At 42.3% G+C, this 72089-nt stretch overlaps 3 protein-coding genes across 6 annotated transcripts in view; 1 reads left to right on the forward strand and 2 right to left on the reverse strand.

Annotated features, from left to right (window-relative positions):
- Positions 1-6785: 6785 nt before the first annotated feature.
- Positions 6786-13046, reverse strand: LOC133116988 (uncharacterized). Of its 4 annotated transcripts, none has more exons than XM_061227031.1 (10): positions 12898-13046; positions 12206-12517; positions 11120-11377; positions 10420-10733; positions 9646-9955; positions 8654-8746; positions 8253-8342; positions 8015-8074; positions 7389-7420; positions 6786-7147 (listed from the first exon to the last, which is right to left on the reverse strand). In XM_061227031.1, exons 1-10 carry the CDS (start codon positions 12983-12985, stop codon positions 7100-7102), a joined length of 1605 nt encoding a protein of 534 aa, XP_061083015.1. In that variant the 5' UTR covers positions 12986-13046; the 3' UTR covers positions 6786-7099. The 4 variants fall into 4 exon arrangements, with proteins under 4 accessions (XP_061083015.1, XP_061083016.1, XP_061083018.1 ...); XM_061227032.1 differs by having other exon boundaries at positions 9646-9924; positions 10407-10733; XM_061227034.1 differs by lacking the exon at positions 8654-8746.
- A 16412-nt stretch (positions 13047-29458) lies between these two features.
- On the reverse strand, positions 29459-45229 carry LOC133117059 (receptor activity-modifying protein 1-like). The gene is made up of 3 exons (XM_061227152.1): positions 45007-45229; positions 37823-37970; positions 29459-30459 (listed from the first exon to the last, which is right to left on the reverse strand). The coding sequence occupies exons 1-3, from the start codon at positions 45062-45064 to the stop codon at positions 30204-30206; spliced, it is 462 nt and encodes a 153-aa protein (XP_061083136.1). The 5' UTR covers positions 45065-45229; the 3' UTR covers positions 29459-30203.
- Positions 45230-72084: 26855 nt separating this feature from the next.
- LOC133116544 (mid1-interacting protein 1-B-like) overlaps positions 72085-72089 on the forward strand; it is a 2306-nt gene continuing 2301 nt past the window's right edge. Inside the window, exon 1 of the mRNA XM_061226208.1 lies at positions 72085-72089. This exon is cut by the window's right edge and continues 132 nt beyond it. The gene's annotated coding sequence lies outside the window, so the exon portion shown is untranslated.

Here is a 72089-nt window from a genome sequence, read left to right on the forward strand (position 1 = left end):
TACACTGACACACACACACTCGCATACACTGACACACACATGCACTCATGTACACTGACACACACATGCACTCACGTACACTGACACACACGCACACACGTACACTGACACACACACGCACACACGTACACTGACACGCACACGCACTCGCATACATTGACACACACATGCACTCATGTATACTGACACAGACACGCACTCATGTACACTGAAACACACACGCACTCGCATACACTGACACACACATGCACTCACGTACACTGACACACACACACTCATGTACACTGACACACACATGCACTCACGTACACTGACACACACACACTCGCATACACTGACACACACACACACTCACATACACTGACACATACACGTACTCGCATATGCTGACACACACATGCACTCACATACACTGACACACACTCATGTATACTGACACAGACACGCACTCACGTACACTGACACACACACGCACTCGCATATACTGGCACACACATGCATTGACGTACACTGACACACACACTCACACACATGCACTCACGTACACTGACACACACACCCAAAAAACTCATGCAGAAACACTAATGCACACAAACATACTGTATGCACATACACATACTCAAATAAATGGAGTAACACACACACACACACACACACACACACACACAGACACACACACATACAACTATATTTAGACACACATACATAATTAGACTCATGATTTGTACATGCATAGCAACATGCTTTCATCCACACACTCAGACACAGTTTTCTCTGTAGTGTCCATAAGCATGTGTAGGTGTGTGTGTGTGTGCTCAATTGTGTGTGTGTGTACATAAGTCCACATAACAATTCAGTTCACACTGGTATGACAAACACCTTAATCTAGTAAAAAAAAAAACATAAATAATAAATAGAACAATAACAATAAAATAACACAAATACAATCATAGCTATTGCTAGTAATTTGCAATAATGTTATTTTGAAATCAAAAGGGAAAAGGGCAATGAGAGAACATGAAAGCCAAACAGGATCATTTAGATAAGTGGAAAACACGGTCTCGGCGACCTAAAGTGTTTGAGGTGTGAATGAAGAGCTTTTTGTGCATCTCTCTCTTTCTCTCTCTTTCTCTCTCTCTCTCTCTCTCTCTGAGCACGGAGGTAGCAGAGCCGCTCCATCTCTTCGCACCAGCGTGTCAGCTCCTGACGTTGCCACGGCGACGGACTGTTGTCGTGGCAACGGCGGCAGATGGGGGAGGAAAGAAAACAAGACCGCAGAAGAGGAGGAAGATGAAGACGACGAGGGGAGAGGGAAAAAAAAAAAGAAAGGAAGGAGAAAAGATGAGAAGGAAACGGAGGCCGGAGTCTTTTTCTCATTAGGCGATAAAGCGGAGCGGCGTCTGTAATCTGGGCCCCGCCACCGCCGCTATCGGCTCAGAACATCAGCCCACTTCCTTTAGGAGTAAATAGCACAGAGCTGCCCCATTAGGTGCCGTAATGACGGCCGTTTATTAATAGTCATGACTCTGATGAGCTCCAGTGCAGCTTTGATGGGCCAATTTGTGTCTCTTTTGCAAAGACCATCGGGTCAGCTATGCGGAGCCGGCCTGCTCAGGACAGGAGTGAGGGGGCCCCCGTCGAAAAAACTCTGGAGTGACACTTCCTCCATCCCTCCATCCCTCCCATCCTCCACTCCTCCATCACTTCATCACTTCAGCAATCTGAAGTGATCCCTGATTGCCTAGATGGGGTTTCTACCATGTTACTTTCATCTGTCCATGCTGTAAAGAGCAGCCGATTGAAGATAGGAAGGGTAAAATCTGTCTGATGATTGTCAGTAGACTAACCCCATTTCCAGTGGTGTGGATACAGGTAGCGTCCCCTGGTGGGCAGGAGGGTGAACATCGGCCAAGCCACCAAAGTAAATTTACCTGTGTTGAACCAGGACAAAGCAAAAAAATGCACCAAAAATGACCAAGATTTCATGCAAGTTGATATACAGCTGTTTTTTTTCACCTGCCAGAAATCTTAGGTCTTCCCATCTGAGGTTGCTCACAAGCATTTGATTCGGTCTTTTTCCACAGTCACTCCCTTTTCCACTCTGTCCACTATTCCTGGAATGTGTTGCTGTTTGTGCTCCACCCAGAATGCAGTGCTTCAGTGAGCTGCCCAGGTGGGCCTGATTGGTTTTTGATTGGTGTCCGGCCGTGCTGAAAGTTAATTAAATTGCAGCACAAATGAGGTCAGAGTTGAACAGGGGCCAGGTGTGTTAACGTGATCAAAGGGAGGTTCGGGTGCAGGGGGCAGGGATAGCAGATGGGGGGCGATTGATGGTTCTTGCTGGACAGTTTAGATCTGGTTGGTGGGATTGGCTAGAAGTGGACAGTCCTTGTGTGTGAAGTTCAACATTTTCTGGACAGAATCATTATGGCTCACAGCCAGGTCAGCAGACAAAGAACTGCCAGTCTTACATTGTGCTTCAAAAGACGTATTCACTGATTTATTGGAATTCTTACGTATTCAATTCTTTACGTGCAGGTTAATGTTTGCACCAGTGGACCACCGATTTATGATTAAGCCTATAGTGACTTCACATTTTTAAGCTATTATATCCCTAATTGCATGTGTGTGATTGTAATGAGTGGTAGAAGTAGTAGTCAAAAGCACTGTAAGGGAAGGGTGGGAGACAAGGGCCCTCAAATAGATGGGGTGGTAGATATTTTCACGGGGCCCGAATCCCCTGGCGGTGCCCCTGGTCACGGCACTGTGGCAGTGTTATAGTAATGAGGTATGGGATATAGTGGCTGGAGCAGAGAGCATGCTGGGACAGCTGTCGTGGAGAAGGAGGTGCTATATGAGGAGAGAGCGCTGGGGTTTGGAGTCCCAGCGCGCTGAATAAGGGAAACGTTAGCATTAGCGCTGTCTGCCTCTCTACAGCCAGGAAACAGACAGCATCACTCCGCACCAGCACTCCTCTGCCCGGAGCTGCTTACCCAGCAGCCATTAATCACACCTCATCCTGCGTCCCGCTGCAGCACATTTTAACACGACCTTGCACTGGCACACGGTCCTCCTCCACCTCTGCTCCCCGCTGCTCACGGTCCCGTTACGGCATTCGGGTTCTGACCGCCCGCGCCTCCCTGAGATTCCGGGGTGAGATTTCAGGTTCGGGGTCCTGTCCGTTGTTTAACGCAACCCTGAGGCGCTTGTGCCTTCCTGCAGGGTGTATGGCATAAGGCAAACACATTCCTTCCTGAACCTGAACTCTCCAGGCAGAGGAATCAGGTATGAAATGTGGGACTCAGTAATCCTGTTTCCTTCATTAGCAGACACATGCAGGGGAGGCCTCCGAATGCCTGAGCCCCTTCCCCTTCACTTTCGTATCTGCCCCTCAAAAGGTCTCGCCCCTGTTCATGTCTACAGATGACTGAAGAACGAGATATAGCTGTAATGTGGGTGTTCAGGCTGTAATGTGGGTGTTCAGTCTGTGATGTGGGTGTTCAGGCTGTAATGTGGGGGTTTGGCTGGGGGGGGTGTGGGTGTCCAGGCTGTAATGTGGGTGTTCAGGCTGTAATGTGGGTGTTCAGGCTGTGATGTGGGTGTTCAGGCTATAATGTGGGTGTTCAGGCTGTAATGTGGGTGTTCAGGCTGTAATGTGGGTGTTCAGGCTGTAATGTGGGTGTTCAGGCTGTAATGTGGGTGTTCAGGCTGTAATGTGGGTGTTCAGGCTGTGATGTGGGTGTTCAGGCTGTAATGTGGGTGTTCAGGCTATAATGTGGGTGTTCAGGCTGTAATGTGGGTGTTCAGGCTGTGATGTGGGTGTTCAGGCTGTAATGTGGGTGTTCAGGCTGTAATGTGGGTGTTCAGGCTGTAATGTGGGTGTTCAGGCTGTAATGTGGGTGTTCAGGCTGTGATGTGGGTGTTCAGGCTGTAATGTGGGTGTTCAGGCTGTAATGTGGGTGTTCAGGCTGTAATGTGGGTGTTCAGGCTGTAATGTGGGTGTTCAGGCCCGTGCGTGGCATCGGGGAGACGAGACGGCGGTGAGCTTTCGTACGGAGCAGCCGGGTGAAAACGCATCTAATGGCCGCTATCGATCCGCCGACGTGCCCCGGTGACTGATGGGAGAATAAAAGCGCCCTCTCTCCACGGTCCAGGAAAGAGGCTGTCCTAATGACTGCCTGCTGGATTTTCATCACAGGGCACTTCTTCTGCTGTCAGCGTTGGCTCTAATTGCTGGGCAGAGACCGGGGACGCCTCGCCATCCTAGCCAGCTCAGCGTTTACTGGAGGTCCCTCAGGGACCCGCTGCACCAAACGCACAGCGCGTCGCTTTCCTCAAATTCCGAGATCCATGCTCATTTACACACAACAATAGAAAATAAATGATTAACTTTGCATTCGTAGGAATAGTGTGGATTTTGTGGAACAGTCCTGGAATGTGGTTAGTGGGAAATAGAGCGGATATTCCAGCACAAACCGAGATAATTGAAAATGAGTTGAGCAACAGTTGAGCAAATACTATTTATTCCAGGCAGAACTGTGACACCCAGGTATGAATAATGAACTTCTCTGTGTGATTTCTCTTCACCTACATTAAAAACCAAACCCACTCCTCCCCCTTGCTACATCTGAAAAAAGTACATATAGCTTAATTACACTCTTGACACACACTGTACATACAGCTTAATCACACTTTGCACACACTGGCTATACAGCTAAATCATATTTAACATGACACGCATACAGCCTAACACACTATAGCCAGTTTAACACATACTGTACACACAGCCCTATCACACTGAACGCATATTATAGATATTTAAATCACAGCAGAGATTTCATTTTTGTTATATGCATCAAGAGATGCTCAACAGTTCTTCTGCTGTCAAATTGTCTCTTTGATCGTAAAATTCATTACAATAATTCTGGAATGGTCCCTGTGTGTACGTTTACAGTATAATCAACAACAGAGCTGATTCGCTAACTTGCTGGGGTATCTTCTCAATTTATTGGCCTATTATGTTCTCATGATAGGCACAATTAAAATTAAATTAACGGTGCAACTTCCTTCATTTGGAACAACATTTCTTCCAGCAAAACAATGCAAGCTTGTAAGTGACCCGGCCCAGGTTAATGTCTCGTTCTTCTTGCTAATTGATAGCATCTGTAGCGCTCCTGTGGTCAGTGGGGTGTGTGGACATGAGAGTTTTGTAGGCACAGCCTGTGGTTATGAAGAGTTAGACTGCTACTGAATCCTACCCTTTCCATGTGAGGGAGGGAAGACTGAACAACAAGCCCAGCCATTGAAACTCTCAGTTTATTACTCACCCTCAGTAGTGTTGTATTTGTAATTGAGTAGAAAATGAAGATGATAAGAATGTATGATGGGGAGTGCTAGCCATTCCGTTCATTGAGGCTATCCTTTTACGCATTTCCCTACTGCAGCTGAGTTTTCTATTTTTTAAACGTGTGTGTGCATGTGTGAGAGAGAGTGAGAGTGTGTGTGTAGAGAGAGTGATTGTGTGTGTAGAGAGAGACCATGTGAGTGTGTGTGAGAGAGAGGGGGAGTAGGCAGAGGAAGAGAGAGAATGTGACAGAGAGTGTGTGTGAGAGAGAGTGTGAGTGTGTGTAGAGAGAGAGTGTATGTCTGTGAGAGAGCGAGAGGGAGAGAGAGGGAATGGGGTAGAGGGAGAGAGAGAGAGTGTGTGTAAGAGAGTGTGAGTGTGGAGAGCGATGGCCTTGGTGTCAGTGGTGCTCATAAATATGTTACATTGGCCAACCCTATTATGGACAACTACAAAAACACCCACGAACACACTGCCTATATTTAAGTAATATAGACATCGCCAATATAGACTAAATCATTTCATACAGGGAAAATAACCCCATTTAAAGCCGGTGCCTCTTGTTTGCTTTGATTGGCAGTACACATAAAGCTGAAATAATAGGTCCCGTCAATCTCCAGCTTGTGCTGCCAGCCTTATGATTACCAGCCTCTCAGTGTGGGAGACTGGGAGAGTGCGAAATCTGGCCGTCTCCGCCGGTCTCTTCCCCCAATCTGTCAAATCTTCCACACGGAGCGTTTTCAGAGAACAAAGAAAAAAAAAATCTTCTTTTGTGCTGTTCTCCCTCTTTCACATTGTGTCAAGGAACAATCCAATTTTCAGCGACCTTAAAAATGTGTACCAATAACGACTGAGCGTGCACACACGTATGCGAAGACACCCACATGCACAAACACGCATGATCGCACACATGCGCATGTACACACACTCACATGCAGACAACCCTCCTTTTCAGGTTTGGATTGCGTTTTACAGCCGATCTTCGCAGCCATGTCATCCCACAAAGTTTCATAAAGTATTTCATCGGTTCTTTTTCTTTGTTTCAGTTTTTCATTGCTTATCCTCTATTCTATACTGCCACCTGCTGGCCAATGTAAAACAATTAATTCACTTGAACAGGAGGAGAAAAGTAGTTCTCAAAACCATGGTAAAAAATATTGTTTTCCATTAGCTGACCCCAGCAGATTTACTCCATGCTGTTGGTCATGCTGGGTGATAAATTCTGATAGCTGAATGTAATATAAATATGGATTAAACTTTTAAAGTATCTGGAAACCTACTTGTGACTAATTTGACTGATGTGAATGTGAATGAAAGAGTACCAGGCTGGTACACAATGGATTGTTTTTGCCAATCTCTGGTGGCCCATTTCCATCTCCCCTGTGGCTCATCGGTGCATTCTGGCCCTCTGTCTGGGAATCACACACTGAAGAGACACACCTATTTTGGATGTCACTTTATTAGTTTATTAAGTTACACTTTGTATGAAATTAATAAAAAAGGTGAATATATGTTTAAAATCCATTGAAAAAATGTAATACTTTGGAAAAAAGAATTACTTGTATACAGTATTTACAGAGGACGTATTACACTATTACACATTTCACTGAAAATATACATTCACAAATGAAACATTTTACACTTTTTTAATTGGATTATAACATTTATGAAATATTTACAAGTGTAATAGAACGCTGAAGACTGAGATACAGTCCGGTCTTTGAACTGTTGAAATGGGGAAGGCAGACTCGGGCCTTATGTTATGTTGAAGACTGAATACACCACATTTTCACTCTGTCTTTCCTGGAAACAGAGTCACACAAAAGCATCAGCATGATTCAGCAGGTGCACTTTAGCTGGAATAAAGGGTGAGCGTATTTGGTAATATTACTTCCCCGATATTAACTAATCGTGAACCTGCAACTCATTCCATGACCCACTGTCTATGCAAGCACACACAAGATAACATATGTCCTATGATGAGTTTATATTACCTATGCATACATAATGTATGTAGTTTGTTATGTCAGAGTATAGTACTTACAGAGGCTGTTGCAGGGAACCTTTTCCTCTGATCTGCAGGGGTGAATCACCAATAAACAAATTAATCTCAACACCTTGGATAACTACATTCACGCCACCTGGTTCTGCCCACCAATACAAATATTCTTCTTTTTTTTTTGGTATTAAAACTATTATGTCTATGTGTTTGTTAACAAGAAAAGGAAAATCTTTTCCCACACATTCTTTCCCTCTGTTTAATCTCTCTATATCAGTCTATAACTGTCCCTGTTACCAATATCAATCGGCTGAACTTTTTAATCAGTATTTTTCTCTTTGTTTTGTCAGGTTCAGCGGAATAGTGTTCTGTGTGCATGGCTATCTCGTGAGCCTTGCTAGTCGGTTGGGTTCTGTTCAAAGCTGCATATGAAAGGTCCTCCTCCACCTCCACTCTATAAAAGCTTAGCTGTAGTCTGTTGTGTGGAAAGCAGCAACTGGGGACATCAGAGTGGAACTTTACTGCACTTTGTCTATACTCGTCTGTAGGGTCTACACATGTACGCGATGCAGACAATTAACCGTTCCAAAATTGAAAAAATAAATAAACAAATTAACACATTTTAAATACAAAAATTATAATAACTCATACTTAATATGGCAGATATTTACCTGAGCTGGGAACTCCCAGTATAACTGAGGAATACAGGACCTCTGTTCCAACTGCTTTATCTGCATTGGGATTGTCAGGCAGAAGAAATTTAGTCACAGTTCAGCACACAGCAGCTGCAGGAGGTTGGTAGTATTTAATCTTACTTCTGACAAAATCTTATGCCTCTTTGAAACTTTAATCAGATGAAAAGGATTCAGATTTGTGCACAGTGCACTTTCTTGGAACGGCCAATCCTACCTCCCTTATCCAGTAGGTCTGTGACTTCAGAGGAGATGGCATCCAATGGGATGCTGGTGTCGTTCCCTGTTCCTGGTGAAGCACCCAGAGCTGTGATTGACAGAGAGATGAGTAATCACAGGTCGCAAAAAGGCGATGGGATGCTTGGTTGGGTGGTGGTGTGGCCATGCAGTAGGAACAGGTAGGAGGCGGAGTGTGTGTGTGTGTGTGGGGGGGGGGGTGTGGGAATTGTGTGTGTGTCTGTGGGTTGAGTGTGTGGGGTGATGTGTGCGGATTGTGTGAGGGGTGAGTGTATGGTTAGTGCATGGTGTGTGTGTGTGTGTGTGTGTGATGTGTGGCATGTATGGTGTACGTGCATGCACGTGTGTGTGTGTGTGTGTGTGTGTGTGTGTGTACAGTACCTGCAGCTGTTCTCCTCCTGTAGTAAAAAAGCAGCAGTGCACTGGTCAGCATCGCGACACCAACACACACCGCCACGATCAAGGCCATGTTCCCTTTAGAGAAACACAGGCATGCATGACATCACTGCTTCCAAAGTGTGTGTATCTGTGGTGGTGGGTGAAGCTTGTGTGTGTGTGTGTGTGTGTGTATCTTGGATGGTGGATGGAGCTTGTGTGTGTGTGTGTGTATCTGGGATGGTGGGTGGAGCCTGTGTGTGTGTGTGTGTGTATCTGTGATGGTGGATGGAGCTCGTGTGTGTGTGTGTGTGTGTGTATCTGTGATGGTGAATGGAGCTTGTGTGTGTGTGTGTGTGTGTGTGTGTATCTGTGATGGTGGGTGGAGCCTGTGTGTGTGTGTGTGTGTGTGTGTGTGTATCAGTGATGGTGGGTGGAGCCTGTGTGTGTGTGTATCTGGGATGGTGGGTGGAGCCTGTGTGTGTGTGTGTGTGTGTGTATCTGTGATGGTGGGTGGAGCCTGTGTGTGTGTGTGTGTGTGTATCTGTGATGGTGGGTGGAGCTTGTGTGTGTGTGTGTGTGTGTGTGTGTGTGTGTATCTGTGATGGTGGGTGGAGCCTGTGTGTGTGTGTGTGTGTGTGTGTGTGTGTGTGTATCTGTGATGGTGAATGGAGCTTGTGTGTGTGTGTGTGTATCTGTGATGGTGGGTGGAGCCTGTGTGTGTGTGTATCTGTGATGGTGGGTGGAGCCTGTGTGTGTGTGTGTGTGTGTGTGTGTGCGTGTATCAGTGATGGTGGGTGGAGCCTGTGTGTGTGTGTATCTGTGATGGTGGGTGGAGCCTGTGTGTGTGTGTATCTGTGATGGTGGGTGGAGCCTGTGTGTGTGTGTGTGTGTGTGTGTATCTGTGATGGTGGGTGGAGCCTGTGTGTGTGTGTATCTGTGATGGTGGGTGGAGCCTGTGTGTGTGTGTTGGTATGTGTACCTGTGCACAGTTTTACCTGCTTGCAGAGTGAGGTGCACAGGGGCCCGTGCTCTGAGCATGCTCTCTGTGAAGACGGCACACTCCCAGTGCAGCTGATCTCCAGTCAGCCCAGGCAGGGTCAGACTCAGGCTGCCCACAGATTCGCTCATCTCCAGGACCTCCTGTTTGACCAGAACACCTCTGTGCCCCTCCATCCTCAGCCAGACCAGGGTCAGCCTCTCAGTCACATCCGAGACCTCGCAGGTCAGCACCGCTGGCTCATGCCTGAACACGCCACCAGGGGGTTCCACTGAGACTGAGAACCAGTCAACCACAGGGGTGAGAAACTGAAGGCAGCACACACGACTGCTCCTTACTGAGTCCCCACTCATCACTGATGCAGTCAAAAGCCATTCATTGATTTAAAAAACTGCAGTCACTAATGCCACTAGAAATACCAGTTGCAACAAAGTAGACAGGAAAGATGGTAGGTCACAAAATGAAGTGAACACACCAAGTTTTAATGATTGGTTATCTACTTAATTGACAAATGATAGCTACAAAATGAGATTTGCCTTTTTTTAAATAAGGCTAGGCTATTGTATCATATCATGAATCGATTATTTAAGTAAGCAATGGATACAGATTCTTAATTTGTGAATTTTTGCATTACTTTAAAAGCAGCAACCTCAATTCCCTCAATGAATATAAATATGTAACTATGTTTATAACGTATTTATTTATTCAGATACATTGACCTGAATTTAAATGACTTAAAATCTAACATTTAAATCTTACCCTGAATATTTACCAGAGTCACCTGTGCAAAATTGTAATGTTCAAAATGACAGGTGTATAGCCCACTGTCTTCAAACATCACTGGAGCAATGCGCAGGGAGAAGTGCTTTCCATTGAAAGCTGAAAACGAGAACCTGCGTCGATCAGTCTTCCGCTCGATTTGAACAGACTTGTCCTTGTCAGCTGAAGCCAGTGTTTCCAGTGCCTTTGCAGGTTGTTCCCATGACCACTTGGCTGTCTGGTATTCTCTCGTGCTCTGACAGGTCAGCTCTACTTCATTGCTGTTGTAGCTACTTCTGTAGAGAGTGCTGTGTTTTCCGTATGTGTCTGGCCAAACACCAAAACAACAGGAACACCTGAATCAGGCGCTGCCTTCCATAGTATTGTATTCAACCCCTGTCTTATGAAAGCTTTGCTGTTTACGCACATACACTCACACACACTCACACATGCACACACACACACACACACACACACACACACACACACACACCTGTATATTTTCACATGATCATCTTTTTTTCTAATGAATTACAAATATTCAACCATACTATGCGCTGGTAAATTATAATAGCAATGAAGACTACAGCAACCATTTTTCATCTTTTGTAAAATTCTGGTGTGATTCTCAGTGAATACAGTGAATATCAATAGACTTCCTTCCGGTCAAAAAAATCCAGAGTTTCACCCTCAAAAACATGCCAGACACTTACATTTAGTGACTCTTAATGTGCTGATAGCATGAACTATAAGCCTTCCATTGTCCTTCCTCACAGAGCAGGTGTACTCCCCATTGCACTGCAGATTGGCGTTGTGGATGATGATGTAAGCGCTGTTGTTGTAGAGCCGCGTGGTGTTCACTCTGGGATCTCCTTTCCTCTCCCACTGCAGTATGACAGACTTTGGAAGACGGGAGATCTCACATCTACTGCTCACATCAAGGCCCACTTGGACTTCTGGAAATGGGCTGACTGTAGAAACGGAATAAGCAGGAAAAACAAACAGGGCATGCCTCCATAAATCAATCAGATTCCCCCACGTCCTTGAAAATATGGTTCTGTATGCAACAGTATTAATAAATGTTCAGTAAGTTTATTTTCATTGACAGAATACAATATTTCTATGACTGTTCTGAGCTCCAAAATTGCATTGTCGATATTATACCATAACTTACAAACACTCAGTGAGCACTTTATTAAGTACTTGTTAGACTTATTTTTTAGACAAAAGTCCACTTAGAGGTTTGATGGGGTGTGTGTTCAGAGATGCTCTTCTGCATACCACTGTTGTGTTACTGTTGCCTTCCTGTCAGCTTTCACCTGTCTGGTCCTTCTCCTCTGATCTCTCTCATTAACAACACATTTCTGACCACAGAACCGCTCATCACTGGATGTTTTTTGTTTTTCACTCCATTTTCTGAAAACTCTAGAGACTGTTGTGTGTGAAAATCCCAGCAGATCAGCCGTTTTTGAGATATTCAAACCACACTGTCTGACACCAACCACCATTCCATGGTCAACGTCACTTAGATCACATTTCTTCCCCATTCTGGCATTTGTTCTGAAAAACAGCTGAACCTTTTGACCACGTCTGCTTGTTTTTATGAATTCATTGCTGCCACATTGGCTGATTAAATATTTGCATTAACAAGCTGGTGTACAGGTCGACTTAATAAATTGCTCAGTGAGTGTACATTTATGTCAAATAAATATGGTCAATAATGAATAAAAAAACTTCCAACCTACCATCACCACCAAAAAACAAACAAAAACTAAACAAAAAAACTCCAAAAAACTTACGTCTCACTGCAAAGACCTCAAATCGCGCAAGCAGAGCCACCGCTGGTTTTGTTTGTTTGAAAGAGAAAACCCCGGCATTCAGGAATACTTTGTACATGCCAAGATCAAAAGGAGCCTCTTTCCAAAATGCACATGCCCGTTTCCATGAAAACCGTTGTGAAGGCATTGTCACTGTCGCTAGCTGCGTGCTATTCTGCCCACCGTGGTGTGGCTTCCACTCCCAGCTGAATTCAGTCCCATTGGTCAGTGCAGGAGCTTGCACAATTTGTGTTTTCCATTTGTCCTCCGTGAAATAGATACTGCTTTTCAAAACTGTGTAAATAAAACAAAACAAAACAAAATGGGGAAGTCGCTGGCGCAATCGTGTTCATTAACGTCTCATTTCTCACCTACTCACAGACCAATGAGACCATTAATGGTGGCTTGCTTCATAAGAGACACTAACCACACACATGTACTCTTATAATAAGATATGAGAGTATAGATTTAGAGCATTTTAAAGTACAGTATGAATATCTGTTTGAATGCTGAACAGAAACAGAAATTTATACAGATTTTGCATACCATGGCTGATGGCCCTGATTACTGAATTATATTATTCGTAAGACATAGTAAACTAAGAATAATGATATGACAAGCATTATTTTTGTTAGATTTTGCGATTCGCTCAAATAATGCCCAGTAATGCTTACCTTCAGCTGAAATCATGTGGCAGAAAAATAAAATCCATATAGGCACACACTGGTGTGTGAGTCCCACAGAACCAGAGCCCTTCACCATTGTACCCGCTCCCTAATTAACTACCACACTACACTGCACTGCTGCATTACTAAGCAGAAGAGAAAAGAAGAAGGATGTATGTTTGTGTTTAAGCTTGGGTATGTGTGTGTATGTGTGTGTGTGTGCGCGCAGATTAAGCTAACCGCTGCACCCACCACAGTGAACCCTTTCTTTTTTCTTTTTTTTTACACTAACGTCTGTTGAATCGGCATTCATACTGTAGATTAAATACAAATATTTGTCCCCTATCCATATGTGGTATCTAATAACTCAGCTACTCTATAAGTGTCAAATGATCAAGAGGGGGATGAATTCCAGTCCATTATGTTTCGTATTGAGAATAGAAATGTTGATCCGTGAGTTGTGTAACCATCCTGATAAGTGCATTGAAGGGGAAGTGTGCTCTGATGACTGAAAACGGGATGTCTGGCCACAACGCAATGACTCAAATAAAGCCAAAAAGTCAACTTCGCTCATCTTCATGTCGCAACATGCCTGTGGTTGCGCTACGGATAAGAAGTGTTTCCTGTGGCGTAGTGTGGCACTGAATGCTGGTGGACAGAGTTAAGACGGTTAAGAGGATGTTCCATCACTGTTGCGTCGCTTCATGAGGGGTTAAGTAACAGGCAGAGACAGAGTTCATAAAAGCCCCTGAAAAATAGGAAGCTGTGAGACACAGTGTAGTGCTAGACTGGTTAAAATTGGTTTAAAAAAAGTCGATTAGCACTGGCATAGCAACAGATGAAAAAGCACTTCTGTATGTATCTATTGCACTGTCCAATGGTGGGCACCAAGGTTCAGTTTTGGGTCCTCTTCTGTTCACATTATACGTGCTCCCCCTTGGGCAGATTAGTCACTTTAAAAGGTATTTCTCATCACTGTTATGCAGATGACATTCAATTACACCTCTCCTTCAAGCCCGATAAACCTGACAAGTTGGCATGATTGTTTAGATACCGTTAAGGGTTGGATGGCAAACAATTTCCTGCAGCTGAATGCCGATAAAACAGGTTCTTATTTTTTCCCCAGAAAGCTTAAGTGTCATATCACTTTTGGCTTCTTTGCACTGGCGTCCTGTCATTTAGAGTTGAGTTTAAGGTTCTTGTCATCACATACAAAGCAGGGTCTGGTTGTGTTTTATCCATATTTTGCTTGTGAAAGGTGCTATATAAATAGACTACTTACTTAACACCCATAAATTGGAGGTTCCCCAGTAGTTTTGCATTTATAAAGAATGAAAGTACACCCTAAAAAGTGTCCTGTTTTCAGTTGAATGTGCACTTCACAGTTATGTCCACTAGAGGGGGTGCTTGATCAGCATGAATGAGTTACACTCTCCTCATTGGAGTTCTATTGGGTTATGTGGTAAAGCCCTCAGGTACTGTATTCATACAAAGCACTCAGAAAAACTGTTCTAACACAGACAAGGAGGGGTAGATGTAAGGAGGGGCGACATGGCTCAGGCAGTAATAGCAGTCGTCTGGCAGTCGGAGGGTTGCCGGTTCGATCCCCCGCCCGGGCTATATAAATGCCAACCATTTACCATTTACCATGTATAAAGGGGTAAAAACAGGCTTCACAGAACTGTTACACCATTAAGGCTGAAGAGGAAAGCAAGGCTGTGCACTCCAAGGATTTTCCTACATAAGTCATATTAGACTGCAGTCAGATGTGCAACTGTCTACACCTACAGTATGGCATCTGCCCGCTACAAACCATGCAATGAAACAATTAGCAACAACTGAACACTGACTTGTTAAAGAGGCCATGTAGGACAGGTCCTTGCAAGAGCTGGATATGGATGTATGTAAATTCCCTCAATTCAAAGCTGACGGTCTGCATTTTAACCTCGTAAAATCCAATGTGCTGGAGTTCAGACCCAAAACAAGAAAAATGTTGTCACTGTCTAAATGCAAATGGATTGTACCATATTTACAATAAATCTCCCTTTCAGTATCCACACACATCTTGCACATCTACGTAAATCAAAAACTAACTTGTAATCAACCAAGGGAAAGAACTGCTACACCAGCTCGACCAGTCAGGTACACCAGCTAAAACCAGCTTGATTTAGGATTTTTCTATTTTATCCAATTTGACTCCATTTCTCTGTTTCATTTTCCTACTGGACTGGGTGGACCCTGTTTAGTTCTATGGCCTAATAATGGTGCTGTTCCTGGTGTTAAGACTCTGAGGTTCAAGAGAGCCTCGACCCCAGGCTCCAGTGGAGAGCCAATTACACGATCGCCTCTCATCCCACTTAGCTGGAATCAATCACAGAGGGTGTGTGATGTCATATTTAGTGGGTCATGAAAGTCTCAGGGGAAGTGAATCATTGTTGCACTTTACAGCAGTGATACTGAGTCCCTGCTGATTGAGGTCACCACGGTTGGACTATGTAGTCAGGTGACTGTTTCAAATCACATAAAGACCAAACAAGCTTAAATTTCCATTAGTTCATCTATTCCACCATCTATACTGTAGCTTGGTTCTGTTCTTTTGATTTGGAGTGTAAATATTTTTTTCCCAGGAGGAACCCAGGCAAAAGTCTTAGGCACTGTAGATACATTTTTTTTATTTTTTTCTAAATTTGGTCTTAGATGTTTTTTGGGTCACAACAAATATTTATGTGGTGTTGTCCAACTCTTCTCTGCTCTTTATAGTAAATTATTTGATTTCATTTTTTTTTTTTCATTATTAGCGTCTGTGTCACTGAAGACGTTTACAGTTTACAGTACTGTAGAAGTTGCATTGTCTACAGAGACCTGTCTTTCATCCTCTCCAGTTGCCCGGTAACCCACTGATTCAGACCACTGTCACCAAGCCAGGGTTGTGGCTTGAAGGCCTGATGCGGGATGTAAATCCAGCTGCAGGAAGATGTACTGAATTCTAAGTTATATAACCCTGCACATATTCAAGACTGCAGTCGCCCTATTCACGGTGTTTACCATGCAGCTCTGCAGCTGAACTAACCCCCGTCCCCCCCAGAAAAATAAACCAATACTGAGCCTGCCCTGGGACTATAAACCAAGACCTGCAAGGCTAGCTCCCAGAAGTAGTCCCAGAGCCCCACCAGTCTGATTCTCTCTGCAACCATACAGGAGACGTATTATTTCACATTGAAATATAATTGAATTCATAGAGAACCTGGGGCTTCCTGAAGGACAGAGAAGAGCGTGAAAAGTGATCAGCTTCACTGCCTTGGTGCTAAATCTCCAGGCCAAGCTTAAAACCAGCTCCTTTGATGGGTTGGGTGACTGAAGTTTGTTTTCTCCCAGTGATCCTGCCAGCTCTGACTGCATTGGCTGAATCTGCCATCTGGCATCATGTCATTGGTTGTGACGGTGTCTGCTTGTGAATATGTGAGACTCAATATATGCAAACCAGCATGACAATAACTATGCAGAAGAGCATCTCTGAACACACAACGCGTCAAACCTCTAAGTGGATAGGCTACAGCAGCAGAAGACATAAGTCTAAAAAGGAAGTCTAATAAATACCAAAAAGTTCTCGCTGAGTGTGTACTGTATGGAAAGCAGAATACCCACAAGAGTAATTTCAGCGTTTTGGCCCAGTTGTGGTTAACAGAGGATAGGGGAGCGTGAAGCACCAGCAGTGGCACGGTCAGCAGGGAAACCCTGTTTACAGACCCAGTCTCAAGAAGTGAAAGTGCAGAGATAATTAAAGTACGGGAGGAAGACAAAGATGAGGAAGGAATTGGATGGCCTTTCGAGCACGGCGGACTGCAGGGAGCAGTTTTTCATTTCCTATCCCTTTATTTTCTGTTTTGATCTTCCAGGTTTCTGCCTTTGTATTGGCCGAGGAGTGGAGAAGTAGTGACTCAGTGACTCTCTGCACAGAGCCCGAGAGAGTGGGCTATTTCTGGCCAAGGTCCTGCTGCTTTTGTTTGTTTCAGAAAGCCTGGCTTCAGCTCTGCCACGGTCTCCATAGTCAGGCCCAGACAGACCCTGCCTTACAACCCACTCCACACACTGCGAAAGGCAATCGCAGCTTGTGCTCCGGTAAGCCCATTATGAGGCAGTAACAAGTAATGTGCACGGTGTGTAATTGAATAGCTGATGAACGCGTGTTACTGAATTGCAGCTTATATGCATAATTGAATCGTAGTTGATATGCATTATGCCTGTAAAGTGGATAGCGGCTAATGCACATTGTGTTTGTAAATTAATATCAGGCGACGTACATTATGTTTGCAGTTGAATTGCATTTGGCGTGCTTCGCCTGCATCACAGCTGATTTTCAATTTTCTTTTCCCAGTTTTCCTTACACAAAGTCACTGCTGCCATCAACATGCACTGTGCTGTGTGGCTAAAGCGGTTGTGTTTTCTGATGATGTAGTATGTCCAAAAATCTTACTTTTAACTCATATACGAAAGTCAAGTATGTATGCTGAATGATAGTATACATATACCGAATAGTATGCAGTATAGAGTGTGAAATATCAGACACAGCCCAAGTTCTACCGAGAATCAAATGTGATTGGTCATTGGTCAAGTGACAGGCAGAAAAGTGGCTGCTCTGCACTTTGTTTTCTGGATATCTGTCAGAAGAGAGAAAACACTTTATTCTTACTTCTGTCACAGGAAATGACAACAGCATTCAGGCTAGAAAGGCCTTTAATCAGTCACCATATTGACAACCCGGTATCTTGGATCAATAAGCTATGGGATAATGGGTAAATAGCGTGTGTGTATTTCTCACATTTAGACATTTGTCTGTAATTGGCAGCCAGACAAATTGATTTTGCCTCCTCAGGAACCTGAATACTGAGTCTAATAGGCTCAGTTGCTTACCACAGAATGCTGTGCAAAACACTCTTTCACAAATAGCAAGCGTGCAGTGGCACCTTAGGAGCTTGTCATCAGCCCTGTGGTCACTCCTGCAATATTTCACTAGTGGATCAACCCAAGGAACTGTGCAGAAGAAAACAAAATGGTAGCGCTTGCTCTTTTCTCATTGGATGGATTACCGTAGGTTTGTTCTGCATTAATATATGGTTTCCTGTCCAAATATATAGCACAGTACATACACACAAAAGCGTAATAGGCAAGCATAGTGCAGACTGGGTGGGTGAAATCTTCATTACTGCCACCATGCTCCCCACCCCAGCATCACCTCCCCTCTAGTCTAGCTGTCTTCCTGTCAGTGTGTCGATCCACACCTCTTTCCTGCCAGGTCCATGTCAGTAGTCCTCTGCCTCCCTCGCTAAACAGAATCACTGCCCGTACAACCCAAATACATTCTGACAGGGCCTGATGGAGGTGACCTCCATTTACACGTCACCTCCAGATTCTGTCATCAGAAATGTTCCTTTCGTTTTCCTCAGGCTTTTAATCTCTAACCTTGTCTGTCTGCACCCACGCCATTGTTGTTGTGATAATGATCTGAGAATGAGGAGATATGATTAGATTTTTTTTCTCTTCAATCATAAGGAAAGGGATCATGTTGTCAATAAAGATGTGCATGAATTATGCACAACCTGAACTGAATCTTAGAAATATGGGGCAGGAGTCGAAAGTTTCAGAAATAGGACGGATGGTGATTAAGAACAGAGACGGTACATTTGTCCCTGAAAAACCTGGAAAATATTTTCATTCAGGAAAGTGATGCAGAAGTCAAAGAAAGCAATAAACTTGTCTAGTGCCCTTCAAATGTCAAAATCAAAGGAAAATAAACCATGAAATAAATCCAGATGTGTCAGTGTGCTTGTGTGTGGAGGCACCATTATCCCCAAACCCCAACAGACCAGGAATGAGTCTGAGTATTAGTTGTAAGCACATAAAATGAAAATGAATAACTTTATAAGAGAAATTATGATGCATTAAACAAATGCCACTTCATTATACATTCATGAATAAATGTCTTCTCAATATACAATCAACAGACTGAACCACTTCAGTTTCAATGAACTAAATTTGTTTCACTTTCCCACATTAATTTACCATCTCTTCTGTTCTATTGAAGGACAAGGAATTGTGTCAGTAGAAGTTGAGTTAGCCTTAATAAACAAAATAGCCTGCAGTGATAGACAATCATTTAGACAAAAACAGACTGATCATATAAAACAGTTTAGACAATCTAGATCTGCTAGCCACCGAAGTGCAGGGGTGCTTTAAATAGAACACCAAGATGCCTAGAAAAGCTAGGGATCCCAATTCTTTAAATTTATCCTCCAACAACCAAATACTATACAAACGTCAACAAGAAAGTCCTAGTTAAAATACAGCCACTGCCATAAGGCGCATGGTCAGGTAAGAAATCAACCAGGTTGCACCATTTCTGCCTCTTTTAATGCCAACAGGAAGGGTGTCATCACATCCTCATTGGATGAGAGAAAATGCATCACAGCTGCTGTCAATGACCAATTAACTCTCAGTTCCCAAGACAATGATCAACAGCTGATCCACATAGCCCTACACCGATCAACAGCTGAGTGCTGAGTCAAATGACTCTCGAAATTGGGATTATGAAATCGAGAAGACTACTATGCAAAAACAAAATGACTGCAAGCAACTAACAAACACCATAGGATAGGAACAAACGCCTACACATTTTCCATAAAACAAATACGCTATTGCATATAGGCGGCACGGATGGTGCACTGCCGCCTCACAGCAAGGAGGTCCTGGGTTCGAATCCCCGTCGGCCGGGGCCTCTCTGTGCGGAGTTTGCATGTTCTCCCTGTGTCTGCGTGGGTTTCCTCCGGGTACTCCGGTTTCCTCCCACAGTCCAAAGACATGCAGGTTGGGCTGATTGGAGAGTCTAAATTGCCCGTAGGTGAGAGTGTGTGAGTGAATGGTGTGTGTGCCCTGCGTGTGCCCTGCGTGTGCCCTGCGTGTGCCCTGCGTGTGCCCTGCGATGGCGACCTGTCCAGGGTGTATTCCTGCCTTTCGCCCAATGTATGCTGGGATAGGCTCCAGCCCCCCTGCGACCCTGATCAGGATAAGCGGGTTCAGATAATGGATGGATGGATGGATGGCTATTGCATATAGTATGTAAAGTCTATTGCCAAAATGTATTTCTGAAAGGGGTTAGCTGCTAAAAGCCCAAGTCCTCCAGACTCTGCCTCAGAAAGTATGTATCCCCTTTCTTCTTTCTTCAAAGTGGCCCAGTTTCACAGAAATGATCTTTGAAAATAATACATTAATCCACAGAGTGTCATCGATAAGTCAGAGGAATGGATAGATTTGAGCCCTGAAAACAAGAACGACGGCAACTGCCTTTTGATCTGAGCGCAGTTTTTTACCACTCTCTTTTTCCTCTTAATCTCCTCTTCTCCTTCACATCCCTCTTACTGTTGAGGTGCATAAAAATGTAGCAATGCTCCACCATAGGGAAAAACTGCTTTATTTTACCAGAAATATGTAGCCTGTGTTAACAAAGAAATATTTAGCTCATGTAAAAGCAGTAATATTCCGCGTGTGTAAAAAAAACGTTATTCAGCCTGTGTAGACAACAATATTCAGCCTGTGTAAACTTAGCACTATTCAGTCCTTTTTAATTGCTTGTAAATCTTTAAAGTCTTTAGTCTTTGTAATACCCTAGGCAACAATAAGTCCAACCACCATGCTTAATTGCTCTGTAGGTTCTTCATTACCTCCCATTAAACTAAATACCATTAAACTTTAGCAGCTGGGCTCTTTCATAAACCTGGTTCCCATCTCCTTGGAGGTCTCTTGACTTGGGAGCTTTTTCTTGTCACAGTTGAAGTTTTTTCCCCCCGCATTTGTTTTACTTTACTGGTTTTTGGAGGTTCAAGCTTTGTCTTTCCCAGTTCTCCTTCTTCCTGTAAAACATCTCTGTGACAGTGCAAACCAAATTGGGTTTAATAGTCAGCCAGCTTGTGAAGGCCCAAATGTTCTTTTGGTTTTGCCACGTCCAGGGCTGATCCCATCCAGTCAAACTTCTTTGTGATGCTTCTTTGGTTCTTTTCTTGAGGATGGAGCCACATATAGGTGACCAACGAGCCCCATCCCTTTAATAAACACATCTCAGTGCGAGTGCAGAGATCTCAGACTACTCACCTATTACCATCTGAGTTGAGGCTGGCATGTCGTCTTTGACCCGGCAGCCAATTATCTTACGGCTGAGTCCCTGTCAGAATAAGACCTGTCTGGGGCTGAGGATGTGACAGGACCCTTCTGGTGACTCACCTTAATATCTCAGCACAGAAGCCGCAGACATGCCAAAAACCAGAGAAGAAGGAAGAAGAGACAGGTGGAGGGAAGGAGAGCAAAAGAAGGGAATCGCTCCTCTGTCACCTCAGTTCATGTTACAGTTTTTTAAAATGTGCTTGACAGACAGCTATATCCAGTGCGATTTGAACACTTTATATCAGATTTACAGTTTGGGCTAAAAGGGTTACAATCTCAATATGACACCTGCAACCTTTTGGTTATAATCACAGTAAGCCGATCTCCCCTCCTCCTGAAATTTTACCTGCAAAAAAAGAGGAAGAGGGCTGCAGGAGAATTAAAATTTGTCCAAAACCGATTAAATGCAAGAGTGTGTTTTTTCTTTAAAAGTAATTTGGCAAGTTCAGCCATGTTAATTATTATTCAGTTCTCACAAGCATCTCTGGTTTGCATGAAAGAAAGTGCTGGAGCTGAATTTTCTGAAAAATCTTTTGTTGACATCAGCACATTTTTGGGCTAGTTTGTCAGCAGCTGCTGCATTTAGGGACCATTGGGAAGTAATATTAATGAGAAAGAGAAACATCCAGGGGAACCAGAAAGAGAGAATGAAGGGAATACATTTTTTTATTCATATTTTCATGTGACGGCAATGTAACTTTGCAGTATTCAACACTGGCAGTGCAACACAGTGTAGTTTCTGTGAGTATTAGAGAGATAATTATATAATTGATTTAATTTTCCTTTATTTAGGACTTCATATTTTTTGAATGCGTAGGTAAAGCAGCAACAACATATCCCATACAGAAACTTTGTGCAGGAACCGATTCATAACACATAAGGCAATACATAAAAATAAGCATAGATTATATGATAATAGCATGCTCATAAGAATATGGACTTGAAGCAGTTATAACAGTTTAAGCGATTTCTGATTCAGAATTTTGGGAAGGCATTACAAATCGGCAAGAGTAATGAGTTTTTTTGTGTGAGTAAGTCCGGTGTATACAACAGAAATTGAATATACTGTCCCAGAAATAATTCTGGGGGAAAAAACCAGATTCTACAAAATGAGCTTTTTTTGTTCATGTAATACATTAAATCCTTTATTGAAAGTTATTGCATTCATTTTTTTACAGAAATGATAGAAACGAGAACATGTGGAAATAATATGCAACGGTCTTTTTAATATTCTGTGAAATCCTTGATGCTATTTCACAACAAACTCCAATGCAAAAAGAATGACCTGAATCCATCTACTCACAGCACAAAAAGTCCCTTTATGTCAGCCTCCTCTCCATTGACCTCTATTTTACGGTACCATCTCAGGGCTGGTGGATTTTCCTGTGTGGAGTTAACAGCATCATCCATTGCTCAGTCCTCCCTGTGAAATACCAGACAGCCCCAGGCTACCAGATGACACATGCGTTTGCTTCAATGGGTGCAAGCCTACCTGTAGTACTGTGTAGAAATAATGCTCTCAGACAATTGAGCAGTATATGTATATCAGCTGCAGAGAGGCACACTGGCGGAGCATAAACCGGAGAGAAAAATGGATTGTTTGAAAAATAAATAAATATTTCCCACAGACACTTTTGTTTTTCTTGCTTGTTGTTTTCTGGCAGATTTCAGTTGTCAGAGTTTCGGGTTTTCCTTTGTCCTTACAGTGGGTAAAAATAGACACGGCTACAGAGAACAGGAGTCTGATCGTTTTGTTCATCTGCTCATTTCAGTGCAGGAAACCAAAACCAGTGTAGAAGAATGAGCTGTTCCAAAACAGCCCGCTGCACAAGCTCACTGCGGGGTGAGGCTTGTTACCTCGCCACTGGTGCTGTCGTTTATCAGCCTCTGAGGAACGAGAGAATCCTGCGCTCCTGGAAGAGGAGACGAGAGATTGCCCTTATGTGGAACGGCCGACTGTATCCTTAAGAAGGTCTTATCCTTAGAACACGCTCCGCCAATTCGGGGGAGTGTCGACGAGCGTGATCAGAAAGCGTGTGCGGGCAGCTGTGTTCTTTTCTCGCCGGAGGATGGGCAGTGGGCACAGGCACAGGTTCTCAGAGGGCCAGTCACAGGTGGGCAACGAGACACGGTCACCCTGCCAACCAAATCCCTCCCTCTCTGGGTGACTACGTGTCACAACTAAAGCCCCCAGAGTTAGGAAATAACCCGAGGAGCTTTTTTGTTTTTTAAACAAGCAGCTACAAATGGAGCCAGTGAGAGCACAAGATATTTATTCTAAAAAAGACAAAATAGTACCATCCCAAAGAAAGGTAGTGAAAGTGAACAGTAGTAATCAAACATGCAGAATAACACATACGTCTAACTAATAAATCACCAGAAAAAAAAGAAAAGACAATTTTCTTCTGCAGCCTAACTCTCCTACTCAAGTTAAACATTTCAAAGCTTTCACAAAAAATGTGGCCTCATTCGGACTGGCTCCATGGAGAAAAAGAGTGCGTGCCTCCATTTTGCATTTTGCACAGTCTTTTACGGGGTAGCGATCAGCTGTTCCATATTGTCAGGCAACCGGGGAGGGAGAGAACACAGTTTGCACAGAGGAGTTAGTGAGAGAAGAGTTACAGGCAATGGAGACACACCCATCACGCCCACAGTGTTACTGGTAGTACAGGGAGGGAAACCATTACACCTGTAACACTGTCACAAGCTGGAGACAGAGTGACAGAGTGGAGAAGACCGGCATGGTCTAGATTCAGCACTGAAGCACACGGTTCATCAACACACGTGCGCACATACAGTACAGTACACACACAGGCATGCATGCACACACAAACACACACAGAAATTAAAACATCACAATTGGCAAGAATGAACAAATTAAACTTGTCAAAAATAGTGCTAAATGGCCAATTGCATTCATCAACACAATGAAGCCATACACTGCTTTCAGAAGACACCTTGATGGATAAGGTGGTTCAAAAACACTTGAATTATACAATATACATATACAATTATACAAATACTTAAAACTTTGGCTCATGGTTAGTTTGTCGATGTAATTTTGTATTGTTTAGCTTACAATGTCCTTGAAAGAGCTGAGTTTAAGACTGTGGATAGGACATGGTATTACTGAATCCATGGTGCTTGGTTCAGTCATGCCACCTGCAGTCAAGAGGAATGATGTCAGAGCAGAGCTGTCCAGGACAAGACAGTGAACACAGCCAATCAGAAGAGGCATAAAAACTGCTATCATTTTAAGTTTATTGAACCTCCGAATTGTGCTTCCTTCATCTACCCCATTTATTCAGTGATAAGTCAGTTCCACAGAAATTCACAAATCACCACATACCTTAACGTGCCTACAGTTACCATTTACAGTACAGAGTTGTCTTAGTTATTGTTACATTGCCATATGGAAAACTGTTCACCACCTTGGAGAACAAAATGCAGTGCACGTGCTCCATATTACATGTTGTCTGACAAGTTTTGCGAATCTTTGTTTTTGAAGTCTACCTATACCTATCTAACAGTGTTGATGCTTACAGATTATTTTCTAAATGGACTAGACAAGTGCCTCTTAATTCAATGTAGATATTATTCATGATGTGTTTTGTAACTGTTCCTCCCATGTACAAATATGTGTTTTAACAGCAGTCCCATGCTGGGGCTACAATAACCTGGTTCCCACCTAACTGAACTCCTTTTGCTGCAAAATATCTGCATGGAGGCAGCTTCAATGTTTGTTTTTATATTATTTACACGATGCACAGCTGATCCAGAGAGCTGGTATACGGGTCAGTCCTGTGTTTATTTATTCTTTTCGCATATTTCCATAAGCCAGTTGCCGTGCCAACGCCGGGCTGTCCCCTGTCCTCACATTGGCCTTGAGCAGAGCGAGGGCTCGATATTCTGACATCATCTATTACCCGAGATCCGGCAGCGCCGGGGTCAGTCGCCTCTCCAGAGTGCTGCTAAGATTAGCGCATGGCTAGCCCACGTCCTCTCCTGCCCGGCCCACGCAGAAGCACACGGGCCGGGCTAACGGCGACTCGCGCTGGGGGTGGCTGCCGCTATGCGGGAATAGGGTCCCGCTGTTCCGGGTGTTGCCGGAGCTGTGACGCGGCTCCCAGCAGTTGAGGAGGCTGCTTTGAATGCGCGTAGGCTGGCGCCGCTAGTGTGAAACACATGAAATGCACAGGGAACCGGAGCTGTTTCAGGCCAGCCAGTCTGCTGTGACAAAGAGATTCAGTTATGTAGCTGTCAGTGGCATTCATCCAGGGAACAGGACAGATGAGTGTGGGAAAGAGATGAGAGAGGACCCCACTCCCACACACACACACACCCACGTCCAAACACACAGAAAAACACACACGGCTCCCATCTTTCATGTTTCACACCAACACACACGCAGACAGACACACACAAACACGGTGTCAATGACATGAAAAATGTTATGTGTGCACAGCGCAATTGAAATAGTATCTATGATTGATGCTCACATATTGTTGAAAAAGCCAAACAATGCAATACAAAAGAATGAGTACATGAAGCTGATCCAAGTAGGTCATGCTATAGAATCACCTTAGTCCTCTGAAAACACACACAACCACTTTTCTGGTGGGAGGCACTAAAGAAAGACCAAGTTTTATTCCAATAGCATAGAATGGCACCACATTTAGCACAGAAAATACTGTAAACATATCTGAATGAGCTGGTCATTTAGCAGTGAATGACTTTTGATGCATAGCACTCCAGTCTGCTTGGTTAACATATTCTGTATGCTATTTTGAACTGGAACAGCATATTCAGTACATCCCTCAATCACAATCAATTTGGCCATCCCTCATCTAAGGTATAAAGGAACAGTCTGTGAACATGTTTGTGGTAAGCGTGGCTCAGTTCGCAGGACCACACCTACTGGTGAATCCGTAGACCAGGCCTACTGGTTAAGTAGGCACATACCTGGACCAAGGCAGACAGAGCCAAGACCAGAGAGTGCCGATAAGTGCCAGGTTATTTGCTTTGCCTTTGTTATTTTAGTTTGTTATTTTTGGGCAAATACTTTTTGTTTATTTTCCTTCAGGCGTGTGCTCTCCCTCGCTCCAGCTTCGGCTGGTTAAGAAGTAAATAAACGCCGGTACAATCCGGAATTTCCACTTCTTCCTGTGTCCCGCTTACCACAGGGTGTTTCACAGCGTATGACAATGTTATTAACTATCCAAATGGTATAAACACACTGATTCACAAGTTATTTTTCCTTAAATAAACTCACTATACATTCATGAACACAGAATATAATACCCCCCTGAAACAACCAAAAAGGTGTTGTTCATCAAAAGCACCAGTTGATTAATATGCAAGTCAGCTACCAACCTGACATTAGACCCAATCAAGGGTCTAATATCTTGGGGTTTTATGAAATCTCTTTAACCTGTGAAATGTAAATTGAAGAGGAAATTTGATGAGGTGGGGGTGGTGAGAAAGTGAAATAGGTCTTTAATGGGCGCAGGTCAGTCACAGTTCACTTCTTAAGTGATTCATAGCACTTAGGGAGCAAGTAATGGACTGTAATTATGACCGCATCCTGCTTTATATCTACCCAGCTAATGAGGCCTACTGCATGACTAAGCTGCTCCTAATGACCTATTTGCTGTGATCATTGCTTTTGGATGCTGATATGATGTCTTTTCTGTAAGCCTAATTGAAAATAGCATCCATACCATAATAATTAAGGTTGATACAATCTATGAGACGTGGCTATTCATTTAAATTGGTTCTAGATTGATTTTAATGTTGACTTGTGTTAGCTAGCTAGAACTATTTGGCCATTTCATATTGCAAACCTATTGGATAATGGTTTTGATCATTTGATAATTTCTTAGCAATTGTAATGGTTTATTCTGTGTGTGAGTCTGTGTGAGTGTGTGTGACAGATTTCAAGCACGAATCCATTGCATCCACTGACCTCGTCCAGGCAATTCACTTTATAATTATGAGATGTTTGCTAACTGTATGAATCTGTAAATATGTAATTAAGCTTACGGCCACATGCTAACCCAGGCTGCCTGCTATGACTACTGGTGCTTTGTGTATAGCAAAGCAATTCATTTGCATGTAAATGTGTTTGACATGAGGGCAGATTATGATGGAGGAGAAAATACAGTCCTTACTGGATCTCATCCATTCCATGAACACAGTGAATGTGTGTCCTAGACATGACCGAGAGGGTGAGAGCGAGAGAGAGAGGACGAGAGAATGAGAGAGCGAGTCGACACCAGCAAACCTGTTGTTCTAAGGAATGTAGGCAAGTCAAAATAAGACTAATAATCTCAGATTTTCATTGCAGTCTTAATTTTAGACACTGGAAATTTGCCACTAATAGGCGATAATGGTCTTATAATCAGAGTGACCATGTGTGTCTATGTAAGCACAATACATGTATGATACCCCAGCGCTATACGTTCTGTAGTGTAGTGGATATTTTCCCATTTTTGCAGTCATTGGGATAATTTCAGCAACTTCAACTGCAGAGCAGAGACAAAAATATATCACACAAAAAATGTGAAACCCAATGACTCACCCATGAAAAAAATGTGACTCAGACATGGAACACTTGGGGCTTGGGGTTTTTTTTACGATGTAACTTTGTAAAAGCATTTCGCTAACAGTAGATTTTTAAAATCTTGTTTTGTGATCACTTTCAGGAACTGTATTGCTCATCGGGCTGGACTTGTTGAAATGCACTCAGACTTTTATGTGCATAAACAATTCAGTTAAACCCACCAAATTAATTCTTAAGTCTGCTTTGTTGCCATATTAACATTATGACCAGAAGTAACTCACTGGCCAGGCTGCTTTCAAAAGCAGCTGTTTTAAAGGCAGTATGCCACAATTCAAACAGCAAAACATTGGACAGTGAAATCTGACCAAGAAATCTTCAGCCCCTCCTTCAGCCTGAGGCTCCAGTGTGGGGAGGGGGTGGGGGTGTGTCTGATGACAGGCGGGTCCAGGTTAAGCCCCTTTCCAACAGTGTTGTTTTCAACACATATACTTTTAATATTTCCGTACAAATAGCCCCATATAATATATTAGCTCCATATAAGCTACACATAAACCCTTCATAAGTGCTCCATAGACATTCCTCACTGCTTTTGTCCATTTGAGGTTATGGACATAAGCTATTATGCATGCTGAAGGGACTTGTAGAGCTCTTGCAAAGAACCGTTATAGAGCATTGCCCCATTTTTGGAAGACATAAGCAATGCCATTGGATATCCTGGCAATGTTGTGAGGACGTCACACATAGCAGTGCAGATTCAGTGACACATCAGGATGTGTGCTAATACACACATACTCAATGCAATACAAAATACACACAAGTGAATGACAGACACACACTACACAAAATAAAAGACATTTAATTTATTTAAACTTTACTAAAATGGCTGCTGTGGTCTACTTGTTTTCACTGTTCAACAAACATCCTTCAGCACATGACGGATTCAGCACATTGTGTGAAGTTTATGATAATGTCATATAATTTGGCACAAAACACTATGTGAATTTACAGTCCATTAAATACACAGCTCTAGGGACTACAGTATAAACACACACATCGTCTCTGCCGGCAGTGTCAGAGATATCAGAATTTTAGGGTTCATTTCAGAAATTACCACACAATGCTTCACGTCATTGCAGATCTCCCATGAGGAGGAAGTGTTACAGAAGGCCACCGTACAGTACAGTACAGTACATAACTAAAGCGGATTCCTTCCTTCTTGAGGTCACATACAGTACTGTGCAAAAGTCTTAGGCACCTGTATAACATTCTGTACAGATAAGATTCTTTCAAAAATAATTCAATGAAAGGTCCTAAATAAACATACCATACATTTTACATTACATTTTAGTAATTTGGCAGAATAGTTAAAAACTGAATCAAATCAATATTTTTTGTGACCACCCTTCGGTGTTAAAACTGCATTACTTCTCTGACATAGCCAACGCTGTCCTGCAGTTCTATAAGACAGTCAGCAGGGAGGTTGTTCCAAGCATGTTGGAGAACTTGCCACAGTTCTTCTGCAGACTTTGGTTGGCTCCTTGCTTCTGATCTCAGACGGCCTTGATCAAGTTATGTAAAAAGTAGTCAATTTCTTACAGTAATATGTTACTTTTTTTTTAAATTAAATACAAAAATATCTCTGTAAAATTTAATCTTTTGGAAAATATTTGGAAATCTCAAATGTGTTATTTTATACTAACACACACAGAAAAATGAACATATATATATATATATATATATATATATATATATATATATATATATATATATATATATAATAAAGTCTAGGGTGCCTAAGACTTCTGCACAGTACTGTATAAGGGAGGCAGGGACTTCAAGGGGTTAATGCTTATCTATGGGCATGTGCTTATTCATGTGGTAAAACATAGCATGCAATCATGATATTCATGCAGTTTCTCTCACCAGCTTTCTTACACTTCCCAGCTTATACTTTGTAGTGTAATTCATTAATAACATGACAATGCTACTTTTAATGAAGTTGCATTTGAATCCTGTGATTTCAAGTACCTGTAGACAGGATACTGCAATATCACTTTTTTCCACTGTAAGTCTGCACGCTGCAAGCCGAGAGGCCCGAACTGTTAGGTAAGGCCCCTGAAGGCTCCAAACTCTATCCTGTGGCCTCACATATATGCTGGTTCTCAGTCTGACCTAAATCAAAGAATTTTATGACTAACAAGATAGTAGTTGGCACTTACAATAACTTGCTCTCTAATGACACAGTAAGCAAGAAAAATCTTTACATGCAGTTAAGAAGGAATATCCCATATTCTTTTAAGGTTTGCAATTGTGCACTAAATGCTAAAAGCATGAAGACCAGGTCACTGTCTCCAAACAGATACACGAGGAGACTGAAGATTTAAAAATTAAACCACATGGCAATGAGTCAAACCTACATTCTGTTGAAAATACAATGATATGGAAGCACTCATGTTCTCATGAATCTTAACTGACCGTGACACTGGCTAGAAGCACAAACCCAGCACAGAAGGCCGTTGCCCTGAATTTGGAAAGCCCTGACCTACACGATTCCCTCGCTGCGTTTACTCCTCCACACCACCAGGGCAGTCATGAGCAGTGTGACCAGAACCGGAACCAGGATGAAGGGTCCTAGGATGGAGTTCGGGGGGTCCTGCAGCTGCCGGCCTGTCGGGGAACAGTTCTGGAAGTAGACCTGGTGGACTTGGATGAAAAAAATGTCCACCTGCCTGTTGGGCCAGAAGCAGTCCATCTTCAGTGCCACTATGTAGGTGCAGTTAGTCAACTCTCCATACAACCTGCCGAGGGCAATATAGAGACAAGTTGGGATTGATTGATTTGGCAAAAAATAAAAAAGCCATTCTTGATTCGATCATTTCTGACTGAAGTCGCTACATAGGATCCATACAGGTACCCCTCCTAATACTCATCACTGACCTAATATCACAGCTGTGTGGTTTTTATTCTCAAAGAATTAAAGTAACGACCTTAGCTTTTTATATCCAAGCCATCCTTGCTCATAAAAATAACGGACACGTCACTGACTTTCCGACTGTGGGAATAATAGCAGGACCGTCCTTTGAACACAGAGGACAAAAATGGCCACATAAAAGAACTCACAGAACTGCTCACAAAACTGCTCACTGAACTGGACATAAGCTCACAGTAGTGGAGCCTTAGCCACTGCTTATTTTGGCTTACTATTACCAGGAATGGTCAGCGGTGGGACATAATGGCTTCATCCCACTAGGACTAGGCCGGTCACTCATTCACTCGATTCATTCGATTGTTTACTTCAGGATACTGTAGTAAGCTTGGCTCACAAGCTGACACACAGGTGGGTGCTTTCAGCCGTGAGTAGACCTATCTACTGGGTGTTTGGGTAGGGACTGCCATTAGAATGCTCATCACTGGTCAGCATGCTTGTGATAAATTATTTCTCTGCACTTAAAGGGCATGGGGAAGGGTGTTAAACAGTAGATAAACAGCTTGCTATGTGTCTTGGTGACATTTAGAAAACAAATGGACTGAGCTTCAGTATTTGTCTGCCACCCACACCCTGGTTTCTGTACCACAGAATGATGGGTAATTGACAGAACACCTGGGTCAAAAACATAATTACTTTTGGATTCAAATGTGTGCAATTCATCTAGCCAGGTGCAACTGAGCCAACCAAGCTGACCAGAAGGTGGGCTTTGCACTTTTTGGGAGTATTTAATCGTTTCCAAGCTCAATAAAGCATACAAAAAGTATTTGAATCCAAAACAATTACATATTTGATCCTGGTCTGATTGACAGGTGGTATTCAGGAGCACACACACACAAACACACACCATTATGTCATGTACCTTAGCCACGACGATGCAGGCTGCCCCACCTCACCTTCTACTTTGTTAATCAAACTTCTAAACAAATAGTTCCTCTATAGAGTAGAGTAATTTCACTCTCTAATATGGGTGGTTCTGTTTAGTTGGGGGAATATTTTAGCAGCAGATTGATAGCAATGAGCTGCAGTATAGGGCTGTAAGGGGTGTAGCTACACCCCCCTCCCTCCTCCTTTACTTCATCACCATGGCTGAACAGGCACATCATTTTTAATTGTTAGGAAGCTTGCTTTCATTTAAAGAGGAAGAAAAGGAGAACTAAAAAGAGAGAAAGACTTGGGCACCATGTGACTCTGAGGAGTGGGCGATGGTCACAAAAGAGCCTCGTTGTCTTTGGAAAACTTTGTTCAATCGACTAAAATCAGCATATGTGTATGAAGGCTACGTTCTGCATTCATTTAGGTGGGTGAAAGGAAACTAAGTGGGAAACCACATATGATGCATTTCCTATTAAACCACTGCTAGTACCAGAAAAAAAGTGAAGTATGATTCATACATCTGCAGTGTGTGGAAAGTGCAAGTAGCTGCACTAACGTGGAAATCGCCACTTTCACCGGAACTTTCTGGGTTATGCATATATTTGTTTCGTCTACATGAATTTCAGAGCCAAAATGACTCATTTTTGTGTGTCATTGTCGGGACATAACATCACACCAAAAACTATTCTTGAGTTAAAAATAAAATAAAACAGCAGAGACACAGCCACTCCCTCAAACATAAGGACAACAGAGAAGATTTTGAGAGGTGAACCTGGCATGATGTTCACTCAGAAGTATCTTAGGAATTTCATCAGACCTGAAAAAATATTTCAGGTTTGACCAAAGATTAGCATTATTGCATTTGCTCAGAATGCACGATGATTTTGTGGCTGTAAGCCGCTACTGGGTCACTGCAGGCACCATGAACACCGCCGCCAGCCTGCCTTTCCCAGGCAGGGACAGCAGTGTCACTCGGCTATGGAGCTGTGCTCCTGCAGGCACATCAAGGCGACATTTCTGCAGCCGTTTGCTTCCAGGGGTATGGGGGTCCTTTTCAATGCCATGAGCAGCACCTCTAACTCCTGGAGGCCTTTCAGACCTGCAGAATACGTGTTAGAACTGACATGAGCAACATTGGCTCAGGCAGTAACAGCAGTCGGAGGGTTGCCGGTTCAATTCCGCCCTGGGTGTGTTGAAGTGTTGAAGTGTCCCTGAGACACCAACCATGGTCCTGACGAGCTGGTTGGTGCCTTGCATGGCTGATAATCGCTGTTGGTGTGCGTATGAATGGGTGAATGAGAACCATCAATTGTACAGCGCTTTGAAGAAAGGTGTTATATAAATGCCAACATTTACCATTTACTCTGCAAACACCTTGTGGTTCAGGGTCTTCTCAGTTTATGTGTCTTAAAGGTGTGAGCAGGTGCTCATATCCTCGATCCAAATAATTGCAACTTGGCAAACTGCACAGAAACCAGGACAAACACTCAACAGAAGGTTCAGCTGACAGGACCTTCTGATGCCATGGGGATTAAACAGCACCCAGCCTGTTTCTCTCTGAGACTAAGCCGGGGAAATAATGTTGAATCTACTTTGTAAAGGATACTGCTATTTTCTTTTCAATTGACATTCACCCTTACCTTTAACTTACAAGTGCTACATTTATGTGTTGTTACAGTAGATGAATTTAATGTATGAATGGTCTGGGAACACAACATTGTTGTAGAAGCTTCCTTTTGGAGTTAGTTGACATGAATTTTATTTTTTATTTTTTATTTAACCTTTATTTATACATGTTGGTAAGACTGAGCACAGAGCCCATTTACAGCAACAGCCTTTTTTAAATATATGCCCTATATAACTATATAACAATGTATGTATTTATTTGTGTCCATAATTATTTCCTTGATATGAATGAAAATGTATGCGTGTAAACAGGGGGCAGTCGTTAGCCTAGTGGCTAGGGTACATGACTGGGACCCGAAGGTTGGTGGTTCAAGCCCTGGTGTAGCCCCAGTAAGATCTGTACAGTTGTTGGGCCCATAATCCCGCATTGCTCCAGGGTGGATTGTCCCCTGCTTAGTCTAATGACCTGTAAGTTGCTTTGGATAAAAAATGTCAGCTAAATATCAAACTAAACTAAATCTTCTATATCAATCTGTTGATTGTGAGACTGTGTCATCATCTGGTTATTGTAAGATTGTCACTATCAGCTAACCAATTTCCTGCTCTAGAAATATAATGCTTTCTACCACTAACTCAAATCCTAAATAGCACACCTAAATGAAACTGTTTATATGAATGAATCACTGTGCCTTAAATAAACAAATGCTCCTTAATAAGACCTCCAAATAAACAGTGCATATGCACCTAAATTAAACACTGCACATCAATTAAACACACCACATCTTTAGAAGTAATCATAGCACCATGAATACTTAAACTTAGTGAAACACCGTACTTTAGCCATCTTAAATAGTACATTACATGTTAGTGAAATTGCAACATAGTAAAACACTGGCTACACTTTAGGCACCTTAATTAAAAGCTGTCAGTTGAAACTGAATGTTTGCTGTCCCAGCAGCGATGAATCACAGCCATGAGTAATATATTTTCTCCAACAGTGGTAACCTTGGCTGCCTTAGCTTCCTTTTGTTTCAATAATGCTATGTTTGCAGATGTCTGAAAGAATACCGAACACAAAGAGCGACCTTTCCCGAGAGCAACTTTTACTGTGTGGGGAAAATATATATTTACACCATAGAATTAGTAATATACTGAACCGGCTCACCCCACACAATTTAATTTATCTCTAAAGAATCCCCAACAGATTCAAAAAGCAGCTGTCCCTATTTTTACCGGAACAAGGAGATCTTAGCACGTCAGCCAAGGGTTAGCTTCGCTTCACTGGCTACCTGTTAAATTTCAGCGAGACTATAAGTTAGACTTCTCCCTGCTGTTAAAGCTTTAAATGGGCTTGTCCCCATGAATCCGAATGCCCTCCCTTTTCCTTGTAATCCTGCATGAACACTCCTCTCACAGGGTACCCGTTTGCAAAAAACCTACAAAAATCCAGTAGGATTCCCATGTTATTGAAGTCATGTCATGTTTATAGCCAATTAGAAGGCATACATGAAATGCTTAAGGGAAAATGTTGCATATATGCTTAACCGATTAATCGATTTTTAGTTTTACACAGACTGAAATAATATTTTAACAGTAATATGTATTGTACAATTAATATATTGAATACAATAAAACTACATGTTTCCAAACATTAAACTAATGCAAAAGTATTGGGGTTGAATGGCTATTTAGCCTATCACTCTACAGTATATTACACTGTAAATGGACATTACAATACTCAAACAACCATTTTGGTAAAGACTTCCACATGCTTCCACATAACTAATGTATTTTAGGGAGCCTATTGTCAACTGGCCGGGGACTACAGCTGGAAATTAGTCATGTAGGCTAAAGCTGCTCCATTTACTGTTTACAGTTAATTAATGGGGACTGTCCACGACATTATAAACAAATAAATTCAAAATTAAAATTCAAATGCTGAATTTTGACCGCATATACAGTGAACTCGGTCTCACAAATTTCTCACCACATATACGTATATGTTAGCCCTTACCTGTGCCATATACATGTCCCATGACATACAGACCTTCAGACCTATGATTTCTGACATACAGACCTATGATTTCTATAGAACACATATGGATCTTGCTAGATTTTTGTAAGGCTTTTCCATATGGGCACATGACTTATTCCTCCACTACAGTAAATCCTCAAATTGTGTCCGGGATTCTATTTGAAGCCGGGCCTCGGATAATAGCCGGGGGCGTGGTCGATTCGGTCAAATAAAGGCCGGGCCCCAAATACAAGCCGGGGTAATATGGCCTACCAGTAGGGCTATCAGTCCATGAGCACTAGAAGACATTGTTTCGATTTAACTCAATGAAATAAAAGAGCTCTTCTTAATATTTTATATTGTTGGTTGGTTTAATACTGTTGCCAATGATCATGTTGTCCTACACCATGGGTCTCCAACACGTTGCTCTCAAGCTACCAGTCGCTTGCCGCCCCCTTCTGAGTAGCTTTCCAAAGGCTGAAGCAGTATACATTTAAACACAATTGTTGCCACGAGGCATTCCAGCCTACGAATGTAATAAAAAGTAAATCAGGCAAAATTAAAAATTAACTCAATTTAGGCTACTTGGCTACGCAATAAGGTTTCCATGTATTTCCAGCACAGCGCAAGTTCAATGAATGAATGAAAGCGGCTGCCTTGACTCGCAATAAACAGACGGGTGAAAATCCCGACACTCTTTCAACTACATAAAACTTAACAGTGAACCATTAAATACCCCCCAGATTTCAGTTTCCATCAGTCCCAACATTTAGCAATTGAATCAAACAGTCCAAAAGTAAATTAAATCCCAAACCAAAGCGAAATCGGTATGCGGCTCCAAACAAAACGCATGTCTCACAATAAAACGCACTTTAGGAAAAAAAGATCCTTAACTTGCTGTTATCTACGCTAATTTGTTATTGTTCATGAAGGCGTGTCTGGCAAGTTGGTATTTTATGAAGACGCATCTGTTTTGGCTTTCATTAATGGTTTAGCTACTCAAGTTGCGTTTCTGAACGGTTACAGGAAGTGTTGAACAGTGAAGATTCAAAAAGCAGCAGCCCATATTCTTACCAGAACCAGACAAGCTAAAGTGCCATACGCACAAGAGCCTTCTCCTGTTGTTTACCTTTCCTATGGAACAATCTGCCCAATCGTGTTCACAGTGTAGACACTGCCTCCATATTCAAATGTTGGCTTAGCCGGTCTGTAGATGAGGGACAGGAGGCTGGCATAAGCCCTAGAGCCTCTGGTAAACAGTGCCATCAGTGCTGCCATTAAATCCTTCATGCCATCTCTGTGTTAAGTTGATCCAGTCATGGTCCGGTGGTGCCTGTCACAAGGCTGTCCTGATTACTGTGGCCCTTTGCCACTTGTTCCTATAGCTATGCTGCTATCTTTCCTGTTCTGTGCTCTATACCTGAGCCCCTAATGATCGCAGCCCCCTGCTTAGGGCAGCCAGCTTCAGCCTATCTGAGATAGCCTATCAGCCTATCTTTTTCCTTTTTACCTTTTTGCCTTTCCTTGCTACTTTTGCCTTATTCTTGAGGATTCAGCTCAGACTACTGCTTTATGACAATGTCCTTTGTAAATTAATTTACATTGTGAATTAAATTCCATTTAATTGAATTTCTAGAAACTTTCTTGTTCCGTTTTTTTTTCCATCTATTTAGCACTACAGTGAAAAAAAAAATCCAGCTATCACCAGCTTGAAATACCAGCTGCCAGCTGTTTCAAAACGTAGCTTTAGGTGGTCAACCCATGTTGTATGGAGCTGGTCTAACTGGTCAACCAGCTACCAGCTGTTTTTTTTCAGGAGGGCATTCATGGCTGTAAGATTAGCAATTAGCCAGCCAAGTATTAACTTCAAATTGATTTCCTCATACCATCTGAAAGTTCTGACAGACACTGTCAAACTGCTCAGCAAAGAGCGGTGATGCATTGTTGTGAACTGAGCATAAGTCAGTGCTATCAGTGTGTTTCAGGTGCCCCTGGAGCAGAGTGATAATGGTGTTTAGAGGTGTGACTCTATAACAGCAGGGTGGAGCACCAGTGCAAAGACACTCACTCTACTGTCAACTCCCAGCTGCGCATACCCTTGCACTACTGTCCTCTCAGCTGCGCATACCCTTATACTACTGTCCTCTCAGCTGCGCATACCCTTTTACTACTGTCCTCTCAGCTGCGCATACCCTTTTACTACTGTCCCCCCAGCTGCGCATACCCTTATACTACTGTCCTCTCAGCTCCGCATACCCTTATACTACTGTCCTCTCAGCTGCGCATACCCTTATACTACTGTCCCCCCAGCTGCGCATACCCTTATACTACTGTCCCCCCCAGCTGTGCATACCCTTATACTACAGTCCTCCCAGCTGTGCATACCCTTATACTACTGTACCCCCAGCTGCGCATACCCTTATACTACAGTCCTTCCAGCTGCGCATACCCTTATACTACTGTCCCCCCAGCTGCGCATGCCCTTATACTACTGTCCCCCCAGCTGTGCATACCCTTATACTACAGTCCTTCCAGCTGCGCATACCCTTATACTACTGTCCCCCCAGCTGCGCATGCCCTTATACTACTGTCCCCCCAGCTGCGCATACCCTTATACTACTGTCCCCCCAGCTGCACATACCCTTATGCAGACACTTACTCGATGGTGTCCTTCCAGCTGCACCAGCGGTGTTGGTCCAGGGCCTGCATGTCCAGTCTGAACTTGGCCAGGCAGAAGTAGTCGATGGCCTGTTCGTACGCGGCCCCGCAGCCTGTGACTGAGCCCAGGTGATACGCTCCACAGATGACTGAGAGGAAGGAAGAGAAAAACCTTTTTTTTTCTGCAGCAGAAATTAATTTAAAGAGTTTTATTTTGGAGAATTAGTACTGAGCACTTGCACTTTCATGTTATATTTCTGCATGGAGAGCAAGTGAATTAAAAGACTGTTCTGATAATAATTCAGACAACGTGTAGGAGAGCGCAAACAAATCTTCAAGTACTGTACTTTGCACATACGCAGGATTATAGGAGAAAAGGAGATCATTGAGCATACACTAAAGGAAATTCAAAAAATGCAGTTCTTTTAAGCGCAACTATTTCGGAAAAGTTGTGGAAGGATGAGTGTATTGCATTGACAGTGTTGGACCAATTTGCATTTAAATGTCCAGACACCCAAGGACGTTGCCTCTGGCACTTCTCGTGTTAGACAACAAGAAAAACACAAAAAAGAACCAATCAAACAAGATAATAACAGAAGCCAGAATGTGACTGTGGGAAGAGAGGGAACACAATCAAGAAGCTCCAGGAACATCAGTGAACACAGCTCATATAAACCACAACAGTGGTACAGCTCCTATAATCCACAGCAGGGGTATCAGCACAACTATGGTAGTCTCAGGTCTAACGTGTGTAGACATAACCAAGACTGTGAGCATGTGAATGTCTGAACATCTTTAGTGCTTTGATCACCGCTATTAGGGTTGTCATTAGAAAGCCAGCTTACAACCCCCCCCCCCCCCCCCCCCCCGCCCCCATTTAACTCTTATTGTAATTGCACATATATCTTCCATGTTTACTTGTTCCCTGTGCATCGACCCCATGCTGACAGCAATCACCAGAGCCAATGAGCAGTCAAGTGACGATAATGATAAATGGGCTTCCTCTTCTCACAGCTAGACTATTGTTGTCCTGTAGCTCAGCATCTCATTCCTGCTCTCGGCCGTTGAAGGAAGGGAAGAGACAAGTTACATCCCTATACCGGTTCCCCAATCCAAAATAAATCATAGATTACTTCAGAGGTTATTCTTTATTTTTGAAACAACAAGCCATTCCTGTCCCAGTGCTTCTGTTCATTTTCTTGGAGGAACACTTCCTGGACGGCTGGTGCAGGCAGACTGTAGGTGCCTCGAATAGGCGCAGCAGCCAAGAATGCACAATGTGACAGTCCTGGCAAATTAAACCCGTCCTTTCTGGGTGTTATTATGTCCAAGTGTGCTCCCGCCAGTCAGAGCTAAATATCAGACTGCAGTACACTGCAGCAATATGATGGGTACCCTCCCCAAGGTGAAAGAAAATAGTGAACCCCCTGATGACCATGTTCCTGCTCGTTTCTATGGAAATGGGAGTCATAGAGCCACTTGTTCAGTACTAATTTAAACAAGAAAAATAGCGTTGTATGGTACAGTATCGTTTATCCCATGATCTGTGATGCTCAGGTTTCTCAGTTCTATAGCATTTGTGGAGGTAGTGGAATGGAAGGTAGCATTGGAGAATGAATCTGAAAAAAGCTTAAGGTTTAAGCACTTAAGTGATAAGAATATATTAAACTTCTGCAAAATAAAATTGACTTAAAAGTGATTTAATAAATTACCATTAACATTACTCGAATACTATGTAACCCCAAGGTTTTGAAAATGAAACCCAAAAATGGCTACTGTCTGGAGAAAGTTCAGAAAAAACGAATTAAACTTTATAAAATACAGAAATAAGTAGGTAATGTCTGCCGACTCCTCAGATGTATTCATATCCATGTACTTCACAATCTCTCTGGTCTCCAGATAAATAAATGAAAGGATATTGTCTCTTGGAAACATATCTGAAAATCCAAATAAAATCCTCTGCTGAAATGGAATGAAAGATGAACACTAAAGCACCAAAGAAGGATATTTTTTTCACCTTCAATAAAGGGTCAAACAAAAATAGACCGAAACTTTTAAATTGCATAATTGCACCAATAAATCCATCTGCCTTTTTACATTTATTCATTTTCCACTATTATGATGTAGGTGCCAAAGTATGACATTTTTTCTTTCTCATGTACAATGCAGGCCATACGTACTTTCATAGTGACACTATCTTTCTTGTATGGCACTACAATCCAGCACATTGGACTTGATGAAAATTTGGTTAAATTGCAAACTGACAGCTTTAATTTCAGGATCCATTTTATTTAATTTTGGAGTTTTGCATAGTCCTTTCAATGCATTGTTCCCCAAATTCAGGGGACCAAATTAACTGGACATTTGGCTTGGCTGTTTTATTGCTGTAAATGTGTTTTAAGTGGCAATTGGCTTGGGTGATGAAGGCTTTCTACCATATTGCGTAGGTGTAGGCTGTATCGCTGTTTTCTTTGTATTTCTGTTCTACTCCTTCTTGGAAATGCCTTATAATAAAAGCTTTTTAAAGTAATTCTGCCATATTATCCAGAGTGCCTTGGACCTGTGTCAATGTGGATGGACAATTATTTTTCGTTAGCTTCTGTAAAGTCACTTGTCTTTTTTTTGTGTTTGCACCTTCTTCCAAAGAGCACCTAGCAACAACCCGAAATCTAACACGTATAGCATTTTCATTTCCTTGAGCTCATGGGTTTAACTCCTCTTCACTAAAATATGATGTCACTTCGCTTCAATATGGATGTAGATTCCCTCAAATGAAAGCTGACAGTGTGCACTTTAACCTCACGGTTTCATTTCAAATCCAATCTGCTGGAGTGGGGAGCCAAAACAAGTCATGTTGTATCACTGCTTACGGACTGCACTGTTGCTGTGTATTTACCTGTTTAGCTCTCTCTGTTTAGGGACTCTTAGTAAAACACCTGGCCTCAAACAGGGCATAAAAAAACCTGTTTTTACCACCCATCCCTGCACCATTCAAGAACACCAATATTCAAAGAAATTGTCTCCCGGTAAATAAAACACCCCATACTGTATGTGGCATGTTTTCTGCATGGATTCTAGGCATTTATGGGTGGTCAAACAGCTACATGTGCACATTCAGGGGTAGGACCAAAACTTATGATTGGCTAGTCATGCATGCTAGTGCTTGATACTGTATATACCATACCATGTACAAATTAGTGCATACCATGCATCACATTTATGTTTTTTACCAAAATCTTGCCCAGATTCACGTTTCAGTGGATCCGCTTCATCGACAATCTATGCCTTGCCATATTCAATGTCCTTTAATCCTAATTCCCTTAGAAAAGTATTTGAATCAAAAACAATTACGCATTTGACCCATACGCATACGTTTCTGAATCTCATTATTTTAAGTGATGTGACATAATTCACACGAGGAGCTGGTGAACTTCACTTCTGCTTCAGTTTTCACAGAACAAGATTTAAGAACCCACTTAAAATGAAGTGGTTCCTCTTTCGTCTTGGACACTTAGGGCAAATACTGAATCCCCTGTGAGGGGTTTCACACACACTTGTGCTGGATTGAATGAGCCTCTCTAGGCCACTAAATACCAGAACATGGTGATAAATCTGTTGCCCTGTAGTATTATTCTGAAGATTCAGGATGCTGAAAATGATAGATTTACTTCAGGCTTGGTCCATTCCATCGTCAGGTTTTAAAGCTATGACATTATGGTATGATCCAGACTTTGAAGCTTCAAAGATGTAAATTAGGCTACTCACATCTTTATATCATTATATACAGTATCTTACAGTACTATATACAGTATACTATAGGGAGGTAGAGCGAACATGTTGGGAAAAATACTTCTGGTATACTGCTCCCTATTAAATAGAGTGGTGAAAGCTAAATATAAGCAAACTGCATAACATTGAAGTCTGGATTCAAAGTATGTTTTTCATGGTTTAAATACATTGCTATATACTGAATATGATGAGATTTCAGTTTGTAAAAAGTCATGTTCTGCGTTTTTAGCTAAAACCCAGCCTATCATAATGCTTTCCCTTTCATAGTGTCGATATTTCCACAATTGGACCATCTTAATGCCACCGACAGTGTCTGTATTCATTTATCGTCCCGACACTTACAATTTAAAAAATCTTACTTAACTGGCATGATTCTAACTTATAAACTTGATTACAAATAGGAATCAGTGACCTATCAAGGGCAACCTGCAACCAATGTCAAGCACAATTGGGGGAAAAAAAACCCATGGGCCGAATGTGTTGGTACGTGCCATGAGACTGGCCATCCCAGGATCGATAACGTCATCTTCGTTGTTGCATTTGGTACACAAATCTGACCGCAACAAAACGCTGCAAAGCAGTAATTGGCAGATGATCTGGAGCCTTGCGATTTTGTGTTTGTAGAACGATTTAATGCCTCATTTGCTTATATGAAGTTGTTGTTGTTGCCATCTATGATGAAATCTGCTAGCATAGCAGTATACCAGGAATGCCATTCAGCGGGACCTCCGCTTTACACCCCTATATATACAGTATCTTATTATATCTACTCAAACCAGGGCCGGTTCTAGACAACTGGAGGTCCTAGGCCTAATTTTCTTCAGTTATATCCTACACAGGCACAGGGGGGATTGCAATTCGCGAACCTGGGAACCCCTCCAGACAGCAATCGCCTATGTTGCCTATGCCTAGAGCCTGCTCTCACTCATTACATTACATTACAAGGTAATTAGCAGACGCTCTTACCCAGAGCGACGTACAACGAACAACCAGCATACAAGACAAGAAAATGTGTTTACCTCTAACATGGTTCAGCATTTTCCTCAAGAATAACTTTCTGGTCTGAAGTGTTTTAAGCTTCTTATGGGAGGTAGGGCAGAATTCATGCCTGCATTATTTAATGTGACATTTTGTCCCTGGCACAATAGAACAGCACATTTTGACAGATTCAGGTTCAAAATAGCACTACACAGAGTATAACAAATAGTATTTTCAGCTAATAAACCTCACTTTTACCAAAGCACCCATTTCAGGCTCTGTGAAATTTGTCTGTCTTAATTTCATAAAGAGTAAATTATTTGAAACTTGTTAAGGACAGCAGAATGACTCTCAACCCAGCATATGAAATGTACAGCATATTGATCAATTTCTGGTCCTGCATTTTTCAAGGACAGCCAAATTCAAGTGGGTCTGCAAATATTTTCATCAGCACAAACCTGAAGTGTCATTCTCAAGGTCTGGAGGTGAAACACAACCTTTCTGACCAGCCGTACTTCAACCTAACCAGCGGGTAAATAGTTAGTCAACACAGGAAGTCTAATTCAAGGATTTAAAGTAGCAGGAAACAATTCAGAAAAGCAGGAACAAGCCGGAAAGCCATTTCTGATGTAGTAGTGAAGCAGCTCATTGGAAAACTACTGCATGATGCATGGCTCCACAATTTAAAAATCTGCGGAGACCGAACATGACTATCGGTGAGCTTAGCTGAGCATGACCGCTCTCGACAGCTGGCTGAAACTTAATCTGAATAGCCTGGAGAAGAGTTGCCTCTATCTGGGCAATTTAATTCACAATTCCCAACAGTCCCTCTCATTATCTCTTATATTAGCGTAATGGAAAAACAAAAGCAAAACAACATACATATATCTGGCTCCATTTAGCAGGCTTATGTAAATTTACTGTAGCTACAACCAGGTTAATAAATTAAGGCAAATAAATCTCATATATAGCAGTTTAACACATTATGAATGCCATAAGAAATGCTCCAGATGAATGGGCCAGAAAGCCCCGTTCATTGGTATCCATAGCCTAGCTCATAGCTCCCTTTGTAACTTCAATGAATCCCTTCAGTGATGTGGATCCTCTGAAGCACGGACTTGCTGTGCAAATGAATTTCCCGGAATTATGCCTCATTGGTGTTAAATTCAACATTATATTTACTCTGAGGTTAATTCTAATTTTGGGAAACATTTCCCGAAGAGTTACATAAATGTTACCTGCTTTAAAAATTCTAATATTTTTGCTACTGTATGTAACTGTGGAAACCATAATGTCTGCAAAGAGCAACCATGAAATTGAACACCACACAGTACCAAGCATGATGTTTTACAGCTCATAATGAGAGATCACAGAAACTACACTTAAAAACAAGAAATGACATCTGCACTGCACTTTGACACTTTAGATTTGGAATGATTTGTGTTGCTCTTGAAACAGACTCAAGTTTTGGCCGTCAGTCATTTCTAAACTTCTCAGTTAGTCTTATAAAAGCTCTTCTAACAGGGTATAACATTTCTTTATTCTCGCCTTACAGTGGGAAATAGGCGCAGTATAATGAGTCAATCTGGCTGCAGCTATATAGTGGAAACAGAACATAATGAGCACAGCCAGGTTCCTACGCAGCGAGGAACTGGTATAACAAGCCAGTCGGGTTGAAGCTGTACTGGATATTTATCGCTAATTAAACAACTGTTTTGACACATGACTGTGTTGCATATACCAGGACATTTATCAAAGTGTTTCTGTACAGCTTGCATACATTGCTCAAAATACTTACTGAGTAACTGACTTCGGAATCACACCTTACAGCAAGTCATGGTTCCTGATCACTGACACCACACCACAGTGATGCTTACTGATGTACAGTATTTGCCCATCTTACTGACATTTGCGTGCAGGTCATTTCAGAGCACTGACATTAAACTATAGTAATGCTTACTATTAACTATGCTATAGCTTTTTACAATGTCTTTGTCTTTGATGAAAGTACATTATTTTTTTAGGAAGAATAAAACCAAAAGTCCAATTTAGCCTGATGTTACCTGCTTTGGAGAGTGCCTTTTGAATCTAGCCACACTGTAGTTCTAACATGGAAAATGGTCCTTGAGCAGGATGCCCTGCCATTAATATTGCTGTGACCGAAGCCAATAGTCTAACACACATGAAACATCAGCTCAGCTTCGATGTATGGGTAGCATATTATCCATTTGCATCATTTACATGGTTGTCCAACAACAGTTTCTTCAAAGCATGCTCTGCTGAAATTCAACCGTCAATGACCCTGCACCAGCTATGAACTTTAGAAGTTTCCGTTTCAACGCGTGAGTGCGTTGAAACGACTAAAATTAAGGAAATAAACAGTAATTTCCAAGTGTAGCCATACTCAGTAGTACTTACCTGTCACCAACCAAACAAACACCTGTTTCGACGTGACAGATGCTAATCCCAATGCCATGGTTTCTGGTATTCTCTGGCAGAAGTTTAAAAACGCAATGTAGTGTCGGTCAGAACTAGCTATAAGTAGGCTACAGCTGCATCCTATACACCTGTTATCTTTATCGGCAGCATCTGGAAAGATCACCCTTGAAAATAGAATAAATTCCCGGACAGTCTGTAGAATTTAATGATCAAATTCTACTAGAGAGCGGTGATAGGCATTTCTATTATTATTTCGCCGCAGCACAGGCGTTCCAGTCTTGAGCTCTCCCTCTGCGCTCCATGACAATAGTGTAACAGCCTCTTTTGAGTTTGGTCTTAGAAGCGGTTCTTTTAAATATCAGTTTCAATGTGAGAAAGTGGAGTCCGTAGAAGCTGCGACTGAATGAAACTCCATCTGTGCGCGACGGGCACCCGTGCTTGTGAGCTGCTATGGGAACTGCAAGCGAGGGCGTCACTACCACCGGCAGTTCGTGGGCACTGAGTGGGTGTTCTCACTGCAGCGACTACTAAATTGATGGCAGACATGAATGGCGGTTAATTATTGACATAAAATTATGCTGCCGCATTAATCAGCAAATCCGGAGAGGGGGATCCTGTGTAGAAATTAGTCGATTTAGTATGAGTGTAAAATGTTATTTTGAAAGTGACTATTAAAAAGCGAACGTTTTCATCTGGCAAACCATGATATAATGTAGCAGGCAGTAGCCTATCTTTGGATGCTGAGCAGTAGGGGTAGTGTAGACAGCGTTATGAGAACAGTATATCCTGTTTGGAGGGGAATTCCACAAAATATAATTTTCCAGATGAGAGCAGAATACAAAGGCCCTTTGAATGAACACGAATTATTCCAAGACAACCTTACCAAGTCAAGTTTAAGTGTGGAGGACAGAGGATAATATTCGTATCGACCTAGCACAAGTCTGCTACAACATTGATTGCATAGACTTTGGAAGGTTCTTTATATGCACTTTTATTAATATCAAGTCAATGGATTGGATAGTAGAGTGATTACACATTATATATGTTAAAATAGGCTATATTTGTAATTTAATTGAAGTAGTAGGCCTGCACTGGTTGGGATGATGTAATAACATAAATTAAATACAGTATATCATGTATCAAGTTAAATGGCTAATGTTTAAAAGATGGGAAATATGCTGGGATTGTGGAGAGGAGAAAATACAAAAAAGACAAATCTAAAGGACTACAGGCCAAAAATAGTAATTGGAACACTTTGGAACTATTTGTAAAAGAAGAATTATCAGACCCAGGCACTGGAAAGAAGAGGAATCTCCATCACATGAGTAGTTAGATTTGGCAATGAACACAGTTAAATTGGAAAAACTATTAACTAATATAAAAGGCAAAGGTAAACAGTACAGTGATGAGGGGGAAACTCACCTCAACCACCACCAATGTGTAGCACCCACCTATAGGTGATGCAATGGCAGCCATATTGCATCAGAATGCTCAACACACATCAGCTGAGGAGATTCAAAAATACATAATTCATTTATCCTTCTTTTTTTTTTTTACCCCTATTTTTACAGAAACTCACTTAGCTCAAAACTTCACATAGGCCAATTGGAGAGCGCAGGTGAGAGCATATTCTCTTCTCTTGGACAAAACGATGTCAGCTGCTTGAGCTGTTCACTCTACGAGGCAGCACTTAAACCTCATAGAGGATGAGTTGAAGGAGGACACTGAATGTGCAGCTTGGGCAGCTGATTGGGCAAAATGGGTCACTTGTGTTCCCAGCCAACTGCTTCCCACAAATTTATGCACCACCCGTGACGACACTGTCAAGTTTAAAGCTTCTCCCCAATGAACACTCTGGACTGGACACTGGACAGTGTGGCCCACCTACTCCAGAACTGAACTAGCACAAATCCTGTAGCTTCAGGCAGGTTAAATCAAATCAGATATTCCTCTGCCAAACTTGTCACTGCTTTTAAAGGGATTTTAAATGCGCAGATTTCGACACATTCTGACATGTATTTGAACACGCATTTCCAAAGAGTAATATTCTGACAGCATTTCAATGAGCAAATGAAAGTGCATAATCAAGCTTTTGCTTTCTGACGTCTAGCGCTGGGATGCGGTAATGCAGTATTGGAACGTGAACTGCATTCTCAAAGTATAATATTTCTTCTCTATCCCAATTTTTTCTATAAAACTCCTCCAGCACTTTGATAGTTCATGCAATTTTATCAGAATATATTTTTACTAACTATAGACAGTTTATGCTCAGGTATGGCAAATGGCCTCTATACCGTTGAAACATTTTTGGTCATATTTAGTGAAAATATACCTGCCACTGTAGTCCATTAAATATACTTCAGTAATCTGACTTCACATCTTTTTATTAAATACACTTTTCAAAATACACACTGTACATTTCTTGAAGAACTGAAGAAACTTTTTTTCTTTGGATTTTCTTTTGGAATAAATGTATAGGTACAGCTGTTAAAAAATAGTTGGTCCTCATTTGATACAACATTGTTAATTTGAGTGTTATGTTAACATTACCCATATTGGTTATAAATTAGCCTCTTTTTGCCTTCTTGGTGATGTGACTTTTTGCATTGCAGATACGCTGAACACTGAATTCAGTCACTCTGTATAGGAGTGGCTGAGTGATCAAATTAAACAACTGAAATTACAGCAAAAGCTCAACAGCAGGGCTGCCGAATGCCCGGTATCCGATATCTTCTGGTTAGCTCCACGTGATCGATGTTTCCATAGAATAAGACTGAATCTTGTAGCGAATCACTTGGTTTCAAACTCCATTCACACAGAGTGCTTTGCTTTCCTGAATCTTACTAAATAAATATCATATTCTTAATTAAGGGCTGCTTAAACTAAAGCACTGGTGTATAATTATCCTGGTACGTCCCTGGTACGTGGAATAACACTCTTTTTGAGCTGATGGTCTGCATCCACAAAGGAACCCCTCACCCATGTGTCCCAAACCCCTTGAGTCACTGCTCATTGCTGCTTGTCCATCCATCCATTATCTGAACCCGCTTATCCTGAACAGGGTCACAGGGGGGCTGGAGCCTATCCCAGCATACATTGGGCGAAAGGCAGGAATACACCCTGGACAGGTCGCCAGTCCATCGCAGGGCACACACACCATTCACTCACACACTCATACCTACGGGCAATTTAGACTCTCCAATCAGCCTAACGTGCATGTCTTTGGACTGTGGGAGGAAACTGGAGTACCCGGAGGAAGCCCACGCAGACACGGGGAGAACATGCAAACTCCGCACAGAGTCGCCCCGGGCCGACGGGGATTTGAACCCAGGACCTCCTTGCTGTGAGACGGCAGTGCTACCCACTGCACCATCCGTGCCGCCACTCATTGCTGCTTGTGTTCTTTTAAATAAATAAAACATCCACTTCAATGAGTTAATATCCAGAGGATTAGCGAATGAGAAAATTATGCCTCCAAAATGCCTCAGAAAAGGATGCCTTACCGGTAAATAATGAATAGCAGCTTTTAGATAAATGTGGTGTGCCCCCTGGTGGCAGCAGAGGGAAATTACCAAGCAGTCGCTGCAAATCCTGTGGAGGAACGTACAACGACCAACGTATAGAGAATTATGATCGATCAAATCTATTGTGAGGATTTAGAGAGGTTTAGATTTAGAGAGTCAGAGCAATTCAACATTTATAAAGGAGCAAGACGTAATGTAACAACATAAAAATAAGATTAATGCCAGGCTTCAGGCCACTGTGTTTATCTTTTCTTTTTATGAATGTATTTATAGATACAAGAATGTCTCGCCGAGCAGTGTAAACATGCAGCAACCGAGGTGTATATACACCTCAGCAAAAATATGTTGGCTTACTACCTGTTTGTGTCTGCTGTACAGCAGCTTTGGGTGGAGGTGGGACTGGGGAGCTTGGAGCTCACCATCACAGGAGAAGCATGCAATGTCATCTTCTAGTTATCTTAATCGATGGAAATTTAAAGGTACATGAAAGAAAATAGTTGAAAACTTGAAAATAGTTTGTTGTTTTGTTGTTTGGTTGATTCCAGGTCCAGGAAGGGGGTAAGAAAGCTCATTGCTGACCCCTCCCTCTGCGACCACATATACCAAGCTCTCCCCTCAGGGAAATGATAGCAGACAATCAGAACTGAAAGTCTGGCAAATCTTTGCATCTCCCTCAGAGAACGTTCATCTTAACAAAAGGAGAACACAAGCTAAACACTGCCAACATATGGTCATCCTGTCAAACTGAGCAACCAATCGAGAAGGGCTGTTGTCAGGAAGTGACCAAGCCAAATGCAGAACTGAGAAATAAACATTTTCTCCAGCATGTCACTGACCTTGCCTGTGGCCTCTTTGGGAAGGTGATGGAAGCCACTTCTGAGAAAGACTAACATTGAGTAACACAATAATTCATTGTGTGGTCTGATAATTCTAAAGCTGAGTTCCTTGTTTGTCACAAACCAAACACAGTCCATTACCCAACTAGCACCATTGTTATCATCAAGTAGGCTAGAGGGACGATTGGGTACTCTGGGATTGTCTTTCAGCAGGGGGAACAGGGAAGATTGTTGGATTAAGGTAAAACAAATCCTTCAGGAAAACCTGTCACCGCCGGCTTTTAGGAAGGAATTAACCTAAAGCTCATGGCAATAACAGCAAAGGAATGGCTTAAAAAGTCCGTACTTTGGAATTGCCAGACTTAAATCCCTATCTGTGGTATGACCTGACAATTGCTGTCCATGATGCTGTCTTTCTAACTTGGCAAAGCTTGTATAGACATAAACAAGAAGACACTCTCACTCTAATCAAAAGTTCCGTTTTTGCTGTTGCGTGTGATACGTGTGTGTATTTTCCTTCGTTTCCACTAGAGGGGAGTAGATAGCCATTGATCATTTGACACACATGAAAATGGAATGATGATCGCTGAACCTCAAACACTCCAACAAAATTACATAGTTATTTCCAACACATCCTGGCTAGGATAAATGTAGACCAAAAATAATATAAATTGGTTTTAGTGAAACACTATCGTGTCTAACAAAGTTCTCCTTCAGTGTCTTTGGGCTCTAGTAAGCAGCTGCTCTTCCCCAGCTCTTCCCCACGAGTGTGTGCCATGAGCCTGAGTGGTTTGGAGAGCAGCAGTTTGGAGAGCAGCAGTCCCACAAAAGGCTGGTTCTTCCACCTCTGAGAAAGGAGGGGAGAAGCAGAGAAGCGGGAGAATCCGACGCCTCGCATGGCAGGTACAGGCAGGTACTTCAGGTTCTTCCTCCACTCCTCCATTCTGTAATGGAGAACTACTGAATTAGCAGATTGGTCAGAGTCGTTTTTACGCTTCGGAATTGGACGGCTCCCATAAGCTGCTCAGAGTAGTTTTCCTCTGGGGCGACGATTCTTCCTGGGAGATGTACCCACTCCTGTGCCGCACAGTTTGTCTGTGGTTAACCATGTGAGCATGAAATGCTGACAATGTTTTGAAAGTAGGGGAACTTCAGGAGGATAAAAGAGTGTAGAAGTCCTGGAGACAGAAACCCTACAGGGGCTTTTTGAGCCAGTCTGATCTCTATAATAGTATGCACCTCTGATACTTTCATACTTCACAGCATACTTTAGAATAGCCCACACTTCATGGCCACTGTAAAATAGAGACATTATGAGAAAGGACTTTATATTCAATATTAAAAGTTTATCATTATTATCTGTTTATAACATTGAACTGAACTTGTAATATCCTGTATTCTGTCTATTAGATCATTTTGTGCTTTTGTAACTTTTTTTATATTCATGTCTGTTTTCCGTTTACATTCATTATTCGTTGCACCCGTCCTCCCATGTGATGTCTGTGTCTTTACGTAGTTCTGAGCCCGAGTCACTACCCTGTCTGCATGTTTCACTATTCGTGTGTTTTCGGGTGCCTGATTACGTTATCCCCAAGTCTGCGTTTGGTTCCTCTGTCCCACAATCCTGACAGTACTGTTTCCCGCCAATTTGTTCTTGCCTTTCATGAAATTATCTAATGGTTAATGTAGGTCACTGTCTAAAATGGATCTACAAGAAGCATAGATAAGATAACCGCACTAACCGCAGGCTGGCTTCATGTTGAAAATAGATTGATACGCGCAGTGAGCAGGAACAGTATGTTCTGACTTGTTCCAGTCATTCATCACTTTGCCAAGCAGTCCACAGGAGATATCAGGAGATTCTAAGACAAAATGTGCCTGATAAATGCTTAAAGACTAAAGATGGCATGGTAGAGGTATTTATTCTCTGGAAGGTGTCATTTCCCAGTATGGTGTAAAAAAAAAAAAAAAAGCTTTCCTTGTTATAATTAAATTTAAAAGTTCACAGCAACCCACTGGCATCATATGAGGGTCAGAAGTTTTAATATAAAACTGCCTTTGAATGGTGTAGGCTAATATACTAAATATAAGACAAACACAAAAATAGCCAGCGCCTCAATTTACAAAGTGCAAACCGATTATAAATGTTGCTAATATATTAGTGTAATATTTAAGCATACATTAATTAAATTAATACGCAGTAGGACACTAGATATTTCTCATCACATACAGAAGGCTACCTTAATTTAGAGCCCTGGCACCGTGATGATTTATTTTCGCCCGGCATTTAGCTGGCTTATGAAGATTCAAATTCAAGGAAGTGCACTAGGATGGCAAACTATTTTAGCATACATGGGCACTGTGGCGGACTGAATATGAGAGAGGGGCAGCTGATTCAACAAAGTTGTTTAATGTTAGTATTTGAAAATATTATAGTGGAGTTGTGCAATAGGCCTACGATAGACCCTACTGCCATTTTACGCATGTGGTTCAGCTGGTCCAGCACCACAGAAATGTACTCATTCGCTCAGAGTAACCAAAGGCAACGTGTCAAGTCCGTTCATTCTGATGTCAAAATTGAGCCAGTGAACAATGCTAGTCCTGACTCCTGCGAAAGCAGCCAAACAGTTCTGACACAACAGCACGCCATTTAAGTGATGAATGTCGCCAACATCGCAGTCTCAATTATCTCAACACGGGGCACCACAGCAGGAGCAAAATATAGGCTATAAAATGAGAGCGATCTTATCTCACCGGTGCATTTGCATCAGTAGCCTAAATTGGAGCTGAAGGCAGCATTTTCAGATGAATTGGATCAACACACAGTCTTTCCTTTCATCTCTACATTTTGAAAGTGACTGGTGCTCGTAGCATCAGTCTCCAGGACTTTATTATACTAAATAATAATTTAACTTTGGTTCGTTAGCCTAAAAAGCAAACACCACCATTAAAGACATACACTGTTTTAGATATTTCTTAAAGACATACCGTTTTACATATTTCTGCTCATCATAGGCAAAGCAAACTTTTGGATTACGTATGGTGAATGCTTTTTAGGTTCAAAGTGAACTGAGATACTATGCCAAGACGCCAACCTTAAACCCAAACCCTAGCCTTAAACTGTAACGGCAAATTTAAGTTTGGGGTTACGGTTCGTACTAAGGGTCACAGCTGGGTTCATGTGCAACCTTAACTGCATAATCAGAAGAATATAACCACAGTTCCCCTCAAAATAGATGGAGTCACCAGTCTCCTTCTTTGCTTATCCGAGACTACAGCTAAGCTCTCGGAGTGGAAGAAGACCGTTCCTGTGCAGCTTTACCATGCAGTCCATGCGGCAAATTCTATCTTTGGCAGGTTTAAAAAAAAAAAAAAAGCATGGATATGCAGATGATGAATCATCATTAGGCTACAAAGATTGTTCTCGTGAAGGCGGGTTATTCCAGCGCTCTGTACTTTTTCCGCCCCACGCAGGAAACCCCTTGAGCGGCCGTGAATTTCATACTTAATTTCAAACGGCTGGTAGCCTCAGGCCCGTAATGGTCTCATTTTGCTCCAGTTGACGTGAAATGAGGCTGTTTTTCATCTCATTGAGCCCGATGATGAGCAAATATGCAGCGACAAATGGGCGAAGCAGCCAAGATACTCGTTTCTGCGAGTGAAGAGAGGAGAGCCGGTCTCACCTGAGATAAGGGACCGGGCCGTGGCCTGGCCTTTATCATGTCTCAGAACATTCTGGCACAACTGTGTCCCACAGTCATACACCCAGCCACAGCAAGCCGGACTGAGGGTTATCATTTATCCTGGGCACTGATTTTGTGCTTGCAATAGTCTATTTGTGATCAAAAATCAAAGAGGGCAATGGTGATCTCTCTATCTTGCTAATGGGAAAGCTGATGTAATTCCAGGAAATGCTTTCAGTCAGATGACAACAGGGTGACATCAGAGAACGGAGAGAGAACTGAGTCATATCAGAGAGAAGAAAGACTAGACCAGGGTGAAGATCAGGCTGATGTCAGATAGAGAGAAGGGAGAGCACAGAACAGGGCGAAAGAGAGCAAAGGGAGAGAGAAGTGAACCTGCCAAACTCATACTGTACCTGAATGGAAGGGTGTCTGTCTGACGAGGGGAAGGGAGGGCAATGACTGTTGGAGAGGAAGAGGCTGTGTGTGTGTGTGTGTGTGTGTGTGAGCACGTGTGTGTGTGTGTGTGTGTGTGCGTGTGTGTGCGTGTGTGTGTGTGTGTGCGTGCGTGCGTGTGTGTGTGTGCGTGTGTGTGTGTGTGTATGTGTATGTGCACATGCACGTGAGTGAGTGTGTGTATGAATGTGTGTGTGTGTGTGTGTGTGTGTGAGAGAGCATGTGTGTGTGTATACATGTGTGTGTATATGAGTGTGTGTGTGAGCACGTGTGTGTGTGCATATGTGTATGAGTGCGTGTGTATGAATGTGTGTGTATATGAGTGTGTGTGTGTGAGCACGTGTGTGTGTATGAGTGTATGAGTGTGTGTGTGTGTGTGTCTGTATGTGTATGAGTGTGTGTATAGGTGTGTGTGTGTGTGAGTATGAGTGTGTGTGAGCACGTGTGTGTGTGTATGAGTGTGTGTGTGTGTGTCTGTATGTGTAAGAGTGTGTGTATAGGTGTGTGTGTGTGTGTGTGTATGAGTGTGTGTGCGTGTGTGTATGTGTGTATGAGTGTGTGTGTGTGTGAGTGTGTGTGAGCATGTGTCTGTATGTGTATGAGTGTGTGTATAGGTGTGTGTATGAGTGTGTGTGAGCACATGAGTGTGTGTGTGTGTGTGTGTGTGTGTATGTGTGTGTATGAGTGTGTGTGTGTATGAGTGTGTGTATAGGTGTGTGTGTGTGTGTGAGTGTGTGTGTGTGTGTGAGCACGTGTGTGTGTGTGTGTGTGTGTGTGTGTCTATAGGTGTGTGTGTATGAGTGTGTGTATAGGTGTGTGTGTGTGTGTGAGTGAGTGTGTGTGTGAGCATGTGTGTGTATGTGTGTATGAGAGTGTGTGTGTGTCTGTATGTGTATGAGTGTGTGTGTGAGCACGTGTGTGTGTGTGTGTGTGTGTCTATAGGTGTGTGTGTATGAGTGTGTGTATAGGTGTGTGTGTGTGTGTGTGTGAGTGAGTGTGTGTGTGAGTGTGTGTGAGCATGTGTGTGTATGTGTGTATGAGAGTGTGTGTGTGTCTGTATGTGTATGAGTGTGTGTGTGAGCACGTGTGTGTGTGTGTGTGTGTGTGTATAGGTGTGTGTGAGTGTGAGTGTATGTGTGTGTGTATAGGTGTGTGTGTGTATGAGTGTGTGTGAGCACGTGTGTGTGTGTGTGTGTATAGGTGTGTGTGTGTATGAGTGTGTGTGTATGTGTGTGTATAGGTGTGTGTGTGTATGAGTGTGTGTGAGCACGTGTGTGTGTGTGTGTGTATAGGTGTGTGTGTGTATGAGTGTGTGTGAGCACGTGTGTGTGTGTGTGTGTGTGTGTGTGTATAGGTGTGTGTGTGTATGAGTGTGTGTGAGCACGTGTGTGTGTGTCTCACACAGCTCTGTGGTTATCAGGCTCCCACACCTTCCCTCCGGTGCTCTAATCGCCCAGGCCTGACTGCGCTGCTCAGGATTATAAATAATGCTGTTTGCCTCTCAATTAACTTTCCCATTTACTGCCTTCTGTCTGCGCAGGTTGTGTAGCATGATAATGCCTGCGAGTGGGTGGGCAGGGCATCGCTCTCTCCTGCCTCATTGGTGCAGATGCTGTGACAGACAGGGGAGAGATGCTCTGTGGGTGGTTGAATTTTCAGTCGGGGGTTGTGCTTACTTTGCCTGCACCATGCCCACACGGGACAAAACATTTGTAAAACAAGCAGCTCTCTGTCACTCTCTGTCACTCTCTGGTCATGATGAGAGGGAGGTTTCAGAGTTGTTGGTCACAGATTTGCTTGAACCTATCAAATTACTTTATTGGCATGACCGCACATGAGCATGGCATATACAGATAAATGTAAATAGGTATTTTTTACAAACTTGAAATAATTCATTGATGAACTAAATGTAAAAATTTTAAAAACTAAAATGTATCAAAGAAACAAGGAAAATGCTGTCACTGTCTCAGAAATCCTGTATCCTGGGTTGTACAGTAGCAACAGGCTGGCAAATTGGAAGCATTTGGTCTGCCTTGCCTCCCTGTCACCATGGTGACTGTCGGCCCAACACACGGCAAACAATTGCCCCAGATGGGCCCCTCAAAACTGCACATGCTCCGGGGCTAACTGTATTCTGTGAAAAATGAAAAAGTTGCTCATCTCACAATTATTATGTTGCAAAACACATCTTCTGTCTGTAGAACTTTTTATTTTATAATAAAAAGCCACCAGGGATTTTTTTAATCTTTCCTGAAAATAACCTGAACAACCCGTACACAGAGATGGAGTATTACAGGCCTGATATTGGCAGAGGGGTGATATGACATTGGGGGTGATTTGACTGTTCTCATTGGCTCAGGGATGGGATGGGTGGAGCTCTGAGGCTGAAGATACTGTGGAAGGAATGCTGGGAGGGTAATTCATCCTGTAGCCTTGTGATGAAGGAACATCGACCTCATCACTCATTTACCCAAACCACTCCATGGACATAAAGGTTTTGACTTATTCTCTTGGGCTTAATAAAGCTGTGACACCTGTGTGCAAATCATTGCATAGTCTGAGTCAATCTCTACTTCAGAAGTCTGTGTCACTGATTTGACACATTTGTATTCTCCAGTCCGATCTTTTGTCTTCTGTCCCATGTTTTTCTGTCCGAGTTGCAGAAGGGCATATGCCCTCAAAATATCTTCCGATCTTCCTGTTTTCTAATTAGCCACAGAGCCCGGTACTTTATGACAAGCCTTAGGCTGCATCTGAAATCAGACACTACACACTAGACACTATACATGCATATTATAATATTATAATATTATTATTATTCATATTATTTATCAGGGGAGTGGGGGATAAGGTTGCAGTAGTGGGCCGAGAGAATCCCCAAGTTAACCCAGAGGGATAACCGCTAAAATCACCCAGAGATAGACACAAATAGAAGAAAATGTTTAATGAGCGCTCCCCCAACTCCCAGAATCTTCTGTCAGTGGTCTATAAAAATACCTGAGGAAATGACATAACGTATCTAATAGAAGGGCAAAAGGGGAAACCAAGTGGGGAGCTGAGACAAATTACACACAGCAGAGCAGATCTGGCGAAACAAACAAATGAGACGAGGGCAAGAAAAGGTCTGCTGAGAGAACCCACTAAACGGTGCCCAAATCTTGCAGATAGGATCGACACGGTAACTTCTGTGGTTTTGGAAACCCCTACTTACTGGAGAGACAACACAGGATGGAGCTCTGCAGCAATTGGCAGTGAGTCTGTGGGAACAGGGACCGTGATATAGGGCTGAAACCCATCAGGGGTGATTAAGTTCAGAGAGACCTGTGTGTGGCCTGTCAGTGGCCTAGAGCAGCACCACCGTGGGCCACCTCACACATTCAGCATACATAAGGCGGCTTTAGTATACCAGCAAAAAGTATTATTTCAGACATACAATGTCATCATAGAACGCCGCCACTTCAAACACAGTGCATGTTGATTATGGCAGCAAGTTGATATAAATGTTACATTACATTACATTACATTATTGGCATTTGGCAGAAGCTCTGATCCAGAGCGACGTACAACAAAGTGCATACCCATAACCATCTTTTTTTTAACAAACAAACGAACAAAAACAAACAAAGCAAAAGTATGAGCAAACCCCTTAACTAGCCAAACACTGCTTACCTAGCCAAACTAAAAATACTGATACACAAAAAAGTAAAGTGCGTAAGGACAGTAACAGTAAAATGTGTAAGGAAAACAGAAATAAAGATTTAAAACATAAATATATGCATTGATTTTAACTACGTTCCACTAAGTAAAGTTAAAGGTAATACTTGCATTTAAATGGTTCTACTCTTTTACTGCTTTGGTTTTAACACCGCTCTTCTGTTTGCTTGGGTCGTGAGCCAGTGTAGTGCATTGTGGGATACTCATGCCAGCATAGTGTCCAGTGTTCGCACACTTTAATATTTCACTGAATGTAGTGTGGCATCTGTGTAGCTTTAGCGCACTCTTTTATACATGGTTTCTATGGTTTCGGAACCATTTTGAAGTCACAGCTGCTCAGCCTGAAAGTGGATGCGTTTTTCAATTGAGCTCAGGTGAGAAACACATTTCGGAGAATAAATAAACGAAACAATCCAAAGCTGTCAGAGCAACAAAGCACGACCACAAAAAAACAAAAAACAAAGAAACTTAAACAACCATCAACCGATAGCAACGCATTTTGTATGCATGCTATTGTAAACAACTGCGACCCCTTGAATATATGGCCTTAACACCTTTGCAACCGGCACGTGATTGACTCATCTCGCCTTCCGCAAATCGTGCGCACCTGCAGCAGCTTTCCGCGGCGAAGACGGTTGAGATCACACTGAGAGGATCCCTCGTGAGAACTCAATTTCAGGTTTTAATAAGAGCCCTGCGGCTCTTTCTTCAGCTATCCGTTTGATCTGAACCGAAATCTTACCGGAGGCTTTTTCTGGGCTAGCGTGAGCGCACGCTGCCGTCGGAGGGGAGGGCTGTGTACGAGGCGTCTCGGCAGAGAGGGAAGCGCGCTGCTGTTTGCTCTCGCTAAGTCCCTGTTGACACAGGTGGCGTTTGACGCCGCGGCCCGCATAAACCCACACCTGCATAATCTCCCTCAAGTAAACACGTTAATAGGACGCTGGGAGAAGTTTTCTTCAAGGAGAGGCGGGATTCACCCAAACAACGGAGTTTTCAAAGCGGGGCCTGGGAACCGGAGTCTGTCATTGGAGTCCCTTTTCATTTGTCGGCTTGTATTTTTATGTCAAGCAGCGACCGTTTCTGAATTCTCTATGATATTCTGAGCCAGAAAGGGATGCACAATTCACCAGTGTTTGGATAAATGGTGCCGTGTGCGTATAATTAGTACATTATCTTCATAAAGCTGTATAGAGTTCCATTAGTTGTGTGGCTGTTTTTTTGTATGTGAGAAATTAAATGTGTTGTAAGTCAGCAGCTTATCATTAAAGACATTAATGTATAGTTCACGTAGAGTTTCAATACCACAGTATAGCAATCCTCAAGAGAATAAAGGCACCAGTTTCAGTTTGAACATTATAGCACAACTTCACTTTCTCAGTCATTAGAATAGTTTGTTTTACAGGTCCTGTGACCTGTTCTTTAGTGGTTTAATAGAAATGTCAAATGCACATAAAATAAGTGGCTTTGGTCGAAAAACCCTCTGTTAATATCCCCAAATGATGTATGTTTAATGTAAAGTGCTCTGAAGTTGGGCCTGTCAGTCATCGTGGTCAGGGCAGGAAGCCGTTATTGATTCCGCCCTCAGCAGTCAGGTGCGTTTGGGATTCTTTATTCAGTGAGGGGTGATGGTGAAGAGAGGTGGGCGTGGGAAGGGAGGACCTGGGAGACGCAGGGGGTGAGGAGACGCAGCGGGTGGGAAGAGGAGACGCAGCGGGTGATCGCTTTCCCCCCGCAGGAAGTTTACAGAAAATGGCCCACGGTAAAAAGTCTCAGGTTGTTGGGAGGCGCACGCCCAAGGCAACGGACTGAATTGGCAACAGCGACTGTAGAAAATGGGACAGAGAAGAGCAGCGTGCTGGAAACAGCAGGAGCTCGGTCTGCTGAGGGGGTCACAGCAGGGCCGGTCACGATATCAGAACCGAGGCGCAGAGAACGAGAGGGAGTGTACCGGGCGAAACACACGCACGCCCGCACACGTGCTCACGCACACAGCCGTACTGCTGTACACAAACGACTGCCGTGGCGCTTCTTCAAATAATGCATCCCCGTCTCTTAGCTAGCCAGTGAGTTGTTTGCTTCTCGCAGCCCCTGTGCCTACATCAAAGGTATCAATGGCGAACTCAGACGGCTTTGAACCGCCTCACGAGACAGGATAGCCTTTAACAGCTCCAAAGCCACCTGATACGGTTCGCTTCAACCGAACGTGGCGGTTCTCCACAGACGGCTACTTTGTAGTTCAGCGATTGCCGCAAAAATGGACACCCGGCTTTGTGTAGAACCAACAAACCCAGAAATTAGCTGGAGCCACTTCTTCAGTTTGGTAAAAATCCAGGGACTGGCACTCTGCCTTCGCCAGGATACAGATCGTTTTTGCCTGCCCAGCAAGTCCCAGAGACGGACTCAAAATCGCTTCATAAGTCATACCACTTCCTCATATGCATCTCCTGGTTTGGAGTTGGTTTACAGGGATGCAAAGATTTGCTATAGCACTCCTCTACCCTGTTTTTCTAGTTACTTTAAATGAGCATTTCAGCATTTAGCTCTCATCCATAGAGATTTACAAAGGTTACTTAAAAAAAAGAGAGCAGACAGTCTGCCCTCCTTTCATATTTTTAGGAAAAAATGAAGAAAAAAAAAGTATTGAAAGGGGGAAAGGGGGCAGGGACCACAGCTTAGCTCCACAGGGAGCCATGCAGGGGTTTGAACCCCAAACCACACAGGGGAACTGTATGTGGTGCGAGAGTCAGCTGCCCTACATCTCACCCAGAGGTCCATTTCTCCATGCAGTCCATTCATAAATGTACATATTTTTACCGAAGCAATTCAGGTTAAGTATCTAGCTCAAGGGCACAACAGCTGCAGCCCCACAACCGTTGAGTAAGCCCAGTTCCCCAAGCGTTTCACTGCTGCCCCTATACTAGCTGTGCCTCTTGAGTCATTATAGATTTTACATATACAGTTATTTAGCTGACACTTTTATCCAAAGCGACTTACAGTTGATTAGACTAAGCAGGGGACAAGCCCGACAGCTGTGCAGATTTCATCATGGCTACACCGGAGCTTGAACCACCAATTTTCCGGGTCTCTGTCATGTATGTACCTTAGCCAATAGGCTACACGCTGCGGCACTGCTGTTCCACCCACACACATGCAAGGAGTGCTACAGCTGAAATGCACGCATTACACAATGAGATTACATCTGAAATGCACGCACTACACAGTGAGATTACATCTGAAATGCACGCACTACACAGTGAGATTACATCTGAAATGCACGCACTACACAGTGAGATTACAACTGAAATGCACGCACTACACAGTGAGATTACACCTGAAATGCATGCACTGCACAGTGAGATTACAGCTGAAATGCATGCACTACACAGTGAGATTACATCTGAAATGCACGCACTACACAGTGAGATTACATCTGAAATTCACACACTACACAGTGAGATTACAGCTGAAATGCACGCACTACACAGTGAGAATACATCTGAAATGCACACACTACACAGTGAGATAAAATGGTACCTGTAAGCATTTACATTATACCAATGTACGGAGATACCATCTCGGGCCAAGAAGAAGGCAGAAATTCAAGTTCTGTGCTGCTCGGTCCAGTAGAGAGCAGTGTTGCACATAAACTTAACAGGATGTTTTATATTTCTGCCTCTAGATGGCACTGGCATATCAGTGTAACATTGTGTGGTCCACCATACATGGTATTTTGGCTGAAAAAACGAATTTCCAGTATGTACACTCTCAATACGGTTAAGAGTCACAGCATATACTGGCAATAATGTGTTTGTCCTTAATTTACTTGCAGAAATGTGTTACCCGTGACAACTAGGCTGGCAGGGTGATGAGAATTGTACACTTCATGAATCTTTCAGTGAAGCGCATATGCTTGAAAGTGACCTGTAAGTAAGGGTGCTCTGATCTAAACAACTGACAAGTCTTCTGCCTGCAGCAGCGGTCAGTAAGGTATAGCTGATGCCATGCATATCGCTTCTTAAACATTTTAAAACATTTAACACAGGCCATTCAGCCCATGTAAGTTCTCCATTTTGAATAAGGTCTAAGGGGCATCCAGCACTTTGAGGAGCCTAGCCTTCAAAACCCCAACGTTATCTGCTTAAACTATTCCAACTGGAACAAATTCTTCCTTTGAATTCACCTTCAGATATACACCTATGATCCCTAATCCCTAATGTGGCATCATTTTGAACTTTTTGCCTTTGCTCTGTCAGAAGACCATGCAATAAGACTTTATTTTATATAATTCACTGTGATACACAGAACCAGTCTTGTTGCCCAGTTTTTGAGAGCTTTCATATCTTTAAAATAATGTGATACTCCAAACTAGAGAAAGTATTCTAAAAGTGGTCCATCAAGGGCATCGTGTATCATCAATTTGAGCGTGTTTGATTTATAGTCAATATATTTTACAGTAAATCCCAGCACTCTGTTTGCCTTTTTTACAGCTTTTGCATAATTCCCACATACAGATTTGCAACAGCCATCAATTCCTGTTCAACTGCTGGTCCATGCTGCATACAAAACCATTGCTTAGTATTTTGATTAACCAGCTTTCCAGCGGCTAGTTTTTCCAGGGCCTCGATCAGCTGAAAATGGTTTATTTATGAGTTTGTGCAAGGCTCATGCTCCACTCTTCAACGAAGGCAAATAATGCAAAAGGTTTCATTGATTTTTTCCCTCTTTTTGCAGCTAGTGTTGCCCTTGAACAGCTGTTTCTGCATGGCCATAACATCACACCGTTGCGGGTACGATCAGCACGTCTTGCGGAGCGAGCAAAAACTCATTCCTCTTTCCACTGGTGCCGCGATGTGTTCCACTGACGTTTTAATGAACGCTTCGGTGAAATATTGCTTGAAAACGCCTCCTTGTAAATGCTAGCGGCAACTCCCTCCGAAGGAACCGCCATTTCACGGCTAAGCAATCAGATTATTTGCCATGCGCCCATGAAACATGCCGCGTTCGCCTCCCTTCCCTTAAAGCGGCTCGATGAATAAAACCCAGTCCCTGTGCGGAGACGCTGAGGAACCGACCCTGCTGCCGAATTACGTCTCAACAGATAAATATAAATGCTCATTCACAAGAACACTTTCCTTTCATTTTAAATTGGGGTCTCGCATTTGTTTAAAATCAATAGAAGGTGAAAGAGTATCGCAGCTTAGTTACATATCAACTTAGCAACACTACGCAGCACCCAGACGCTATTCGATTTTGACTAGGCAAACAGCTGTAGTTTTGTTTTGGAGGTATACACGGTTCACGTCTTGCGAAAATGGCACATCATTGGCATTTTTTGCCTGCCTTTTATGGCATGAGGGTGTGAAAATGGAGGACTTAGTTGTAACTCTGTCCCAATTAGACCATGTGGAAAAGCCAGGGGTCAGAAAGCCCTGCCATGTCTTCCATCAGTGAACTCAGACAGCTGATTTCACTCATTATTTCTACCCCCTGGCTAGAGAACTGTGCTAATTAGAAAAGGCAGGTGATTGGAAGAAAATACTGTGGTGGACTTTTACTTTCGTATCTGGATTTTCCACCTTTGACCCTGGGTCATTTAGGCATGTAGCAGGCATTTTGGCCTTGAGGGATTTACACAACTCTCTTTATCCAAAAACAAAAAACACGGACAGAGCTTTACTGAAGCAAATGAGGTCCACTTCCTTGCCTGAGGACACAATGGCAGTGTCCCAACTGGGAATCAATATTTCCAGCTCTGAGTTACATGCACAGCTCCCATTACCATTATACAAAACTGGCACCTCAGCCACATTAAAAACGTACCACCCCAAGAGCAATGGCCACAGCTCACCGTAAGTCTCAATGTAGTGTTGCACATCTGTGATGATGTGGGATTGTGTTCTTACAGAACTAAGGTCCATTTTCCTGGGGTTTCTTTTTCTGGTTACCTAAGGGGCTGGACTGACATTGGTTCTTTCTTGTTCATTTTATTCTTAGCTTTTTATTCTCTCACTCTGATCACTGGGATATTTCTGATGGATTTATGAATCAATTCTGTTACATTTCTCTTCCAAAACAATTAATCCCACAAAAAGATTTTTTTTTTTCTGTTCATCAGTAACTACATTTGAAAATGAATCACAAAACCAAAAAAAACTGCCCAGTGAATTATGCGTGGTCCCCCGCTGGGTTAAATGTAATTGGCCATCACATCGCCAGGGAGGGTTTGAGCCAGCTGGACTGGCCGCTGTTAGCATGCACTTTGGAGGAGAACGCGGGCTTTCCTCCGCCCCACTGAATCGTCAGTCGACACTGTGAGAATTGTATGTGAGCAATAGGCTGATGAATATGAACATATGGGGGAACTGGTTCCCATACACAAGGAAAATAAAACTATTCTGAACACATTTCATTCATATTGACATTAAAAAAATATCTATCAATGTGATAAAACAATATGCTTTCACTGTTTTACAGGTATCCATGACCATGTCCATGTTTCTAAAGAGAATTTTCTCCAGAAAATAATTTCTGACCACTTTCTGATTCTGACTCACATTAATCTGGATGAATCTGTCTGCTAAATTCATGTAATGTGATGCAATGCAATGCAATATAAACAAAGAAACAAGAAAGTAAGATTGTGTGCCTTTCAGAGTAATTGGGCATTACGAGTTGTCATTTATGTGGTGGAATTTGTGCCCTTGTGCTATGTACACTTGTTTGCCTTTGCCTCTCTGTCCATACACTGGTGAGATGTCAGCCTCTGATCCAAAGCATTATTGCAAAATATCTCTGAACTTAGCCAGACATCAGGGCTTCACCCATACAGCCTTGAGTGGGGTCTAGCATTTGTTTAAAATGAATAGAACTTCACCATAAGGTGAAAGAGTATAGCAGCTTAGTTACATGTCAAGTTAACAACACTACACAGCACTCAGAAGCTATTTGATTTTGACTAGGCAAATAGCTGTAGCTCAAATATGCTGCACTTCTTATACTTACTAAAATTGCAAACACTCAAAACTAGACGGGCACCTACCAGGCTGACAGAAAGCATTAGCAGTGGTCGTGTGATTGGAACTGAGTGTTATGGTCAGATGAGACCAGAATTTGGTGGATTTGCATTGGGAGAAAGCTTATGGATCTTGTTGGACCTTTGATATTATGGGGCCATTTGCATCAACAGGTCCTGGAGCTTTCGGTATGGTCAATGGAATCTTTAACTCCAGCAAGGAGCAAGGCATTTAGCATTTTGACCAAAAATCTAGCAACCTCAAGCCCAACCCCCACCAATGTGTTGCAGTAAACTCTCTCATAACACACTATACTATAGAACACCACTTTAAAGTAGTTTTAGCCTTGAGAAGGGAAGATGCACATCATACTGAAAATATGGACACCATTTTCCATTGAATGATTGTATTAATATAAAATTATATAAATTCCCCATTTATTGACCATACAATATAGCTAATGCGTTATATAGTGCAGTTTGGTCATATTTATCAAGATGGCCAATACTAATGGAGGATACATACAGGAGGGAAATCATATAACAGTCATATAACTCTGGATTTATGAATGCCATGGAAAGGAAGGCATGGTTGGTCAAAATGGTCTTTCGTGTGATGTGCTGTGTTGTGTTCCTACTTGAAATCTTACATGTTTCAGTGCTGTTGCGCGTCATTATGAATTACGAGCAGCAATGATTGCCTGGAATCAGGCAGTCAAAACAATTATGTGGTTTCTCCGTAAATGTGTGAATAATTCTGTCACTGCACACAATTCTTTCTCTACATGTGAGGAAGCATTCCTTCTTTCAAATCCAGATACTTGTCATTGTTTCCATCTGCCGCTCCTGATTTTGCGATGCATCCTACTGGCACGTCCCAGTCGTGTTTGCAGGTTTGAAGGAAAAACCCTTGGAGGAAAGAATGATATAGATGAAAGCAATTTGTTTTTCGGGAAGATGGTAATTGATGCAAATCATGTTAAGCAAACTATCGCAGTTCAGCGGTTGATCAAGTGTACTTGGCTCCCAGCGCCCAACATCTTCACTGTTAAATGAAAGGTGGAAATAATATTTCTTATCTGTGGGCTACAAACTGGTTGCTCGATTACTAGAGGGAGCTACAGTGATTATATATCTGGAGGAATGCCACGCGGTGTCTCTCATATTTCATATTTCTAATCATTTTCAGTGGCCATTAGGCTGTGTGTGGAACAGCCCTGCTTTTGGAAGTTGTCTACTCGGTATAGCAATAGCCTACCTTACTTTTGTTGCAGCCACTGTGCCCACTGCTCCAGTTCCAATGATACCAAAAGATTTCACCCATCAATGTACTGGCAAGTAGTTTCAAAGCAATTATTTTATCAGCTACTGTATGTTGTATACCTACTAAAATTCCAATGTTATTTGGCATACATTGGCCTAAACACCAAAAGCACCCTTTAAAATGTATGAATTGCTAAGCATAAAATATGGATTAAGTTATTGTATTACACTTCATTATGCGCTCTGATCATGGCTGTGACGCACCCTTAACATTATGGCATATTTAGAAAATCTCCCCATCTCCCCAATCGCAAGGGGGGTCACATTAAACCTTGAATGAAGAATTAAATATGTCTTGCTTTTTATAATGTGTGATATACAGTGCAGTGAAAAAGTATTTGCCCCATTCCTGATTTCCTCTATTATTTTGTATTTTTCAGAATGGTTTCAGACCTAGACAAAATGTAATATAAGAAAAAGGGAACCAGAGTAAACAAGTATCAGCGCAATAATCTCTAATGAGAGATGTACGTAACACCCAAATCATCCCAATGAAAAAGTCATTGTCCCATTAATATTATAAACTGGTTGGACCCCCTTTAACAGCAATAACTACAAGCAAACACTTCCTATAATTTGATATACAGTAAGTCTTTCACATCGCTGTGGAGGTATTTTAGCCTAGCCTCAGCTATATCAGTGTTTGTGATTCGTCAATAAGAAAGAGACTGGGCAAAGAAGGGATTCATGAGAGAGTCGAAACCACAGCTAACCAAGAGAAACATCAATGCTCATCTCACAATTACAAAAAAGCACCTGAACGATCCCCAAGCCTCTTGGGATAATGTTCTACGGACAGATGAGTCAAGTAGAAAGATACACAGGATTTCACAGTAAAAACACCATGCCTGGACAACTTCACTCATTATTGAAGGAACCATGAATTCTACTCTGTACCAGAAAAATCTGGTAATCTGTCTATGAGCTGAAGCTGAAGCATAATTGGGCCTTGTGCAATAACCAATTCTATGAACTGATTTGTTGTTAAATAGCTTGTATGAGTGATTAAGGAGAACTTGGTGCATTCACCAAAATGTTTGTCTTTATAATTTTTCTTTGGTAGATAGATTTACGAGTGGTCTCGACCAGTCATATGAAATGAAAGTAACGCATGGAGAGGCTTGCATTGCATGATGGCCATATGTGTATGACTCACAAAACTCAATCAAACTTTAAAACTAGGCCTTGCAGATCAAATATGAATTAAGATGAGATCTCACCCCTAATGTTTTAGAAGTGTATTTCGTGGAATGTTTTGGAGGAATAAGAGAAAGTTTACCAAATGCTCCGCCATATTGTTTTGTTTTTCCAAAACCAATGAACTGCAGTCTGCCCAATCGGGTGCCAACTACATGGTAGACAACGTCCCTTGCTCCCATTGGCCATCTATCCGACAGAACCCACATACAGTGCCGTATATACTGTATTATAATAAACATCTTGGGGGTTTGATTGTTATGGTTTGGGTTTTGGTGTTGGTTGCGTGTGTTTTCTGTTTCCTTTTTCTGTTTCCCCCCTGGCAGTGTAGGTGTGTGGCAGTGGGCGTGGCTGGACTGTTGGTACTTCTATGAGGCACACCTGGCAGCAATCATCCAATTACCCCGCTCCATAAAAGCCTGGCTTCACCCCACTCCGGTGCCGAATTATTTCCGACGACAATTAGCCCGTGTGCCTCGCCTCCTGTTTGAACCCTCTGGACTCTGACGCTGGTTCCCTCATTGTGGCTATCTCGGTTCGTGGTGCCGACAGTCCGGTCCGCCCGCTGCCTCCCCTACACACCACCGTTTTTGTTATTGTTTTCTTATTGAATAAATTTTAGTTTGTATCCTCTCGTTCATTGTCACTGTCTCTGCTTTGGGGTCCGAAAACATTTTACAAAACCCAGACGCAACATTGATATCATTTTTCTGAATCTTTATGTGGCATTTTTGGGGCGTCAATTATGCGAATTCACATCTCATGTACGGACGCTTATTTATGAAGAGGCAGGGATTCATTATGTTTACATTGCATTGCATTACATTACATTACAGTTTTCAGAAGTTAGGACCGTTTGTTGAATCCCACATGGTACACTCATACGAGCCCTTCGTACAAAAAATGTAAAAAGAATTGAAAATGTTCTTGCATGAGGCCCAATAATCCAAAACACAAAAACAAGTCCACATCTAAATGACTGATTAGAATCAAAATTAATGTTTTGGAGTGGTCTAGTCAAAGTCCTGACTTGACAGGAATAGAGATGCTGCGGCAGACCTGAAAAGACAGTTCATGCTCAAAACCATTCCGATTTGTCTTTAAAAAAGCTGAAGAGTGAGTCAAATTTCCTCCACAGGGATGTGAAAGACTGAAATCAAATTATAAAATATGTTGGGTTGTAATAATTTCTGCTAAAGATGGTGAAACCGGCTGTTATTTGGGTGACATAAGATCACGAGGCAGTCGGAAGGTTGCAGATTCAATCCCCCGGCCTGGGTCTCGAAGTGTCCCTGAGCAAGACCCCCAATTGCTCATGACAAGCTGATTGGTACTTTGCATGGCAACCTATCGCCGCTGGTGTGAATGGGTGAATGAATTGTAATCAATTGTAAAGTGCTTTGGATAATAGCATTTAGCATTTAATAAATTGCTTTTTCACAGCGGCAACATGGATGTCCAATAACTTTTTTCATTAAATCAATGAAACGTGCTTTGCCTTTACTCAGGTTCCCTTTGTCTAATATTTAATTTTTGTCTAAAGATCTGTATGTCTCCACCCCCTCCATGTGCTCCGTGTATCTATTTAACTTCTGCATATATGGTTTCTATTTTTCTATCTGTATATTTCCTCAAAATGTATGAAAAGGCAACAATGTGTGTTTCCCAATGGAAAGTTGTATTAACATCTTTGATGAGTCAAACTTGTGAATATTTGTGTCCTGGGTGTACATTTATGGGCATATTACAGTAACTTGCCCTAAATACAAGACACACACAAAATAGACTATGGTATCTGTTGCTGTTGTCATAGTTGGCAACCTGTGACAACGGCAAAGATACTACAGTATAAACAGAACAGGGGAGATGATCCAATGCAAGTTGAAGAGTTGGTGGGCAATGTGATGTGATGTTGACAACGCCTATGAAGAATTTGCAAGCCAAATGACCTCATTACAGAACACTTGTCAAGCTACCCAACTAATCACATATATATCAAAAATAGAGGCCCCCACATCACTTTCAACATGTCAACGTTGCATCATTAGCTCATTTTACTAACGCACAAATATGGAGATGGGTACTGCTTTCACCCTTGCTTTACATTTTCTAGTTAATATTAGCAATGTACGACATCTAGTTGAAGTAACCTCCCCTCTCTGTGGTTCAAAAATTAAGATTTCTCAAATTTCAAAAATTACTATTCGTTCATGTGCACTGCCAAGAAATATACTGCACCCTCAGCTACTATATATACACAATGTATATATATCATATTTATATATTATTATTTTTATTTATTTATTTAATTGCCTTAAATTGAAGATGTCAGTGTGCTGCAAAAATCCCTGTAACAATGTAGAATGAAACAGTATTAAATAATGCTGGCTGGCTGACAAACAGGTTTACATAACATAGGGCCAAATGAATGCACGATTGTGTCCACAGAAAGCTCCAGGTTCACTCTTAGTGTCTGTTCTGCTCATCACCAGCAGTTGCCATAGTAGCCCCAACTAACAATAGTTGTTTTGCAGAGCAAAGGCATCTAGAGTGCAGCCTGAATGGCTCGATGCCCCCCACAATGGGAGTGTCAGAGGGCAAGCTCAACTTTTCACACCTGACTGTTTACAAACCGCTGTTGTTTCCATCCAGTGGTCTGCTACTCAGACAGAACCCCATCAGTCCTGCCACTGGATAAAATAACACCTAGTGTTGCTTTTGGTTTATTTTGTATTAAGTTATTATAGAATGTATGGCCAGTAATGCTTCTGCTCCGGAGTTCTGAATAAACTTCAGTGTGGGATTGCTGACAATATGGCCCTGCAAGATGTATACACCGGTGCAGTCATAACACCAGGGTGAAGAAATTATAATTTTGTGCAAACACTGTCTCAGATCTCTACCCTATAATCTGGCTCGGTCTGAATAAGCATAAGCACACTCAACAGAGTCTGAGTCAAAAGTGGAATGATTCACTTACACAGCAGTGTGTGTGTGTGTGTGTGTGTGTGTGTGTGTGTGTGTGTGTGTGTGTGTGTGTGTGTGAAGGTGTGTGTGCACCACAGTTTCTCTGCTCTACACGTATAACATTGTTGCAGGCCTATAACAATATGCTAGTCCGTTGGGCGAAATGTGTCCTCGCCCATATGCTACACCCCTATCAAGTAACCTCCTAAAAATGACAAAAGAAATCCTCAAACCACACCTGCTAAGTACCATAGAATTTCTGACAGGGAAGCATTGGGATACCCAACTGAAATATATGCCCTTGGCACACCTCTGTTGCATTACTAAGTTAACTTTGGTTCAGACCACATCAATATAATGTTTTAAGCTGGGGGTAAGAGGCCAATGTTAAGATAATTTACAAATGGCCATGGGTCCCAACTTGGGGCCTGTTTCACAAAACAGGATTACTGAGTTATAAAACCCGGAACCCCCAAAAAATCCAAAGAGCTCTTCCGGGTTTTACTCTATCCAGCTAACTCAGTAATCTTGCCTTGTGGAACAGGTCCCAGGTCACACAATATGTATATTTAATCTGTTCACACAGTCTATGTGAGGAAATACTGTATACTTTAGACCATGAACCTCTGAGTGCCCTATCCCTGCCATTGTGCAGATAGTAGATGACAAAACTATCTATGTCAATGGAAAACGCACTAAAACTGAAATATATACTACCGTTCAAAAGTTTACAAGGTCACCTTGTTGTTTTCAGATGTAATATTTTATTTTCTCTGTTTGTAATCAAACAATTCATACATGGTCAAAGCTCAGATTCAGATCTTTTATTAAACAAGTATTTCTATACATTTTGGTTTCACCATGTAGTGATTACAACACCTTTTATATCTAATCCCCTGTTTCAATGTTTGAGACAAACTAACAATGTCAAATAATTCATGTTTTGTATTTGGTTGCATATCTATTGCATGCCATGACACCCTGATCTCTGTGACCTATCAATAGAGTCTGGATATATTATTTTCAGGTTGTCCTACAAGCGATACTAAAATTATTTGTATTTCAATGGATCACAAAGGAAATTGGGGGGTGGGACTAGATTCAGCTGTAAATGATGTCAGATATGCATTAGATACTACAATAATTGTTTCTCCTGACAAAGTTTCGTGTAGAACTCAATGGAGAAAATATTAATGAGAAACCATTCAATGCACTTTAACCACATATGAATTGTTTGATTACAAACAGAGAAAACAAAATATTAAATTAGAAAAAGACAAGGTGACCAAAATCAATTGAACAGTAGTGTATTTTTAAAAACCCAAAGCACATGAGTACAGAGCGTTGGGCCGTCAACTGTATATTTTGAAACCCAAATTTAAGGACTATAAACACAGGCAGGGTGAGGCAACATGTCAGTGAGGTGTTTTCAATAACCGGAGGGGATTTACAATGGTCTTGTAACATGTTTTAACACAAAATTCTTACCTATTGTACTTTTAAGGCTATATAGTACATGGACTAGCTCCAGTATATCTGTCAGATATGCCTCAACCTTATAGGCAACAAGTTTACCTCATTCTCCAGATGCAGCTTATCTGGTTTTCCCAATGATTTCAATGAACTTGATGGGTGGTAGTGCCTTTTAATATAGAGCAACCTACTATGGTTATGTCTTGATCAAGTTGTATCATGTCTTGTCTCACACCCTGAGCCAGCCAGAGGAGGATGGACTCCCCTGAGTTTCTTTCCACTGTTGCCTCTGGCTGGCTTTGTGGTGATTTAGGCCAGTGTATACGGTGAAGTGTATTGTGACAAATTATTTGCAAAAAGAGCTACTGTATAAATGTATAATAAAATAGTATTGATTGATTGATTTAACATTAATGTTGGTCAAGCTATATCATGCATGGCATGCATGTGCAATATGTGCAGAGCAGATTTCCTTAAGGGTAAAAAGATGTGTTATATTATCATGTATTTACTTTCCATGCAGGGGAAACCAACCACAGTCCTTCAGAGCACTGCAATGTTCTTGACTTTTGCTCCTTGCAAGTTCTTAAATAATGTGGGAAATTGCGATAATGTGAACAAGTTAAAGCTCACACGCAACAAAAAATAGCCCGACCCTACACCCCAGGGCCTGCGATAGACAGTCACGCTAGTGTTATGAAAATAATCGCTGTCTCCCTAGACCGGGGAAACGCCTACTGGCATAAATTCAAGTATCTGGCTGGGAGAGAATCTCAAGCCAAAGCAACCGGCAAAGCCCTGATTGGCTGAGAGCGGGCGTGCAGTTATGGGCTGATGCCGTTCCTCATGAATATTCAAAAGTGTGTTCCTCCATGAG

This window comes from Conger conger, chromosome 17 (assembly GCF_963514075.1).
Source record: "Conger conger chromosome 17, fConCon1.1, whole genome shotgun sequence".
Lineage (NCBI taxonomy): Eukaryota > Metazoa > Chordata > Actinopteri > Anguilliformes > Congridae > Conger > Conger conger.

Bases quoted from the DNA above. Each gene is read 5' to 3' on its own strand.
- LOC133116988 (XM_061227031.1), bottom strand. From the start codon at position 12,985: ATGGTGAAGGGCTCTGGTTCTGTGGGACTCACACACCAGTGTGTGCCT. The intron at 12,518-12,897 runs GTAAGCATTACT...TTATTTACACAG, and splicing joins CCACATGATTTCAGCTGAAG to TTTTGAAAAGCAGTATCTAT. The intron at 11,378-12,205 runs GTAAGTTTTTTG...CCGTTTCTACAG, and splicing joins TGAGGTCTTTGCAGTGAGAC to TCAGCCCATTTCCAGAAGTC.
- LOC133117059 (XM_061227152.1), bottom strand. From the start codon at position 45,064: ATGGCATTGGGATTAGCATCTGTCACGTCGAAACAGGTGTTTGTTTGG. The intron at 37,971-45,006 runs GTAAGTACTACT...CCTTCCTCTCAG, and splicing joins GTTTGTTTGGTTGGTGACAG to TCATCTGTGGAGCGTATCAC. The intron at 30,460-37,822 runs GTAAGTGTCTGC...TGCCCTCGGCAG, and splicing joins AGCTGGAAGGACACCATCGA to GTTGTATGGAGAGTTGACTA.